This window comes from Miscanthus floridulus, chromosome 9 (assembly GCF_019320115.1).
Source record: "Miscanthus floridulus cultivar M001 chromosome 9, ASM1932011v1, whole genome shotgun sequence".
Lineage (NCBI taxonomy): Eukaryota > Viridiplantae > Streptophyta > Magnoliopsida > Poales > Poaceae > Miscanthus > Miscanthus floridulus.
In genome coordinates this window covers 116686959-116759047 of record NC_089588.1, presented here as the reverse complement: position 1 = coordinate 116759047, position 72089 = coordinate 116686959, and the positions used below count along the sequence as shown (strand labels likewise).

Here is a 72089-nt window from a genome sequence, read left to right as displayed (position 1 = left end):
TTTCATAAACTACAAGAGAGATATGTTAGATTTGTGAACAAATTTACTTTCACTTTGTCATATGAAGAAAAGACCAAAACAAACATTGTACATCTTGATGAGTTGTACAACTTTGTAGTTGAAAACTTTTTCATTTGAATTAATTTACTGCTTCAAAATATGCTTTGAAATTTTCTTTGCCGAGTGTCAAAAAAACACTCGGCAAAGAGCTTCTTTGCCGAGTGTCAAAAAAAACACTCGGCAAAAGCGTCTTTACCGAGTACCCGAAAAACAACACTCGGTAAACCACTTGGCACTCGGCAAAGAGCCGGTCTCCGGTAGTGATAGTTTATATATTATGAAAATATTTGTCATTGTGAATTTAAAAGAATAAATCTTATGTCATGAAACTATATAAACTTTTTAAAATTGATGGTCAAAGATAATAATGTTTAACTTTGGACAAAGCTAATTTGACATGTAAAAAAGAACAAAAGGTTTTTATTAGTGTCTAGGCATGTCTTTAATTATTATTCTCGGTGCCAAATGACTTACTGCTTCATGAGAATGAGATAACTTTAGTTTCTAATTGCCCTTGCACCTTTTTTTTTTACAGACAAGCAGTGGAGGTCGACCGGATTGATGTAGTCGTACTTGCTGAAGAACTCGCCGAGATCTACTCTACTCCTACTCCTAAGGGGTGGCCGGAGTAGAAAAAAGTAATTGACTTTGTATTTGATTGGTTGATCATTTTACAATAGCTGGGGTTTTGTATTTATACCCAGGACCTACACACGACTCCTATCTAAGCACGACTCATCACAAATTTTGACTCTAAAGAAAACATTCCCAATTTAAGATAACTTGGACTCTAATCTCTCCCTTTTTGTAGAGTCCAGCATGTCTTGTCCCAGCGCCTATCATAGCCTCTGTCGTTATCTGCTGGCGCTATTTGAAGAAAACCGATTCTAGTGCTGCATCTGAATCAGCTGGTTCTGATCCACATGTAATCAATTCCTTGCTGACATGATTTTGGGAGTTTTCGAGCTCTTGAGATCCTCCTTCCAAGTTTTGGTGTAAACACATGCCCCCCAATTTTGGGATAAAAGTAATTTTATTCTAAAATTATCCTGTCTGCATCCTTGATTGGTCCACAGTCATGGGTAGAGAACCTTGATCTAGGGTCCACCGTTTGTCGCCGCTTACATCCATTCACGTGCCCATGCCTCAAAACCTTTGCAAGAGCACCACTGTTTCACGGCATTTGGATTCACCTTCCCGGACCGGCTATAAAACGCTCGTCTGACCCAGGCGAGAGCAACCCGACACTTCAGCCATGTTTTTCTTCCGTCTGTCTTTTCAAGTGCTCCCAACCCTGCTAGACCCTCCATGACCTATCTCTTTGCGATAAAGATCTTGAGCGGTTAGAAGAATTCTTGTGCATAGGGTGATTGTGTCGCCTATTCTAGCACCTTGCCGAGCAAGAGGATCAGCTGCAGAGTTGTTATAGTGTTTGCAAGGGCTAGAATATGTGGACACTTTTCCCTTGTTCATTCCATCAAATGCCGATCGGGAGAACCGCAAGCTTCTTTCCAGCGGTTTCCCCAGTCACCCAGATACCTATGGGTGTCTGCTAGTCAGGCGGCCTTTCCTTTTCTTTGGCATAATCTTATTAATGGGCCGATGTGACTTTGTTTATGATGATCCTCGGCCTTGTGGGGATCCGGACTTCCTTCAATCCAAAAGAAGCCTTGGTGGGTTGATCTTTGGTCCATGTAAATTATTTGTATCCATCCCACGATGCTTCGTAACTTGGGGAACTGATAAGTCCGAATCTATTACCTTTCCGTTATCTGTCCCTGAATTCCTGTTGTGTCGATCCGTTTCTGTCTCTGACTTCAATTTCATATCTCCGACGAAACTGATTTTGCCTTCTCAGGCTATATATATATGGGCCACAGCTGAAGGCCGAGCAACAATTCGCTTTGTCTCAATCCCTTCGCATCCTCAATATAGTCCCTGTTTCTTCTATAAGCCTGAGATTCATGAAAATCAGCAAGAAGTCTGTTGAGGGCGCTCTCGACAGATCTGTAACATCGCACCAGCGCCTTCATTGTTGAGAGGGTGCAGCCCGTGATGCACCCACCGCCTCAGGTCATAGGGCCGATTCCGTTCGGCCTATGGGGTCTTCCTTGCTAATAGCTTATCGCCAGCTTCCTTGCTACCCGGTGCGGCGGATTGGCAATGATGACCTGCTCGCCACCATTGACAACCACAGCCAGAGTCTTGCCGAATGTCTTTCTCTCGTAGAATCAACCCTGACCATGGCTCGATGCCGATTGTCCCCCGTGGTTGATTCAGTGTATGATAAATTGGCCAAAGCCGAGGCCAGAATCATGGGTGAAATATCATAACCTTTGTTTCCTTTCAACTTCGCCTTCAGGATTCTAATCATCTCCCTTTTGAACTTTTCAGATTTGTTCGCTCAACTGGAGAGCCTTCAACGGGCTGCGGAGTACGCAATAGGATTTGTCAACGCCAGAGGTGCCATCCCAATAGTTCGCCTATGTGGCATCCCGAATCGCGTCAGGGAGGTCGCTCTTCATGGCGTCCGTCATGGTGCTGCCACGGCGTTGGCTACGACACAGGCCCGTTCTGGCCACAATCTTCGGCTTTTTCCACACGGTTTTCCAAACGCGGTACACCCTGGGGATCATGAGCATTTGACTAAGGATTTCCTTAGCGCCGCCGACTCTATGGCCTTCAACACCCTGGCCGATGATATAGTAGGCAAAGTGTCTTCCGGCCCATAACTTGTAATAGGTGATATTTAGCAAATAATTTCTTCGTCTTGAGTGATTTCTCCTTTGTTTTATACCACGCATCACTTTGTCGGCATAATCGATACGCATTGTACCGGCTTTCACCCCTTCGGGCGTACTTTTTAGCTAGCAACGATACCCCTCCGGTATCGGCTACTAAAACCGACGACCGAGCAAATTGGTTGTTTAGTATCAATCGAAATGCTAGAGTAATATTCGTTCAAATATTCCCCATTTGATTGCTCTGCCGAATTTTCTTTCTCTTCTCAGTATCTACAAGTATCGCCAGCGCATAACATTTGATCCGATAAGGTTCTTCCCAGTTGGCTAACCTTCCACCGAACCTACTGTTCCCTAACTTGAGTCTTCTTCAGAAAATTGCTTGATCTTGACCTTTTAATCATAATACCTTTGCAATCCTCAGTTTATTGGTTTCAATATTTTTTCAAGAGCATGCAGCCGAAGGCACCTCAAGTCTTTTAAAGTCATCCATCACAAAATTCTGGTAGACTTCAGCTTGATAAATCATTTTGCAATGTAGCACGCCTTGATCCAGTTTGAACTTCCCAAAGAAAGACTGCATTGTATTTATGCACAAGTCCATAAGGCGGTCACATTAGCTCCTCTGCTCTTGGCCATCAAGGACAACCTATTCTTAGCCTTCCCCAGAGTCTTGTCTCCCTTTTACATTTTTGAAGATCAGGTCCTGAAGGTGAAATAGGTCTTGAGGAGTTTGTTTGACCGAAAAACCCCTTTGGTCAAGGGGCATTCGAACAGGCGGGAGGTTTAAAGAATCACTACAGTCGACTGATTATCTCCGCTTCGGCAAAAGAGCCGATTCCAAACTCCCGACCTCAATCCCACTTAGGTCTGAAAACATGGCTTTTGTCCAGAGAGCCCTTCGATCTCCTATCCTCAGTTATATAGTGTTGTATTTCAATATTTGTGGAGTGGCGCTTCGCCTTCTATTAATTGCAGTTGCCTTTTGCGCGTCTCGAGGCGTCCACCTATTCGCTTCATGTCTTCAAATACCAACTGAGGGCTTTGGCTTCAAACGCCTCTTTACCTGCAACTGTTCCTTCGCCTTTTGTTTTTGCCCTATAGGTGATACATATCGTATCAGCTTTTACTATCTTTGAAGATTTTTACTTTTTGAACTAGAGGTGACACCCTTCTAGTACTGGCTTTTGGAGCCGAGAACGAATCGGCTATCAGGTCCAGATGTTAGGATAACATTTCTCCATGCATTTTTCATTCCAAAAGATCAAACGATCGATCAATCCAAGTCAAGCATCTTATTAAGCGAAACAGAACTTCTCTTAAGAAATCCATTAACTCTGAATCGCACTTACACTTTAACTCAGCATTCACGTGCGTCGGCCTAAACCCATCTCCAAGACTCAATGCTTATTTTCCCTTAACTCAATGACCGACGCAACACCACGACTATTGATCAAAACAAACTCTCAGAGCCGATTGCTTGAACCGGCTGTTGGCCTTCATTATTAATCCTGACGAAGCCTCCTTCCCATGTTTTGCCAGAAAGGCATTCGAAGTCTCCTAGCTCCCAAAACACTAGATCGGCTATTGCGATATTCACTGACTCATCAGCGCGAACCACCTCGACATCATCTCCATGCCATTTAATCACACACTGATGCATGGTCGATGGCACACAACAATTTGCGTGAATCCAGTCACGACTGAGGAGCAAACTATACGAGCCTTTCCCATCGATGACAAATAACGTGGTGAGCAGAGTTTTATTCCCGATTGTCAACTCGACGTTTATTGCCCCCTGGGTCTTGGATGTATTTCCTCCGAAGTCTCTAAGCATCTTGTCGGTCTCAAGCAGATCTCCTGGTCCCTTACCAAGTTTACGAAAAGTAGTGTAAGGCATAAGATTGACAGGAGCACCTTCGTCCACCAACATCTTGTTCATCGGCTTCCCATCAACAAAACCTTTCATATATAAAGCCTTTAAGTGCCGATGCTTGACTGGCTTATCAAATATTGCTTGCTGCACAACCGTTAACTTGGCAACTGTCTCTTCATACTCTAATTCATCGAAGTCTGAATAAACTTCTTGATCTGTCGGAGCTCTGAATTCTGATGGCAACAAAAAAGCCATTTGGACATTAGCCGATGGTTGCTTTCTATCGGCTGTTTGCTTGGTACGCCACACTTGAGTTTTACCGGATGGCTGAGCCTGTTCTGTCTCTTTATTCCTTAGGCGCTGCACCCTTCTTTTCTAGCTTCTTGTCAATCCTCTGGGGCACCATTGGCCCTCCTGCCAGACATGTTCCCTCTGATTGCTTACTTCTTTATGATCAGCCCAGTCTTGGTCAACAACTTTTTCCCAGCCGATCATGAATACTTTTATTTTTTAAGCGCCGGTCCATGTTATTGTGTTGATATGTATCTTGGGCATGGATAGACCGGTGGTTGATTTGAGATTGCCTAAATTCCCAATATTGATTGCTGCATTCTCGACAGTTATGTCTGGTAGGCAATTTTAAACCTTCGTTCCAGCAGTATCTGAAGAAAGGACAACTCTAGTGTGATTTGGCTTGCTTCCTTTCATACCTTTCTTCTTCCAATTGACGCTGGTGTTCTTGATCCTCTAGCCACCGCTGATAATCTTTTTCCTTCTGCCGCTTCCACTTATTCAACTAGATTCGAGATGTAACTCGCGGCTTTGTCGCTCCATCCTTTGATGTTTCCCCCTGCTCATATCGGCTTCTCTGTTGATCACAATGTTTTCTAATCTCTCTGTATTCATCAGCCGATACTTGCATCTTGGGATCAACTGCTCTAGTTTCTCTAGATCTGGCCGATATTAGGACCTTAGTCTTTCCTTTGAATATCCCAACATCAACCATATTTTCATCTCCTGGGAAAGGATTATCATCAACTTTCATCTTTCGAGGCGTATCAAACTTGAGCCTCCCTTCTTGAATAGCCCTCTGTATGTGCTGCCGAAAAATTCTGCACTCATTAGTGGAATGAGAAGTAGCATTACGGAACTTGCAGAACTTCTTATTCTTCAACAGTTCAGGGGGTAACATAACATGATTGTCCGGCGATTTGATCTGTCCCTTCTCAAGTAAGAAGTCAAAGAGCTTATCCGATTTTGTGACATCAAAGTCATAGCTCTCCTCAACTCCTCTTCCCCAAGGATTTGGCACCATTACTGTCTTCTTGCCCTAATTCCATTCAGCTACAGCAACCTCCTCTTCTTCATCTTCATAGCCGTCTTCAATTGAGTATGGATCATAAGCTTCGGCTACTATGGTGCTCTTCTAGAATCAGGTATCTCTACGCATACTCTGGAATTGGCTATTGAGCGCTGCCACTCGTTGAGCCAATTGTCCCAAGTTGTCAAACTATTGTCCTAGCAGCTTTTCTTTCCACATTGGCAGCATTCCTTGGACGGCTAGCGCAGCTAGCTGATCATCGGCCAAGCTCAATGAGAAACATAGATTCTTAGTCTCTCAGAATCTCTGAAGAAACTCAGTGCCCGATTCATTAGTCTTCTGTCTTATGATTGTCAAATCAGTTATTTTCTTCTCTCTAGGTCAGCCCAATTGGCAATGGAGTTGACTGGTAGTGACGAGAACCAAGTGAAGGCCGGCCCTGATAGGGACAAGGAGAAGAAATGAACGCAATGGGCATCCTCAACTGATGCTTCGCTCAATTGTGTAAGATACTGACTGACATGTTCTATTGTGCTTGTACCATCTTGACTAGTGAACTTGGTGAATTCTGGGAGCCGTTAATTTATAGGAAGAGCGACCAAATCATACCATTCTGGATATGGGCGTTTGTACGAAAAAGTCATCCCTTTTGGCTTTAGACCGAACTGATTCTTCATCATCTCGGTCACCTTGAGCAGCAACTCGTTAGCTTGTGGATTTGGATTTCTCGGTACTTGCTGACCCATCTGTGGATTGAAATCCCGCGTGCCTTGATATCCTGGATTTGGTATCATGTGGAGGGTGTTATAATCCATGCCATAGTGATAGCCTTGTGGAATCTTAATCTGTTTGGTCCTTTGCTGGCTTGCTGCTTGAAGTCTCTGATTATAGACATAAGGATCTATATCTCTACGGATCCTTTGAACTGATGGTGCTATCTTCTGAGCCGACGACGGTATGTGGCCTGATGTGCCAAAATTGATCATCTGGTTTTGACTTTCTCCCGCTGGCTGTTGCACATGCTGTATTGATGGTCTAGGATTGTACTATATCTGATTTGTAGTAGTACCTGAAGTTTGTTCAGATGAACCTTGAAGTGTCCGGACGTCACCATTACCAGCTGGTGCTGCTTCTTGATGGCTGGTACCGACTTGATTAGTCCCTTGGGTCGACGGATCTGGAATATTATAACAAGTCGATCCAACCTGACCAACTGGAATTCCATGAATCGCCTCTTTCATGGCGTTGTGAAATGGGTCAACGAAAGCTTCATTACGGCTTGATATGGCATCATGAACAGACTTCTCTATGGCTTCTGTAAAGAAACGCCTGTCTTCAGCTTTGACTGTATCTGTCTGCCCGTGTAGTAGAACTCTTGGTAGTGGAAATTTCTGAATAATTGTGCTGTCATGCGTTTTGGTGTAGGACAGCAAACACTTCTTCTAAAATTCTTCTGTAGCTTTGTTGATGGTATCCTTATCTTCGTCAGGTAGGTCTTCATAATGTACCATGAGGATGCTGTCATTGTTGTGAACCACCATGATGATTGTGGGGTCCCACCGCGTGCTAGAAACGTGTGTCGACACAAAATTTTCGTCTCTTTGCCGAGGACACATGCAGCAAGCCAGAAGGGTCCGCTCGATGGAGCAGATCCGCCTAGCTTCAGCGCAAGGGTGGTCGATCCTGCACAATCCTCCTGAGACGTGCTAGTCAATTTGACCCTGCAATTGACAAGGAGAGAAAGCTTATCAGTAATTAAGGGCGGAACATGCCAGTGTTGCCAGACAGTTTTGAATTTGCGGCTCTGAGAACCGATATGAGAGGAGATCGACTAAATAGTTGATCCCAGCATATTTACAAGAATGAATCGGTTAAAGCTCATGGGGTTGTATAAGAAGAATCGGTTATCATTCAAGATAAATGTTATTTAAGCAAATATTAATCAATGGCAATAAGGTATCAGCGGTGATCGGTTTATACTGAGCCAATGATTATAAGTAACCGAACTCATTTTTATATAAAGAAACAATTCAATATCACTTAACCTTTTAATAAAGGTAAATCTAATGAACATGTTAGATCTCATCTATCATCGTGACCAGTGGGGCATGAGGCAGAATCATGCAGGCCGTAGAAACAACAATAGACTCAACGACCCTAACTCATTATTAATATCAGTGGGGCATGAAGCAGAATCATGCAGGCCGTAATAAAATAACAAGATCATGGGGCTAACATATCTTTCAACTTATCTCAACTTCAATGATCTCGTAATGCGAACTGATCATGAAAGCATTCGATATCGGCAAAACAACCGATTCAGGCATAGCGCACAGTCAAGGTCATGCCTTCTCATGAATAGGTCTACCAACTAACGATCCCCGCTCCACGGTGCCAACAATGGGGTGAGAGGAAGAATCCCACAGGCCATGATGACGGGCCATGGAACAATTTTCATTAGCTAATAGATCTACTCAAGATCGGACATGCCTTAACCGCACGCTACGCACGATTAATATTGACGCAAAATAGCCAATAAAACATAACTCATTGCTTAAGATGTAGATTAGATCAGCTTTAAATTAGCAAACGATGAGTTAAACAAGATGTAAGGCCGATCTAGATCAATCTCAATCGGGCAGAATGATATTGCTGTAATTAGATAAACAATGAAAGCAATAAGCAATATCGGTAACTTAATGAATCTACCAAAGACTGCCATGCTAAGGTAGAGCCAATAACTTGACCTTGATCTAATTCAAGCAGTGGGGTGTGAGGCAGAATCACACAGGCCATACTTGAATTAGACAAGAGTCGATAACTAGCCTATACCAGAGTCGCAGTGGGGGTCGACCGGATCGATGCAGCCATATGAACAGAGGTATAAACCATGATGGTACTTACAGACAAGCAGTGGAGGTCGACCGGATCGATGCAGCCGTACTTGCTGAAGAACTCACCGAGATCTACTCTACTCCTACTCCTAAGGGGTGGCCGGAGCCGAAAAAAGTAATTGACTTTGTATTTGATTGGTTGATCATTTTACATTAGCCAGGGTTTGGTATTTATACTCGGGACCTGCGCACGACTCCTATCTAAGCACGACTCATCACAAATTTTGACTTTAAAGAAAACATTCCTAATTTAAGATAACTTGGTCTCTAATCTTGTATGGCGGCTTGCTTCTCAGGTGTATAGCGTCTTTGCTTTTGTTTGACTGGTCAGGCGCCAACTGGTAGACCCAATTTGTGCTCAATTACCTTCCTGGGGATCCTAGGCATGTCGGATGGTTCTTAAGCGAACACATATTTATTTGCCTAGAGAAAAGCAATGAACTCGAGTAATGTTTGAATCTGCTCCAATGTCGCGGTTTCGCTGGGCTATTGGAGGCCGAATCGAGTTGTCTAGTCATCGGGTGCTCTGTTGTGACTTTCCCTTAAATTAGGGGGTGTCATCGGGACTGCCCTGATGTCCCTGTTTTTGCCTCCCTTGATCATGGAGTGGTTATAGGGGTACTTGCTAGAGTTGTGTCCTAAACGGCAACCAACTTGGGCAGACGAAGAGATCAGTAGCGTTCTTCTGGCCGCGAGGGCTTTGAAGCCCTCGGAGCCTAAGTAGCACCATAGCCCTTGCGGGAATTCCACTGTCATGATGTCACACCCAATTTTAAGGATAAAATTGAATGCACAAAACTCGTGTGTGCCCAGACATCATTCACACACACAAGCTGACAAATTACATAAAGTATCATCACGGTGTCTCTTACATCAGGTCCATAATATAACTTAGTCTTACATCACACAGCGGAATATAAAAAGATAACTCTCTCATGGGGCTTCATCATAGGGAAGGTCAACTAGTTGACCACAAGCCTAAAAATCCTCAGGGAATTCCTCGTACCCGTTGTCATATGTTACCCATCCGGGATTTTTATCCAAATAAAGAAATTAAACAAGCGTAAGTACATCTCGTACTTAACAAGTTAACATGGGGTTATGAAGCTCAAAAAGGTTGACACTGGTTTACTGCAGTTAGCATTTTTAGTAAGTCAAGCTTTTATTCTCAGATATTATCAAATTATGCTTAAACTCCCATTTAAACCCATATGAACAGATATCAGGGTCAAGTGTATCATATATCATCATGGAACAACTTAAATGATCATCAACAAGTAACCAGTTATTCTGTGAGTTTTCCGGGCCGCTCGTGACTGTGAGCATGGCTGTTATAACAGTTTGTTACCCTATGCAGAGGTGGTGCACATTCATCATGAGTCATGATTCCCATATGCCCGGGTTAATTACTCCCATGTCACTGCCAAGGTGAGCGGGCAGGGTACACTATGAAGCCATTTCATAGGTTTCTCTAACAAGTTAGGGCCGCTAGGTTTCCTTGGCAGGCAGATGTAGGAACCCCCTTTCCTATGGCACATATCCATCGCGGCTATACACATAGGAACAGAGGCAGCCCTATACCCAATGTGGCAAGCCCCTTTTGCGCCATAAAGGTAACCTCTAACTAGCTAGAAAAGGTCCTATTACTGAGCTAAAGTCAGAGCCATATGACTCTCCCGGTTGCACTGTCAGTCCCAGCTTTTGCCGACAGATAAGTCCTTATGGAGGGCCGGGAGCAACATGATCAAAAGTCATTTGCACCTTCGCCCTATGGAACAGTTGTTATAAATCATGTTATACTTTTAGTTCCATATAGCTCCATTCACTTTCATATAGATCATGTTCAGTTAGAGCACTAGCAATCTACCCATATGCAATTAACCCATAGGAGTCAAGGGAATAAGTCATCAATGACTAGAATGTCCTTATGGTTATCAAATTTAGACACATGCGCATGAGTAAATGATTAAAGTGAATAGGACATCAAGGTAGGCCCATGCTATACTTGCCCTGGTTCACAAACTCTTGCTGGTCCTGCTGGTCGTCGAAGAATTCTTGGTCTCCAACGTTCTCCTCACCGTCTGAACACGACCAACACGGCAACATACAACATTCCAAGGCATTTCATGCAAAGCAAACATTCCTATAATTAGAACAGTACACCAACAGTATAGAAAACAAGATAAAATATTTATGAAAATAATCTATGTCTCGCTACGATCACGTCAACGCGAAGTTCACGAAAAACGGAGCTAAAATGAGAAAGTTATGATTTAAACGGGATTTCCTATAGCAATATATTTAATTAATTCTAACCATGAAATTTAAAAGTCCCAAACTTGACTAACATTGGTTCTAACATGTAGATTATGAAATTACGAAGCTAACGCAATTTGAACGGATCAATTCGGAGCTAAAACGACGATTTTATAAGCAAAAACAGTTCAAATGGCATTTCTGTAAATACTGAAAACGTACTTTGAGTTAACACAGTTAACTTTACGCTTTCAAAACGAGAAAGCGTACATGGGGAAATACGCTAAGGACGGCGGGTTTTATTACATGAAAACAGAGGGGCTCTTTAGCATATTCACCCGCGAAGGGGTATCGTCCATCTAGGGCCTTTGATCACGCGATGGACGGCTAGGATTAAATCAGGGGAGAGAGAACAAGGGGGAGCTGGCCAGAATAGTGTTCCCGGCGGCCAGGCACCATGGCTGACGGCGAGGATTCACCGGCGAGCTCGGTTAGGGGGCCACGGTCCACGGAATGCGTATCCGAAGGCACCGGGAAGATGCGGAGGAGCAGGGGATCTCGGCTAGGCCAAGAAGGTGGCCAGAGGGGAAGGCTGAAGCAGCGGGCGCCATGGCCGGTGCTCGGGCGTGGGTTCCGTTTTGTAGAGGCCAAGACGCGGGGAGGTGCTCCCACGACGCGCGAGGAGCGGGCGTGGTTGCGCTGCGGCGGTTCCGTGTGACTCGGGCACGGGATGGTGGTGGGGGAACGCGCTGACGGGAGGGGCCGGGTGTCAGCGGCTGGGCGCGGCGGTTGCTGAGGTGAGCAGCGCGGCTACGGTTGGCTGGCGCGGAGCTAGGCCGGCGCGGTTGCTGGGCCGGGGCGGGGTGCCAGGGGAAGGCTGAGCCGGGCTGGCACGGCTGCTCAGGCTGGGCCTCGGCTAGAAATGAGGAGAAGGGGGAGGGGAGAGGGAGCTGGGCTGGCGGGAGGAGCGGGCCGAGAATCAAGGAAGGGAGGGAGAGGAAAAATAATTCTTTTCCTTTTTCCAACAATTTTCCAAATTCATTTTTAATCAGATTTTGAATTCATTTGGACTTTGAATCAAAACCATTCATCACAAAAATAAATATGCAGCAGCATGTATGCATCACTTGTAGCTAATCTTATATTTGATTTTAGTTTTATAAAAAATATTACTTTTCTATGTTTGAATGCTCACATAAATGCTTTAGATAAATCAATTTAGCTATTCTTGGAATAATGCAAATTTTAGGGTGCTACAATTCTACCCCCCTTAAGATGAATCTCGTCCCCGAGATTCGGGCGATTGCTTACTCAAACAGTTGGGGATAAGTCTTTCTCAGATCCTCTTCTCTTTCCCAAGTAGCTTCATCCTCTGTATATCGATTCCACTGCACCTTGCACATCTTTATAGTTCGGCTTCTTGTAACTCTTTCGGCAGTTTCCAAGATCTTTATCGGATACTCTTCATAAGTAAGATCTTCCTTGACAGCAAGTTCTTCTAAAGGAATTTGCTCATCTGGTACCCTCAAACACTTTTTCAATTGGGAAACATGGAACACGTCGTGCACACCTGACAAACTCTCAGGCAGTTCCAACTAATAAGCTACTTCTCCATGTCTCTCTAGGATCTTAAAAGGTCCGATATACCTTGGTGCTAACTTTCCCTTCATATTGAATCTTTTCACACTTCTCATTGGTGACACCTTCAAGTACACATAATCACCGACTTCAAAAGTCAGCTCTCTTCTACGAGTATCAACGTAACTCTTCTGTCGGGACTGAGCCACTCTCAAATTGTCTCTAATCATTCTCACTTTTTCTTCCACGTCTCTAAGGACATCGGGTCCAAACACTTGAGTTTCATTAGTCTGATTCCAGAACAAAGGCGTTCTACATTTACGTCCATACAACGCCTCGAAAGGTGCCATCTTGAGACTCTTCTGATAACTGTTGTTGTACGAGAACTCTGCGTATGGCAGACTCTTATCCCAACTATCACCATACTGTAGTGCACAAGCTCTCAACATATCTTCCAATATCTGGTTGATCCTTTCAGTCTGTCCATCAGTTTGCGGGTGGTAAGCAGAACTAAAATTCAACTTTGTCCCCAAAGGCCTATGTACTTTATGCTAGAATTGCGATGTAAACTGAGTGCCTCTATCCGACACAATTTTCTTGGGAACACCATGTAAGCACACTATTCTTTCCATGTACAACTCTGCTAGTCTTGCACCCGTATAGGTAGTCTTGACTGGTAAAAAGTGAGCAACCTTGGTGAGTCGATCCACTATTACCCATATTGAATCATAACCTCTTTGAGTGCGGGGCAAACCTACGATAAAATCCATACCAACTTCTTCCCATTTCCATTCAGGAATCTTCATTGGTTGTAGTAACCCTGCAGGTCTTTGATGCTCAGCTTTCACTCTTTGACAAGTGTCACACAAAGCCACATACTCTACCACATCTCTCTTCAATCCATATCACCAATACTTCTCCTTGAGATCCAAATACATCTTGGTACTTCCGAGATGTATAGAATAGGCAGACTCATGGGCCTCTTGCAGAATTGCATCACGGATAGCCTTCACTTCAGGTACACATATCCTTTTTCCAAACCAAAGAGTGCCATTCTCATCCATTCTGAATCCGGGTGCCTTTCTAAGCACTACATTCTCTGCTATCTCCTTAAGTTTTTCATCCTCCAATTGACCTTTGCGTATCTCTTGTTCCAATGTAGGCTCTATCACCAATTCCATTGCATTAGTGACAAGGCTCAAGTTGAGATGCTCCATTTCAGCACACAACTCTGCTGACATAGATGTCATCTGAAGTCCATTGGCATAGCTCTTTCTGCTAAGTGCATCAGCTACAACGTTTGCTTTTCCCGGGTGATAATGCACTTCCAAATCATAGTCTTTGATCAATTTCAACCAACGACGTTGTCTCAGATTCAGATCTGATTGGGTAAAGATATACTTTAAACTCTTATGATCGGTATAGATATCACTCTTATGTCCAATTAGATAATGTCTCTAGATCTTCAAAGCATGAACCACAGCTACCAATTCCAAGTCATGAGTAGGGTAATTCAACTCATGCTTCCTCAGTTGTCTAGATGCATATGCCACCACTCTTCCTTCTTGCATAAGCACACATCCAAGGCCTAAACAGGATGCATCACAATATATAGAGAAGTTCTTGCTTAAATCGGGCAGAATTAATACTGGAGTTGTAGTCAATCTCTTCTTTAGCTCATCAAAGTTTGCATGGCATTTATCCAACCATACATACTTAGCATTCTTTTCCAATAGAGCTGTCATAGGCTTGGCTAGCTTGGAAAAACCTTCAACGAACCTTCTGTAGTATCCAGCCAATCCCAAAAATCTACGAATCTCACTTACAGTGGTTGGTGGTTTCCAATTCATTACTTCTTGCACTTTGCCTGGATCCACTGCTATTCCACCATTGGAGACAACATGACCCAGAAAAGAGACTTCCTTCAACCAAAACTCACACTTGCTCCGCTTAGCAAACAACTTATGTTCTCTAAGCTTTTGCAAGACTAACCTTATATGTTCAGCATGTTCTTCTTCAGTCTTAGAGAATATCAGTATGTCATCTATGAATACCACCACAAATTTATCCAGAAACTCCATGAACACCTTATTCATCAGATACATGAAGTATGCAGGTGCATTGGTCAAACCAAAAGACATAACGGTATACTCATACAATCCATACTGTGTAGTGAATGTTGTCTTAGGTATGTCCGAGTTTCAAATCTTTAGCTGATGGTACCCTGAGCGGAGATCAATCTTGGAGAACACATGGGCTTCTCTCAACTGATCAAACAAATCATCAATCCTAGGCAAAGGGTATTTATTCTTGATTGTAACCTCATTAAGTGAACGGTAATCCACACACATCCGTTGACTACCATCCTTCTTATCCACAAAGATCACAGGTGCACCCCATGGGGAAGAACTAGGGCGTATGAAACCTTTTTCTTCCAACTCTTTTAGTTGTTTCTTAAGTGCTTCTAATTCATTAACCCCCATTCTATATGGACGTTTAGCTATTGGTGCAGTTCTAGGTAATAATTCAATGTCTCGATCAGGTGGCATACCTGGCAAGTCATCAGGGAAGACATCCAGGAACTCCTCCATGACACGATCTTGTTCATTGGCTTCACCATCTAGCTGGTTCACTGTGGCTGTAGGCTGAGCTTGCACTACCACTTCTACATAGATTCTGTCTCCATTGAGTGATGTTACAACCACAGATTTCTCCTGACACTAAATCACTGCCCGATATTGTTTTATCCAATCCATTCTCAGAATAAGATCAATTCCCGCTGTTCTCAACACAATTGGTTTCACTTTGAAGTCTACCCCCCTTAAGGAAATGCTAGTTGAGGGGCTCCAATATGAAGCGGGCATACTACCTCCCGGTGAATTTACTAGTATGGGGTTTTTCATGGCACACAAAGGTATGCTATGCATTCTAACAAAAGCTTGGGAAATAAAAGAATGCGAAGCACCAGAATCAAAAAGTACTGTAGCAGAGATAGAGTTGACATTGAACGTACCCAACATGAACTCAGGCGTCTCTTGAGCTGCATCAGATGACACATAGTTCACCTTAGCAGTGTGAGGTGGTCGGGCGTTGAACTTCTGATTACCAGTCTGGTTCTGAGGTGCTTGTTGGTTCTGCTTCTTAGGACACTGATGAGCATAGTGACCTACTTCTCCACAGCGGTAGCAGGCATTGGGGTTATTGGGTGCACCACTCTTCACAGGAGCATTGTTGGATGGTCCTTGGCATGTTGTCGGATTGCCAGTCTGTTGCGAGGGACGCTGATTACCATACTGTTGCTGGTACTGAGGGCGTTGCTGGAACTGGTTCCATTGAGGATACTGACCACGGTTTCCCTGGTTAGATGGTCCTGCATTCCTTTGCGGAAAACCCTGCTGGGGATAGGCACGCGGGCGGGTGTTACTTCCAGAAGCTTGCCCTTGAAGCCTCCTATTCTTGGCTTCCATCTCTTTGCGCTTATCGTCAATCACAATAGCGCGGTTCACTAATGACTGAAAGTTGGGGTAGGTGTTGGACATCAGTTGAAGCTGCAGTCCATCATAGAGTCCCTTGAGGAAACGGCGTTGCTTATCCTTGTCCTCAGCCACATCATTTGGAGCATAGCGTGACAGTTGCGCAAACTTGTCACGATACTCCGCCACAGTCATAGATCCTTGCTTGAGGGACCTGAATTCCTCCTGCTTCAATTCCACGAGTCCACCAGGGATATGATAAGACCGGAAGTTATCCTTGAATTCCTGCCAGGTGATAGCAGGAGCATTGTTGGGACGTCCATACTGAAAAGAATCTCACCAATCCTGAGCTGCTCCCTGGAGTTGACCAGAAGCGTACAACACCCTCTCAAGATCGTTGCATTGTGCTATGTTAAGTTGCTTCTCTACTGCACGCAACCAATCATCTGCCTCCATAGGGTCTGAAGCATGAGTGAACACCGGTGGACGATCCTTCATGAATTCTCCACGCTTGTCTCTAACTTGAACAGGTAGTGTTACTCTTGTAGTTTCATTATCTAAGCGTTGCATCATTGCTTGCATCAGCTGCGCTTGCATTCCCATCAACTGTTCCACAGTCACTGGTGGCGGTGGTGGTGGATTTATGAGAGCATCACGTCCACGACCACGGCCTCTGCCTCTTCCTCCTCTTGCGGCCATCTGTTTTCCAACAAATGCGCAAAATTTAGAGATTTTCCAAATTATAGAGAGCTTACAAAAGATAAGAAACAATGCTGAGAATTTTCTGGACAAGATTCAAATTCAGCAGTTTAGTAAAACTGTTATAACTCGAGTTTCAAAGATCCAACAGAGGTATACCAAGTACGGTTGGAAATCTTAGGAGATCAGCTACAACTTTTATTTAGATCACTTTTACAGATTCTGACACACACATGGTCAAAAGTAGAGCTAAACCGAAACTGTTCTGGGTTCCAGACTGTGCAGGAACATCAACTTGTGATAGCTAGATCTCACAAACCTGAACAGCTATTGATGTGATTCCAGAGACATTTGAAAGGTACGGAAGTCTAGTTGTCTCCACAAAAATTTCAGAATTTTTGACAGCCCAGATTTCGAGATACAAGATAAAGATCACAGGCTGCTCTAGAAAACAGCACAGCAGAGATAAGATAAAGCAAACCATCTGCATTAAGATTTCCTCTAACTTAAGGTTCCAATCTAAGGAAGTTGTGGACATGCCCACAAACTTCCAGCAATCAAACAAATACCAAATCAACCAAGTTCATAAATTAAAACATCTAATCATCCAAGTTCACAAGACCAAACAAGACTAAATATGAAACACGAACTAACGATGTGGTAATCTAAATCAAGGCACCTAACGCCTATGGAGCGGTGTCAATCATGGTGAAGGACCAGCGCTTCTTCTTGTAGATCAATGGCTGCCCAAGTTGAGCTTGAAGTTCATCCACTTGCTTCTGGAGGTGTCTCTCAGCCCCCTGGGATGCACGCAGTTCTCCTTTGACTTCCTCATCCACCCCCTGCATAGCATGGACATGCTGCACCGTTGCTTCCAGAGTTGGGTCACTCTCTGGTGGAGCCAAGACCTGCCAAACACCCTCATGATCATTGCAAGAAAGGAACCTGAAATGATCCTCCCTCATGGCCTCAAAGCGACGACCATGGTAGTGGATGTAGGCGTCCTGTGCTGCATCTTCCATGCCATCCAAGGCATGGGCCCTCCTGGCAGTGGCACGGTGGACAGTCTCCACCTCATGTCCATTCTTGATGTCGTTCCAAGCAGTGACCACCAGCTCTACCTTCCAGAAGGTGGCCTCCAATGGATGCTGGTACTCTGCACAGTGGTAGCTGATGGAGGCGTGCAGGTCGGGGTAGTAGTCGTCCAGCACGTGAGTGAGGAGGGTGTGGTAGTAGGCTGTCTCTGGGGCTGGCTTGAAGTAGTACTTGCACTTCCAGCCTATCTCCTCATCCACCACGGGGACAGCTGAGGATGGTGCAGGTGTAGGGGAAGTAGCCGATGACTCCTCAGGTGTAGCTACGACAGGATAGACCGGTGCGACAGCTGGAGTAGGAGCAGGTGCAGGTGTCGGGGTAGCCATCTCCTCATCATCGGAGATGATCACAATCTCCTTCTCCGCCTGTGGAGCACGTGGGGTGAACAGGGCACGATAGCCAGCCGTGCTGAGGCGGGCAGTCTTCGGGTTATGAGACATCTATAAATTTAAAGTGAGATAGAATTAGAATCAACAATTTTATATAATAGATTAAGGTATGAAAAGCATAAATGTTTTAATAAAATAACAAGAATAAGACAGTAAGCAAGAAACCAGAGGAGCAAAGATGCTAAAACGACCGTTTTCTAACTAGGCTTGCGTCCTACAGTCAACACGGCTCTGATACCAATTTGTCAAACCCAATTTTAAGGATAAAATTGAATGCACAAAACTCGTGTGTGCTCAGGGATCATTCACACACACAAGCTGACAAATTACATAAAGTATCATCACGGTGTCTCTTACATCAGGTCCATAATATAACTTAGTCTTACATCACACAGCGGAATATAAAAAGATAACTCTCTCGTGGGGCTTCATCACAGGGAAGGTCAACTGGTTGACCACAAGCCTAAAAATCCTCAGGGAATTCCTCATACCCGTTGTCATCTGTTACCCATCCGGGATTTTTATCCAAATAAAGAAATTAAACAAGCGTAAGTACATCCCATACTTAACAAGTTAACATGGGGTTATGAAGCTCAAAAAGGTTGACACTGGTTTACTGCAGTTAGCATTTTTAGTAAGTCAAGCTTTTATTCTCAGATATTATCAAATTATGCTTAAGCTCCCATTTAAACCCATATGAACAGATATCAGGGTCAAGTGTATCATATATCATCATAGAACAACTTAAATGATCATCAACAAGTAACCAGTTATTCTGTGAGTTTTTTGGGCCGCTCGTGACCGTGAGCACGGCTGTTATAATAGTTTGTTACCCTCTGCAGAGGTGGTACACATTCACCGCGAGTCGTGATTCCCATATACCCGGGTTAATTACTCCCATGTCACTGCCAAGGTGAGTGGGCAGGGTATACTATGAAGCCATTTCATAGGTTTCTCTAACAAGTTAGGGCCGCTAGGTTTCCTTGGCAGGCAGATGTAGGAACCCCCCTTTCCTATGGCACATATCCATCGCGGCTATACACATAGGAATAGAGGCAGCCCTATACCCAACGTGGCAAGCCCCTTTTGCGCCATAAAGGTAACCTCTAACTAGCCAGAAAAGGTCCTATTACTGAGCTAAAGTCAGAGCCATATGACTCTCCCGGTTGCACTATCAGTCCCAGCTTTTGCCGACAGATAAGTCCTTATGGAGGGCCGGGAGCAACATGATCAAAAGTCATTTGCACCTTCGCCCTATGGAACAGTTGTTATAAATCATGTTATACTTTTAGTTCCATAGCTCCATTCACTTTCGTATAGATCATGTTCAGTTAGAGCACTAGCAATCTACCCATATGCAATTAACCCATAGGAGTCAAGGGAATAAGTCATCAATGACTAGAATGTCCTTATGGTTATCAAATTTAGACACATGCACATGAGTAAATGATTAAAGTGAATAGGACATCAAGGTAGGCCCATGCTATACTTGCCTTGGTTCACAAACTCTTGCTGGTCCTGCTGGTCGTCGAAGAAGTCTTGGTCTCCAACGTTCTCCTCACCATCTGAACGCGACCAACACGGCAACATACAACATTCCAAGGCATTTCATGCAAAGCAAACATTCCTATAATTAGAACAGTACACCAACAGTATAGAAAATATGATAAAATATTTATGAAAATAATCTACATCTCGCTACGATCACGTCAACGCGAAGTTCACGAAAAACGGAGCTAAAATGCGAAAGTTATGATTTAAACGGGATTTCCTATAGCAATATATTTAATTAATTCTAACCATGAAATTTAAAAGTCCCAAACTTGACTAACAGTGGTTCTAACATGTAGATTATGAAATTACGAAGCTAACACATTGAACGGATCAATCCGGAGCTAAAATGACGATTTTATAAGCAAAACAGTTCAAATGGCATTTCTGTAAATACTGAAAACGTACTTTGAGTTAACACAGTTAACTTTACGCTTTCAAAACGAGAAAGCGTACACGGGGAAATACGCTAAGGACGGCGGGTTTTATTACATGAAAACAGAGGGGCTCTTTAGCATATTCACCCGCGAAGGGGTATCGTCCATCCAGGGCCTTTGATCACGCGATGGACGGCTAGGATTAAATCAGGGGAGAGAGAACAAGGGGGGGGGGGGGGGGCTGGCCGGAACAGTGTTCCCGGCGGCCAGGCGCCATGGCCGACGGCGAGGACTCGCCGGCGAGCTCGGTTAGGGGGCCACGGTCCACGGAATGCGTATCCGAAGGCACCGGGAAGATGCGGAGGAGCAGGGGATCTCGGCTAGGCCAAGAAGGTGGCCGGAGGGGAAGGCTGAAGCGGCGGGCGCCATGGCCGGCGGCCAAGAGCTATCGGCGCTCGTGGCTACGGTGCTAGAAGCCACCAAACTCAATTCAAACGGCATGGAGAGGTAGAGGAGAGCATGGGGAGTCTCACAGCGGGGAAAATCGGGGTCGGAGTCGGCTCGGGGAAGACGGGCGACGCGGACGGTGGACGGCGGTCCTCGGAGCTTCTCCGTGCGGCGGTTGCGGCCTCCGAAGCGTGAGCGAGGGTGAAAACTGGAGCGGGGAGAGGCAGCAGGGGGGCGGCTTGGGCGTGGGTTCCGTTTTGTAGAGGCCGGGACGCGGGGAGGCGCTCCCACGACGCGCGAGGAGCGGGCGCGGTTGCGCTGCGGCGGTTCCGTGTGACTCGGGCACGGGACGGAGGTGGGGGAACACGCTGACGGGCGGGGCTGGGTGTCAGCGGCTGGGCGTGGCGGTTGCTGAGGCGAGCAGCGCGGCTGCGGTTGGCTGGCGCGGAGCTAGGCCGGCGCGGTTGCTGGGCCAGCGCGGGGCTGGGCCGGCGCGGGGCGCTAGGGGAAGGCTGAGCCGGGCTGGCGCGGCTGCTCAGGCTGGGCCTCGGCCAGAAATGAGGAGAAGGGGGAGGGGAGAGGGAGCTGGGCTGGCCGGAGGAGCGGGCCGAGAATCAAGGAAGGGAGGGAGAGGGAAAAAATAATTCTTTTCCTTTTTCCAACAATTTTCCAAATTCATTTTCAATCAGATTTTGAATTCATTTGGACTTTGAATCAAAACCATTCATCACAAAAATAAATATGCAGCAGCATGTATGCATCACTTGTAGCTAATCTTATATTTGATTTTAGTTTTATAAAAAATATTACTTTTCTATGTTTGAATGCTCACATAAATGCTTTAGATAAATCAATTTAGCTATTCTTGGAATAATACAAATTTTAGGGTGCTACACATGACATGGTTAAAGGCCTGTGAGTTTTGAAGGAAAACTCCTCGATCTTTCCTGCAATGTCAAAACAGATGTTAGATGTCCTAGCATATACGGCAGCTCTGGCCGTGCGCAAGAACGGTCGACCCAAAATAATGGGTGTCGTTTCGTCACGCTCTGTGTTTAATATCGCAAAATTAGATGCCACACGAGAGTCCCCGACTAGGACTTCGACATCGTCGGCGATTCCCTCAACGCGGCGAGTCGGTCAGTCTGCAAATCAGATGCGCATATTTGTCTTCAGCAATGTCGCGAGTCATAACACATTTTCGCAGACAGACATGGGGATAATGTTGACCGCTGCACCGAGATCACAAACAGCTTCCAGCATGTGACAACCGATTGAAACTATGATAATGGGACGGCTGGGATCCCCTTTCTTGACTGGCTAGGAGATGTCTTGCCACCCCTTGATCATCGGCTCCCGGTGGAATTTTGTTTCCAATATCTCAATGGAATCTATGTCATCGAGACTGGCCCGGTTAACTTGAGCTGAGTGTCTTCGCGGGTATGGAGGGTTGAAAGAGAATCTTCTCTTTTTCCCATTGATATCGAAACGCATGTTGGCAGATGCTACATAGATTGAAGCCTTTACGGTATGTAGGAAAGGTCGACCCAAGATAACGGGCGCAATTGGATCACGATCGGTATTCAGGATCACAAAATCTGCTGTTATGTAGCTGCCACCAACTGTCAGGCAGATGTCATGTAGAATCCCCTCGATTCGTCGAGTTGTCTGATCTGGCAGTACCACACGTATATCTGGATCGGTTAGGGCCCCGAGCTGTAATAGGTCATCATAGACTGACAAAGGTATGATGTTCGTGCCCGCGCCCATATCATAGATTGCCTTCAGCTTGTGAGGGTCGATGGTGACCGGATCATTGGCCGGCCAGGGTCTCCCTTCTTGATGGGCCAGGAATTGTCCCACCACCAGCCGATGGGACGCTCTACTGTCCTCTCATGGCGACGTCGAGGCATGTGGTTTGCCAGCTATGTAGATCCACTATCACCCCATTTAATAAAGACTAGAGGGCTCTCGACAACCTCTTGGTTAGGTTCCTCGTAATCGGGAGCCATAAGCTGAACCTCGAGATTGATCTGGAGAGATTGCCTAGATGGAGTTGTGACTTCTCTGACGGTCCTGAGGGATTCAAGACTCTTGACCCCGATCAGCTGGAAGTTTAGATCTCCGGTGTGCTCGAAAACCAATCTACCAAAGCAGATGGCCGGTGGCACATCGCGGAGAAAAGCTTTGATCTGGGAGTCCTTGGTGAGATCACCCATGACAACAGGTGGTGCCGGAGCGACGTCGGAGCATGTCGGTTTTGCGTTCCAAACGTCGTTGATGATTGTCACGATCGGTCTTCACGCAAGATCCCCCTACCTGGCACACCTCTGTCGGTGTTTTTTACCGGCAGATACTTGGTTGTTGGGGAACTCCGCATGGTGCAAAGAACAATCACAGATGGAGACGATATTTATACTGGTTCAGGCCCCTGGGAAGCGAGTAAAAGCCATACGTCCAGTTGCTACTCTTGTATTGCTTGTATTCGGTGAGATTGCAATTACAATGTAGCTATGCCTATAAGAGAGTCAATGATTACAACAGGGGATATTGCTAGCTGTTTATATCCGGGATCAACTTTCCCTACAAGCTAAGAGGTCGTGCCCTAGTCGGAGTCTTAACGCAATCCAGAGATATCCTTCTTTGAATAGGGTCGTCGCAGGCCTTTGGGTCGTCTCTGATCTAGAGTATGTAGTCGGTAATATGAAAGTCGGGGTGCCCGGGGGTATGGCATCTGACACATAATAACTAATAAAAAGCCTGAAATGTGTCCATCTAATAAAGTACACCAGAAACGATGACGACTACCTAGTGAAGCGAACCCAAAGCACGTTGGTCGTGGCTGCCGACAAAGGTCCACACACTTAACTCTAAATTAAGCTATATGCGCGCACATGAACATACATCAGATCCTTGCAGTGCTAGTCAGTTAGGAGGTACAAGCAAGCCCTTGTCATTTTTACCACACAGAAGAGCTTTAATGCACAACAACAGACCTGCAGAGCAAAGGAAGCAGAGCCCTGTAAGAAGAAAGGTTCGAACCGCACTTGTATTAGCTCGGGTTTCAGATACATATACATGTGTACAAGCTGTGCATGAACAAACTAGTAAGCTACAAGCAAGGGGAGCCGCTGAGCTGGATCACCACTCAGTCAACTACAAACGAGGTGAACCGCTGGGCTAGATCAGCACAGAGTCATTGCATGAACGCATGCTAAAAAGCCCAACAGTGATTGAACTTGTGAGCTCGCCATCGTGGCCGTGGTCTTGGGGGTGATGGGCAGCCTCGCCCCCAAGAGGCCAAGATGCTCCAGCTGCTCCATTCTGAATACAAGCTGCAGAAGAACGTGAGGAGTAAGACTCGATAACGAGCCAGCTCGGCTCGTTCTGGCTCGACTTGTTCTGGCTCGTTAAGATAACGAGCTAGCTCGGCTCGGCTCGTTATCCTAACGAGCCAGAAAGCCAGCTCGGCTCGGCTCGTTAAAAGCTTGAGCTGGCTCGTTAAGCTCGCGAGCCAGGTATAAAAAATACACAAAATATAATATTTGCATTTATCTAAAGTTTGAGAATAATAATAATACAAAAGAAATGCATCTAGACCAGTTACCAATCAATTTATATGGTCTAGACCAGTTACCAGTCAATTGTAAAGTGCAAGACATGAAGTAATACAAAAACTAATATAGGTTTTGATACTTTTTTCTGAAAGCTTGGCTCGTTTAGCTTGCGAGCGGCTCGCGAGCTGGCTCGAGTTGGCTCGTTATAGCTAACGAGCTAAAAGCTTGGCTCGGCTCGGCTCATTATCATAACGAGCCGAGCCGAGCCGAGCCGAGCCAGCCATGAGCCGAGCGAGCTAACGAGCTTCGAGTTTTTCGTCTAGCCTTAGTGAGGAGTATAGTGGAGTTCATCTCTCGGGAGCTGGAGAGCGTCCAGGCAGCTCTCCACATGGTGGCGGCAGTGCCGTGGGATCATGTCAGCACCGCTGGTCCACCTGCAAGTGAAGGTGACCCTACTTCAGACCAAGTGTTATTGACGCTCTACAAGACTCTGGGGACGATGGGCCTCGGCACAGGAAGCCGACAGGGGCCGTGGTCCACAATCCACTCATCTTTGGGCCAGAGTGGAAGACTACCTGAAGAAGCCTATTCCAGTAGCCAGCTGCTTTCATATATATAGTAGCCTATGCTTGTAAGAGGGGTATGAAATATTGTGTCAAACAACTCTCTGAACTCAATTAATATTCCTCTGTTCCCAGCGCCTGCTGTTCTTCCGTTCGCCAACTTCGATCCTTCCGTCCCCTTCCTTGTGCTGCTAACAGATCAGCTTGACGGTCAAGCTATGGTCTCGCCAAGTTAATAAGAATGCATCTTATGACATGCCGGATGTCCTCAACACCTTGCTGCTGCGTTTCAAGGGTGGCGATCCTGTAAACCGCAGCAGGCTCAAGCGTGCAATGAAGAAGATGGGTGGCCTGTTTGGCGAGCTCAAAGTCGTCGTGACATCGCTGGGGCCATTCTTGACATAGAGAAGCAGCTTCAGGAAATCCGTCGATAGTGCACGCAAGTACCAATCATAATCATGGAACATCCTCATTCTGTGTGGACACGACTGAAGGGCCCCATTGTGTAGGAAATGCTTGCCTCTTTTATATTGTTTCGGGCATTCGCCGTAAATTTGGTGGCCCCCATGTTGCGATACTTCCTGCTCAATGGTGGTTGTCGTTTGCTTGTGACTGTTCTCTCGTCTTGTGGGGCTTTTCCCTTCGACTTTTTCCTTTCATAAGCCAACTGCTTAGCCACTCCTGGGGGCTTTCTATGTGCTTAGAAGGCCTTAGAGCAGTCACTTTTTTCTGCTTCACTTTACTTGTTAGCCTGTTCTGGAGCAGAAATTCTACGTGCGCGCTCCTCTGCTTCTGCTCCTACTCTTGCTGTGCTGTTTCGTCATTTGGTTCAAGTTCAAGAGATTGAGGCACTTAAGACGGTTGCGCATGAGGCACCTCATGGTTGGGCACTTCGTCAGGTTCCGGAGTGTCGGGCACTATATCAGGCACTGGATAGTCAGGCACTATATAAGCCACTGATTTGTCGGGATCTAGATTGCCCTCTACTGCTATGTCTTACAGAGCGTGCGTCTGCCAAGCCGACGCTGTAGATGCAGTCAATACGATGTCCCTCTTGTGCCAAAGGATGAACTCCTTCTCACATTCTCCGAGCAATTGTAGACCCTCTGGAGTTGAAATGTCTATCTTGTACTACCTATACTTGAGCTTCGTATAGTGCACACCCTGACTTTGGTGTAGTCTGCAGGGATCTCTTGACAATGAAACATGCCGCCCAGAGGATGTGACTCGCCCGTGGCCACCTCGATTAATAGTCCCCCCTGCCCATCCCACAAAGTGCAAGCAGTTGGTTCCTATATAGCATATACTGGAGTGTGCACTGCCTAGGAGGTACGTAGGAGGTGAAATATATATATTTATTTATTTTTAGTATTTTAAAATAGGATAAATAAGAAAAATTTTGGATATAAATTTTTTATAGACCTAATTGATGCATCCATGATCTATCGGATATGAAAAATATTTTTATTTTACAACTTTGGGCTTGACATAAGTTGATTAACAAGTAACATAACGTGACATGTAATATGATTAGCATAATATTAACATGACATGGCATAACATAATTTGATTAACAAAATTTGGATTGTCGATGATAGCTAACGCACCTGACAAACATTAGCATGTGACAGCTAATGTGTAATACAAGATTCTTTCAATTATGTAACATAGTTTTAATGGTGTTAACATAGCATACACACTCTACCATGTAATGTGTTATTGTGTGACATATTTCAGATAGCATGTTAGGTACTGATGTTTTTCTTGCATATAACGTGTGTTATTAATTGAATATGAAACGCAACTGGAGTACAGCTGAAACATGACAGATTGACAGGGTATGATAAAAAAAAACTTTTTTTGATCACTTTCAAGACAAAAATATGTATGCACGTAAGCATGTTGTACATATGAACGCGCTAATGCCATAAGTCGCCACCTCGCCAAAGATTCCACCTGCCGCAGCGCGGCCACTGATTGTTCACACGCAAGGGCCATGCACCCACTTTTGTGTCTGCCGTGAATTAGGGATTTCATATTTTTTTCTAATGTTAATTGATTAATTATTTAATATAAAAAATCAATGGTCTAGAAAATGTTGGGTGGAGCACCGGGTGGCTGCTTTTCGGCAGGAGATGAAGTCTGCTTTCGGCTGGTTCACACGCTTTGGCGAATCTGACACAGCATTTTATTTGTTTGTGACTCTACAAGTGCTTTCATGTTGGGTCAAGTCGTCAGGTTTAAATAAATAAGACAAAGTATGTACTGTAAGTCTATTATAAGCAAGGCAAATCACCAGAAGACGTGTTGATGTGGCCATGTGCATACAGCAAACACCATGCGATCGCGATCATTATATTTCATGTGCGAACCACCATGCGAGCTTGGGTTGGCTAAACCTAGAGCCCCAAAATGCGTGTTGACGGTGGCTGCCAGCGAATCCTGTTGGTCGCACTTGCGAGGAAGGAGGCGTGCGCCTCTATAGACCCGCCTGCTTTATAAGCGAGCATAAAAAGAAGTAGTTTCAACATAAGCAAAAAGAATAAATAAATAAGATATGTACTATATAGATATAACAAGTGTGTCCACTTCCTAAGGGGTTAGTCATTAGTCAGAAGTAGAATAGATCCTAATCGCTATTCAAAAGTAGAATAGTATCTAACAAACGAGCATAACCAAGGAAGATTTGTTCGGATATGCTAAGATACCGCAATCCCTATAACGCTTATCATGTAAACCGATCAGGGTTAGATTCAACCGACCTGTAACCCTACCCCAATGCTATATAAGGCGGGTAGGGACCCTGAACCTGCCTAAATCGCTATGTCTGCACCTGTGTCACCATCCAGTTCATATCTCACGCACCTCCACCGATTCATCTACTACCGTAGGTATACCACTCGGTAGACTGCTGACCATATTTCGTCGACAGCAACCGAGACTAACGGTCCACTTTCAGTCCCGGTTTCCCAGAACCGGGAGTAAAGGGGGCCTTTAGTCCCGGATTCGCAACCGGGACAGATGCTCATTCTTGCACTAGTGTCGATTTGTTGGTCTTATTCTTCAATTGCGTGCCTCCAAGAGGACTTCACTCCGCCTCTCCGGGTGAGCTCCTGGCGGTGCAGCCAACACCACTGATTGGGCATGCCAAGTAGCAAGATGGGCCAAAGAAGAGAAAGAAATGTTATTTTATTTATTATGGATGCACCTTAAGCTTAAGGTTAACTTTTGATGTTAGTTTCTTATGGTGAAGCTGCCCAATGTTTATAGTCTATTTTTGTAGCAGCAATAAATGCCTAGTTTCACCTTTTAGCACATTGTTTGTTCCCTAAGGGCCTTAGTCCTCTTTTAGTCTCTAAAGATCCAAACAAGGTGACTAAAGGGGTGACTAAACTAATTAGTCCATTAGTCCCTTGGTGGTGACCAAAGAGGTCGACTCAACCACCCAAAAGACACCCCTACCCCTCATTAATGCACTCCTCTCCCCTCTCGAATGAAGATTGTGTGCATTATTTAGGGGCTTTTTGGTCTTTGTACAGTAGCTTTAATTGTCATTAGTCCCTCTATCGAATCAGGGTAGGGATCCGGAGACTAAACTTTAGTTTAGGGACTAAAAGATCCAAACGGGCCCTAATATATTTCCTATCACTACTAGAGCAGCCGCAGCAGGTCATCGTTTCTTTTTCATTTTAGGGGGGTGTTTGGTTCCTCCTCCTAAATTTTAGTAGCTGTCCCATCGGATGTTTGGACACATGTATGGAGTATTAAATATAGACTAATTACGAAACTAATTGCATAGTTTGCGATTAATTTGTGTGACGGATCTTTTAAGCCTAATTAGTCCATGATTTGACAATGTGGTGCTACAATAAACATGTGCTAATGACGGATTAATTAGGCTTAATAAATTCGTTTCGTTCTATAATTTATTTTTTTTATTAGTATGCGAACACCCCATGTAACATCCTCACGTGACACCTCCTAAATTTTAGTATATGGATCCAAACACCCTCTTATTATACTCCGTGCCTCAAACCCTGAAATATGCCTATCTATTAAAGCATTGTACACTGGAAACGATGACGACTACCCAGTGAAGCACGTTAACGTTGGTTGTATTGTATGCCTGCCGTTGCGTGCCTGACAAAGATCCACACTTAAAGGCAAAGCCACATGCGCCGATCGATGCGCGCACATGATCATATCCATCACATCAGAAACGTTGCAGTGCCAGCTGCAAGTGAATGCGTTATTATCAGCGAGAGACAAGCAAGCCCAGCCCTGGTGATTTCTAAGGCTCTACGAAAAACTTTGCAAGATAGTAATACGTACATTTAATTCTTTCAAAAAAATACGTACATTTAAAACGAAGATGCTTTACAATTTAATAGTGCCAAATTGAAGTTGAGTATTATTACACATATGCCTAGTTCATTAAAGATGCCAATTAGCAGACACAAAGATCCTCTCAACAGTGACTATTATAGACACAAAGACGCCAATTAGAAGACACAAAGATACTCCTCTCGCTAACGCTGGCCCCTCCGCTCGCTTGAGAGGCACTGGCGCCGCCGCTGGGCTTCTCCTCCCGGGCGCGCCGCCACCGAGATCGTCCACTGTTGCCGGGCTCCTCTTCCCGCGCGTTGCTGCGTCCGAGATCCGTCACCGCCGCGGAGCTCCTTCCCCGCGCGCGGGGGCTGGAGGCTGGACTCCTCCCCACGCGTCGCCGACTCCGCGCTTCGTGCTCCGCTGCCGGGCTCCTCCTCCCCACTGCCGGGCTGCTCCTCACGCGAGCTCCGATATCCTCCACTGCCGAGTTCCGAAATCCGCCGCCGCCACCGAGCTTCTTCCCCTAGCTTCCGCATGTGCGGAATCTATCTTGGTCTTCGACGTTACCAATCTTCAATCCTGCCGTCGACATGGATCTTGGGGCCGGGGCAGTGGGCATCATCGTCACCAAGCACGGCGAGCTCCTGCACGGGGAGTACAAGCTGCAGAAGGGCCTGCAGGAGCAAATCGAGTATCTGAAAAATGAGCTCGAGAGTGCGCACAAGGCTCTCTGCAAGGTGGGCGCGACGCCGCCGGAGCAGCAGGATCCACAAGTCCTGCTCTGGGCTCGCGAGGTCAGAGAGGCGTCCTACGACATGGAGGACATCCTCGATGCCTTCCTCGTCAATGTCGTGGAGGGGGCCGCCCCTTCTGAGACTAAAAGCAAGAAAGGCTTGCTTAAACGTCTCAAGAAGAAGATGGTGCCTTCGCCGGCCACCAAACTGGATCCTCGTCTTGTGGACATCCACAACGAGGCAGCACAGATTATCGGCATCGAGAGGACGTGGGCGGAGCTCATAGCCATGCTTCAGTCATCGACCCACGGCCATGGAGATGCTGGCGCCTCCAGCAGCAGCAACCGGACCAAGATAGTTTCTGTGGTCGGAGCTGGTGGTCTGGGCAAGACCACTCTTGCCAAGGCGGTTTACGACGAGCTGAGTACGGGATATGACTGTCGAGCCTGTGTTTCGGTTGGCCGCAATCCTGACCTGGTGCAACTCTTCACCAGCATCTTCTTTCGTCTCGACCAAAAAATGTACCAGGCCATTCGTGATGTAAAGGACCTACAACTGCTCATTGGCGAACTCCGAGAATTCCTTGAAAACAAGAGGTATGGATTAATCAGTTGTCACCAGATTATCTATAGTTTCTCTGTTTCAATTTATTATTTTATATATATATATATATATATATATATAGGGAGAGGTTATTCAGTAGCCGGCTACAGAATAAGTTATTCTGTAGCCACCTCCATTTACCATAATTTTATATACTAATTTACCGTAATGTTAATACATATTTACGATAGTTGGGTTACTATAACACACGGGGATATTTACCATAATGTTATATTAAACCACTTAGTAAGGAGTTACTATAATCTCGTAAATTAACATAGTAATTATCGTAACTCAAAGTGGCTACAGAATAAGTTATTCTGTAGCCAGCTACAGGATAGTAGTTCTATATATATATATATATATATATATATATATGCTACACCGCTTGTGCTGTGTACATACTATTGGGGAGCATTCATACCTTTACCATTTAATTTGAAGATGTTTCTTTCTCATTATGTATCGATGATGCAGTTGTGGTACAATTAATACTTCTTCTTGCTAGGGAATTTATATTTGATAAACAAATCTAAGATGTTTGTTTTTTTCATTATGAATCAAAGCTGCAGTTGTGGCACAATACTCCTTTTTTGCTAGGCAATTTATATTTGATAATACAAAGTTATAAAGTACCACTGTCAGATTCTACCTTGAGTAGAGGAATCCGGATTTTCATCATTTGTCTAAAAATCTATAAATTACCACTAGTATGTAATTTTCAAAGACTAACAGCCTGTTCGTTTCAGCTGGATTGACTTATAAGGTATGGCTGAAAGTACTGTTGGCTGGTTTGGTGTGAGAGAAAAATATTGTTCAAGTCATGGATTATAAGCCAAATACGAGAAATCCAGCCGAAACGAACAAGCTATGAATAAAAGTGAGACATCACCAATATTCAATACTCGTATAGTACAGATGTATCGCCGCTCTTCTTCTCCTTTGTACAGTATAGTATAGTATAGACGATAGATGCTCCAAGGTTTACTAACTCTGCATATTCATTTGTACTGTCTTTTTGGTAGGTACTTCATCGTTATTGACGACATATGGGATTTAGAATCTTGGAAAGCAATAGGATCAGCTTTGGATAAGAAGAGTAGCGGAAGCATAATAATCAAAACTACTCGTAATCGAGAAGTAGCCAATTAGAAGACACAAAGATACTCCTCTCGCTAACGCTCGCCCCTCCGCTCGCTTGAGAGGCACTGGCGCTGCCGCTGGGCTTCTCCTCCCGGGCGCCGCTGCCACCGAGATCGTCCACTGTCGCCGGGCTCCTCTTCCCGCGCGTCGCTGCGTCCGAGATCCGCCGCCGCCGCCGAGCTCCTTCCCCACGCGCGGCCGCTGGAGGCTGGACTCCTCCCCACGCGTCGCCGACTCCGTGCTTCGTGCTCCGCTGCCGGGCTCCTCCTCCCTGCGTGAGCTCAGAGATCCTCCACTGCCGGGCTGCTCCTCACGCGAGCTCCGATATCCTCCACTGCCGAGTTCCGAAATCCGCCGCCGCCACCGAGCTTCTTCCCCTAGCTTCCGCAAGTGCGGAATCCCTCTTGGTCTTCAACGTCACCAATCTTCCATCCTGCCATCGACATGGATCTTGTGGCCGGGGCAGTGGGCAGCATCGTCACCAAGCTCGGCGAGCTCCTGCACGGGGAGTACAAGCTGCAGAAGGGCCTGCCAGAGCAAATCGAGTATCTAAAAAATGAGCTCGAGTGTGCGCACACGGCTCTCTGCAAGGTGGGCGAGACGCCACCAGAGCATCTGGATCGACAGGTCTGGCTGTGGGCTGCCAACGTCAGAGAGGCGTCCTACGACATGGAGGACACCCTCGACGCCTTCCTCATCGATGTCGTGGAGAGGGCCGCCCCTGCTGAGACTAACTCAAAGAAGTAGCCTGTGGCGATGAAGTTTACCAGCTTGGCCCTCTTTCACATGATAACTCAAAGAAGCTCTTTTATATGAGGCTATATGGCGGTGAAGACAAATGTCCTGCTCATCATCCTGAAGAGGCATCCAAAAAAATTCTGGACAAATGTGGCGGTGTGCCATTAGCTATCATCACAATGGCTAGCTTGTTGGTGGGCAAATCAAGAGAGGATTGGTTTGAGGTCTGCAGCTCTCCTGGTTTCTATCGTGGCAGAGAGAACAAGCAAGTAGATGATACTGTGTGGATATTGTCCCTTAGCTACTATGTTCTGCCTTCTCATCTGAAGACCTGCTTACTATACCTAAGTGTGTATCCCGAAGACTATGAGATCGAGAAAGATTCTTTGATATGGAAATGGGTAGCAGAAGGCTTTATAGAGAAGAAAACAGGAACAAGCCAGTTTCAGCGGGGAGAGGAATACTTCCATCAGCTCATAAACAGAAACATGATCCAAGGGGTAGAGTCAGAAGAGGAAGGCATCATACATTGCTGCCGTGTTCATGACATGGTCCTTGATCTTATTCGTGGTCTGGCAGGTGAAGAAAACTTTATCACTATCTCAAATGAGGATGGAGGAACATCATCACGACACAAGGTGCGCCGGATAGCACACCAGAACAGGATATTGCTGGATCAATCTCATCCTGACAGTCATAAGGACATGACACAACTGAGGTCACTGGTTGCTCGTCAGTGTGATATCCGTGGTTTGGTATTGCATCCGAGCATTAAACTCTTACGTGTGCTATCATTAGAGAGGTGCACATCACCTAAGTATGGCAGGCGCTGGCTTGAGCATCTTGGGAAACTAGTTCATCTGAGGTACCTAGGGCTACGAGGTACAAATGTCGAAGAGCTCCCCGAGGCGATAGGAGCTCTAAAGCTTCTACAGACACTGGACTTAGAGGACACCGAACTACATCAGCTGCTATCGAGCGTTAGCCTGCTAACACGGTTGGTCTGCATAAGATGTGATGAATGCACGAAGGTGCCCGATGGGTTCCTCCAGAAGGTGACGTCACTAGAGGAGCTACAGATAAGTGTTCGCATGCTGTCTTTTGAGTCCAAGAGGCAATTTTTGAAGGAGCTGGGCAACCAGAGCCTACTGAGGGTGCTCCGTGGGTTTGGCATGGGCAGGCTGGATGAGAGAGTGCAGGCAGAACTTTTGAAGTCACTAGGCAATCTGCAGGAGCTCCAGCATCTGGATCTGCATGTTTTTCTATTCTCTGAAATTAGCCTTGCCTCAACGGAGTGGGACAAAGTCGTGCTTTCGGAACATCTCAGGCATCTCCATATACAAAGCATCTGGTTCCCTTGTGTGCCATCATTCATAGATCCCACGCTTCTCCCCAACCTTTGCTACTTGGAGTTGCGTGTGGATCATATGGACAAGGCCGGTCTGAGAGCCTTGGGTGGGCTGCCAGAACTCCATTTTCTCTGTATTCGACTGGCGGATTATGGTATGGCATCTGATAAGCAGGCTGCGGTAGTTAATATTGCTGCCCATCATGTCTTCTTCCACAAGTTGAGAATCCACAAGTTGTATGACTGGATGGTTCAGTTGGCGACCAATGATGACTCGACTAGTGCTTCATTTAGCATCTGGAAGGAAGAACAGGATGCTGCTATGGTATTTGATTCCAAAGCAGAGGACGCGGGCTACAGCAGCAAAGTAGCGCCGGCCCCTGTTGTGATGCCAAACCTCCACGACCTTTGGTTCACTGTCCCAGTCAGGGCTTTCTACAAGGATGGGCATGCTACCCGGAGTGACAATCTCGGCTTGGACTTGGAGTGCCTCCCTTCGCTACGCTATGTCGAGGCACGTCTCGACTGTGAGGATGGCTTCCCTGATGACTTGGACAAGGCAGAGGCTGAGCTAAGGCGCCAAGCAGAACTCCATCCCAATAGTTCCGCACTCACCCTCAACGTATATCATGTTTAGTGAAGTACTTATGGTGGCACGACCAGTACACAGCGACGATGAAGAGGTACGTACGAGCTGCCTAACTTGTTTAATAACCACATTCCATTCCCCATTCCACTAAGGCACTAACACGTACTACTTCTCCATTACTATATTATTATTGTAGTAACAATATGCCCAGAAAATCATAGCCCTTGATTTTTAGAATTAGTAGGACAATTAAATTTCGTCCAGGGCGTCCTAGTTTCCTTGTTTAATTTCATCTGCATGTGCTACTGTACATATGAAGTAATTATTATCACTTTTCTAAGAAATTAGATACAGTTAAGTATATACTTGTTACTGTTGTCACATACGGACTATATGTTTGAGTACGCAAGAACATTAATTTTTAACATGATGTTGGTTTTAAAAGTGTTGTGCTATGGCTAGTGACAAATAAATCACGTATACCATCAACATGATTTTGCTGTTAAAAATGGATCTACTCATGTTGAAAAGATCATCATGGATAACGTTAGTCGTTCCCCATTTAAAAAATTAATTTTACAGGTATATCACTCTTGATCTTTATTTGTCAAGTTACAAGAAAAGAACATGTTAGTAAAGCAAGATACTTTATATCTCATCCACATGTCACATTATTGCATCAAATACCAAAGTTAGATCTTGCGTGCATGTATATTAGATCTATCTAATAAGTAGACGTTTTCTCTATTTATTCTGTGTTTCTTCTATTCTATCACCTCTTATAAGAACAGGTAATATGTAATAATTTACAATTAGATCAACGGTTCACACACAGTTCGAAGTACCATAGTCTGTTTGATTGTTTTAGCCGACTTCATCCATCATTTCCATTGACCTTCATGAATCATCAATGCTAGACTGATAATGCTAATCAAAATTATTTTTCCTTACGATTTTTATTTCAGTCTTCGGAGACTCAGCCTTTTGCCTCTTGATCCTCCATGGGAGGAGTTTGCGGTTTAAGTTGGTGGATCTCAGGACGTTGGGAGCATTTTGGTACTCCTGTCTGCTGTCCCCTATATTGCCGCATGCATGGAGCTGGTGTCAGTCTACTACACGGTCTCACATATTTCTGTGTGCTCTTGATGGACCTTTGCGTGGTTTAAACCGGCCTCTAATAATGTTGATCGACGACGATCATGCCTGTTGTTTAGTATATTTCATTTCGCTCTAGCACTTATTGTTGGCGTACCTGCAAGTATATATGTTTGGAACATAAATGATATGTGTGTTTATGTTAAATGAGGCTTAAATTTGGTTTTCGTGTGTCTCCGCATGCATGCATGCCTGCCCATCTTCAAGAGCTCCATCGGGGGTCCAGTTTGCTTTGCGGAATTTCTCCAACCGGTGAAGCTAGCACTTTCATTCACTTCGTTGCTATGATCTTGGCTACTGTATTATTGATGTATTTAAATTGTAGTGACGAATGTTGTCACGGCTGTCGTGTCATGTAATTTATTTTCATTTGGGCAGTTACATGTGTTTTTTCACAATTGTATAGTCTAGAGTTTTGCAGGATGTTTTTTTTAAGAAAATCTAATAAACATGCCTTTAAAAGTTGTCATGTGTCCATTTGGTCAGTGGTTTCTACTTTCTAATACATATTTGTTACATTATTATTTGCATCCTTTTCAGCCCGCCGTTCTCCAGCGAAACCACATGGTGTCCTAAATATTGACAATCTCTTTTACAAACTTGTTCAAACATATGGAGTAAGTAAGATATTTTGATTTTTGACAAAAGCCAGAAGGTCACACTTTACGGGTTGTCACAGATGGTATGTGCTTAGAGCGTATCCACAAGATTGATTACCCCTTTTCCTAAAACTAGTAATATAGGGGATGGAAGCAAAAATAAACATACTCCAGCAGATCCCCTTTTCAATACGGTTTTTCTAAATTTCTTTTCAATCCCTCAAAATCTTGCCTCAATCCCTCAATTATAGGGGAGCAAACCACCGGTTAATCTCAATCTCCGTTTTCCTCTTCTTCCCATCACTGACATCCGGGCCGCCGTCTAGATCCGGGCGGGAGCGCGCCGCAGCTGAGGTGCTATACCGGGATGGCGTCACCGTGCCGTTGTCGGTGCGTCACGCGGGAAAGGGCATGAGCGGGAGCGTGACGTCGTGCCGTCGCCGGGTAACGCACGAGCGGGCAACTGAAGGGTGAGTGTGGTTCTGCGTCACGGGCGTGCGGGCCAGCCGCAGGTCCGCTATGTCGAGAAGCCTCGAGAGCAAATGTATCTTGCCGAGTCCGGCAAAAGTGTGGACCCGAGTACAGGCGGAAGCATCCGGAAGCTAGGTAGGAGCCGCCAAAAAAAAAAAAAAAAAAAAAAAAACAGCACCTTATCTCTAGTTGTGAGGATGGAAACGAGGGGACTGAAATATTTTATTGCCTCTTGCCGGCTAGTAAGGCTACTACCGCTAATGTTGAATAGAAGGCTTTTTCTAGAAAATAAGTATTGATCTATCGAACAAGCGTTTGCTATTGGACCCTTTAAAGACAGGCTTGCTCGCCTAGCTCTGCTTTCCTCCTCTCCTAGCAAGCAAGGTGACATATCGCCACCGTCTCCACTGCACTGCACCAATAATTACTCACGTCTCTCTACTCTTCATCCCATAGCTTCAGCAAGTGCGGAATCTTCAACCTCACCAGTCTTCCATCCTGGCGTCGGCATGGATCTTGTGGCCGGGGCAGTGGGCAGCATCCTCACCAAGCTCGGCGAGCTCCTGCACGGGGAGTACAAGCTGCAGAAGGGCCTGCCGGAGCAAATCGAGTATCTGAAAAATGAGCTCGAGAGTGCGCACACGGCTCTCTGCAAGGTGGGCGAGACGCCACCAGAGCATCTGGATCGACAGGTCCGGCTGTGGGCTGGCGACGTCAGAGAGGCGTCCTACGACATGGAGGACATCCTCGACGCCTTCCTCGTCGATGTCGTGGAGGGGGCCGCCCCTGCTGAGACTAAAAGCAAGAAAGGCTTGCTTAAACGTCTCAAGAAGATGGCCAAGTTGTTGAAGGAGAGCAAGGCACGCCACGACATCGCCGGCGCGATCGAGGACATGAAGAAACGACTCCAGGAGGTGTGGGACCGCCGCGAGAGGTACTCCATACCCGTTGCAGTGCCTGCGCCGGCCACCAAACTGGATCCTCGCCTTGTGGACATGCACAAAGAGGCAGCACAGGTTATCGGCATCGAGAGGACGAGGGCGGAGCTCATAGCCATGCTTCAGTCATCGACCCACGGCCATGGAGATGCTGGCGCCTCCAGCAGCAGCAACCGGACCAAGATAGTTTCTGTGGTCGGAGCTGGTGGTCTGGGCAAGACCACTCTTGCCAAGGCGGTTTACGACGAGCTGAGTACGGGATATGACTGTCGAGCCTTTGTTTCGGTTGGCCGCAATCCTGACCTGGTGCAACTCTTCACCAGCATCTTCTTTCGTCTCGACCAAAAAATGTACCAGGCCATTCGTGGTGTAAAGGACCTACAACTCCTCATTGGCGAACTCCGAGAATTCCTTGAAAACAAGAGGTATGCATTAATCAGTTGTCACCAGATTATCTATAGTTTCTCTGTTTCAATTTATGATTATTTTTTTATTTTTGTGTGTGTGTGTATATATATATATATAGAACAACTACTCTATAGCTGGCTACAAAATAACTTATTCTGTAGCCACCTTGAGTTACTATAATTACTATGTTAATTTATGAGATTATAGTAACTCCTTACTAAGTGGTTTACTATAACGTTATGGTAAATATCCCTATGTGTTATAGTAACCCAACTATAGTAAATATATATTGACATTATCGTAAATTAGTATATAAAATTATGGTAAATGGAGGTGGCTACAGAATAACTTATTTTGTAGCTGGCTACTGAATAGCCTCTCCCTATATATATATATATATATATATATATATATATATATATATATATATATATATATATATATATATATGCTACACCGCTTGTGCTGTGTACATACTATTGGGGAGCATACATACGTTTACCATTTAATTTGAAGATGTTTCTTTCTCATCATGTATCGATGATGCAGCTGTGGTACAATTAATACTTCATCTTGCTAGGGAATTTATATTTGATAAACAAATCTAAGATGTTTTTTTTTTCATTATGAATCAAAGCTGCAGTTGTGGCACAATACTCCTTTTTTGCTAGGCAATTTATATTTGATAATACAAAGTTATAAAGTACCACTGTCAGATTCTACCTTGAGTAGAGGAATCCGGATTTTCAACCTTTGTCTAAAAATCTATAAAGTACCACTAGTATGTAATTTTCAAAGACAAAATAGTACAGATGTAGTGCCGCTCTTCTTCTCCTTTGTACAGTATAGTATAGTGTAGACGATAGATGCTCCAAGGTTTACTAACTCTGCCTATTCATTTGTACTGTCTTTTTGGTAGGTACTTCATCGTTATTGACGACGTATGGGACATAAATTCCCGACAGGCAATAGGATCAGCTTTGCATCGGAACAATAACGGAAGTAGAGTAGTCAAAACTACTCGAAATCTTGAAGTAGCCTGTGGCGATGAAGTATACAAGCTTGGCCCTCTTTCACATGATAACTCAAAGAAGCTCTTTTATATGAGGCTATATGGCGGTGAAGACAAATGTCCTGCTCATCATCCTGAAGAGGCATCCCAAAAAATTATGCACAAATGTGGTGGTGTGCCATTAGCTATCATCACAATGGCTAGCTTGTTGGTGGGCAAATCAAGAGAGGATTGGTTTGAGGTCTACAGCTCTCTTGGTTTCTATCGTGGCAGAGAGAACAAGCAAGTAGATGATACTGTGTGGATATTGTCCCTTAGCTACTATGATCTGCCTTCTCATCTGAAGACCTGCTTACTGTACCTAAGTGTGTATCCCGAAGACTATGAGATCGAGAAAGATTCTTTGATATGGAAATGGGTAGCAGAAGGCTTTATAGAGAAGAAAACAGGAACAAGCCTATTTCAGCGGGGAGAGGAATACTTCCATCAGCTCATAAACAGAAACATGATCCAAGGGGTAGAGTCAGAAGAGGAAGGCATCATACATTGCTGCCGTGTTCATGACATGGTTCTTGATCTTATTCGTGGTCTGGCAGGCGAAGAAAACTTCATCACTATCTCAAACGAGGATGGAGGAACATCATCACGACACAAGGTGCGCCGGTTAGCTCACCAGAACAGGATACTACCGTTGGATCAATCTCATCTTGACGGTCATAGGGACATGACACAACTGAGGTCATTGGTTGCCCATGGGTGTGACATCCGTGGTTGGGTCTTGCATCCGAGATTTAAACTCTTACGTGTGCTAGCTTTAGAGAGGTGCACATCATCTAATAATGATGAGTATGACAGGCGCTGGCTTGAGCATCTTGGAGAACTAGTCCATTTGAGGTACCTAGGGCTACGAGGTACAAAGGTCAGGGAGCTCCCGGAGGCGATAGGAGCTCTAAAGCTTCTACAGACTCTGGACTTGGAAGATATCAGAGGATATGGTATGCAAGTTCAACTGCCATCAAGCGTTAGCCTGCTAACACGGTTGGTCTGCATAAGATGTGATGTATACACGAAGGTGCCCGATGGCTTCCTCCAGAAGGTGACGTCACTGGAGGAGCTACAGATAAGTTTTCGCATGCAGTCTTTTGAGTCCAAGATGCAATTTTTGAAGGAGCTGGTCAACCAGAGCCTACTGAGGGTGCTCCGTGTGTTTGGCATAGCCGGGCTGGATGAGAGCGAGCAGGCAGAACTTTTGAAGTCACTAGGCAATCTGCAAGAGCTCGAGCATTTGCGTCTGCTTTCAGAAAGTAGCCCTGCCTCAACAGAGTGGGACAAAGCCATGCTTTCGGAACATCTCCGATATCTACGTATAGAAGGCATCAGGTTCCCTTGTGTGCCATCATTCATAGATCCCACGCTTCTCCCCAACCTTTCCTACTTGGACTTGTGTGTGGATCATATGGACGAGGCAGGTCTGAGAGCCTTGGGTGGGCTGCCAGAACTCCGTTTCTTCCTTATTGTAGCGGCATATTATGGGACGGCTTCTCATAAGCAGGCTACGGTAGTTAATATTGCTGCCCATGATGTCTTCTTCCCCAAGTTGAGAATCCTCAAGTTGTATGGCTGGATGGTCCAGTTGGCAACCAACGATGACTCGACTAGTGCTTCATTTAGCATCTGGAGGGGAGGACAGGATGCTGCTATGGTATTTGATTCCAAAGTAGAGGACGCGGACCGCAGTAGTAGAGTAGCGCCGCCCCCTGTTGCTGTGATGCCAAACCTCGACGACCTTCGGTTCACTGTCCCAGTCAAGGCTTTCTACAAGGATGGGCACGCTAAGCGGAGTGACAATCTCGGCTTGGACTTGGAATGCCTCCCTTCGCTACGCTATGTCAGGGCATATCTTGACTGTAAGGATGCCTTCCCTGATGACGAGGACAAGGCAAAGGCTGAGCTCAGGCGCATAGTACAACTCCATCCCAATAGTTCCACACTCAGATTCTACGTATTCAAAGTTTTTGAAGATATGATGGCACAACCAATACACAACGACCATGAAGAGGTACGTACCAGCTGCCTAACTTGTTTAATAACCACATTCCATTCCCCATTCCACTAAGGCACTAACACGTACTACTTCTCCATTACTATATTATTATTATAGTAACAATATGCCCAGAAAATCATAGCCCTTGATTTTTACAATTAGTAGGACAATTAAATTTCGTCCAGGGCGTCCTATCTTCCTGGTTTAATTTCATCTGCCTGTGCTACTGTACATATAAAGTAATTATTATCACTTTTCTATGAAAAATAGATACAGTTAAGTATATACTTGTTACTGTTGTCACGTACGGACTATATGTTTGAGTACGCAAGAACATTAACTTTTAACATGATGTTGGTTGTAAAAGTGACTGACGCCCTTTCTTTTCGAGAACCATATATAAATACTACAAATTCATTCCAGGCAGAGGACAAGGATGAGGCGACTGACGAGGATGTCTCAGAAGCCTCATTGTACGATACAGCAGAGGAGGATGAGATGACAGAGGATGTCTCAGAAGCCTCATTGTACGATACAGCAGAGGAGGATGAGATGACATAGGAGGAGGTCTCAGCAGCTTCACTATCTGGAAGGAAGAGGAAAATGAGGTAACCGACGAGGAGGTTGAGGTCTCAGAAGCCTCGGTGTCTGAAACAGAAGTGGAGGAGCCAAAACACTAGTCGTATCAATAATCCATCAGTTTATATAATCAGTGCCAGTGAAGTGACCATCCTAATATAATCTTTGTTCATGGAGAAATTCGCAAAGGCTTGTGAGTCCAGTGTTTCAGTTTAGTTGACTCAGGTGTGTTATGTCTTGGTGTAGGGCTACAACATATTTATAATTCGTAACAACTCTGTTTTGAGTCGAGTAATAATGTACGTAGACATATGCATCTGCGTGCCTTCAAAAACCCTGTAATAATAATGGAAAGATTTGTCTTCAAGTCGTTGCGGTGTGTACTCTCAAAACCTTAAGATGCAGAACATTGTATTAATAATTATCCACTTTCGACACTTGTGAGATATTTGCCACCACGCGATAGGGTTTCTTTTTTTTTCTTTTCTGTTTCGAGGATGTGCATAGTTTTGCTGCTGGAGTTCTCTCCTGCAGATTGTGTTGCACGTACGAGAAGCACGGGTTCGATGATTTCATTCCGCTGGTTTGCATCTTTTACTGATTGTATGTATGCGCCAAGCTGCCTAATTGTCTTATCTATTACTCCGAATGCCCCTCCCGCGAAAGCCCCCACCCGTCATCGCTGAACCCTGCCCTCTGAATCTGATTCTGAGCCCAACCGTTTCACATGATTTTGTATATACGCAAGAACATTAATTTTTAACATGATGTTGGTTTCAAAAGTGTTGTGCTATGGCTAGTGACAAATAAATCACGTATACCATCAACATGATTTTGCTGTTAAAAATGGATCTACTCATGTTGAAAAGATTATTACAGATAACGTTAGTCGTTCCACATTTAAAAAATTAATTTTACAGGTATATCACTCTTGGTCTTTATTTGTCAGGTTACAAGAAAAGAACATGTTAGTAAAGCAAGATACTTTATATCTCATCCACATGTCACATTATTGCATCAAATACCAAAGTTAGATCATGCGTGCATGTATATTAGATCTATCTAATAAGTAGACGGTTTCTATATTTATTCTGTGTTTCTTCTGTTACCTCTTATAAGAACAGGTAATATGTAATAATTTACAATTAGATCAACGGTTCACACACATTTCGAAGTACCGTAGTCTGTTGTTGATTGTTTTAGCCGACTTCATCCATCATTTCCATTGACCTTCATGAATCATCAATGCTAGACTGATAATGCTAATCAAAATTATTTTTCCTTACGATTTTCATTTCAGTCTTCGGAGACTCAGCCTTTTGCCTCTTGATCCTCCATGGGAGGAGTTTGCGGCTTAAGTTGGTGGACCTCAGGATGTTGGCAGCATTTTGGTACTCCTGTCTGCTGTCCCCTATATTGCCGCATGCATGGAGCTGGTGTCAGTCTACTACACGGTCACATATCTCTGTGTGCTTTTGATGGACCTTTGCATGCTTTAAACCGGCCTCTAATAATGTTGATCGACAATGATCATGCCAGTTGCTTAGTATATTTAATTTCTCTCTAGCACTTATTGTTGGCGTACCTGCAAGTATGTTTGGAACATAAATGATATGTGTGTTTATGTTAAATGAGGCTTAAATTTGGTTTTCGTGTGCCTCCGCATGCATGCATGCCTGCCCATCTTCAAGAGCTCCATCGGGGGTCCAGTTTGCTTTGTGGAATTTCTCCAACTGGTGAAGCTAGCACTTTCATTCACTTCCTTGCTATGATCTTGGCTACTGTATTATTGATGTATTTAAATTGTAGTGATGAACGTTGTCACGGCTGTCGTGTCATGGAATTTATTTTAATTTGGGCAGTTACATGTGTTTTTTTCACAATTATTCTATTTCTGTGCCATATATGCACAAGTGTAGTTTCCCTCGCGCGTTACTCCCTCACCACTTTACCCCAAAGTCACTTCTGAGGAAAAGGAAGAAATAACTCCCTTGTATTCACTCTACCAAAGTTTGAATGTAGTTTTGAGGTCCTAGAGAAGGACCGCGATAAAGCGCCACTGGTCACGCGCTCCGGGAGCACGTGCGACCGTTGTCTTCCTCGTCACGCTTGCGCTTGTCCTCACCCCGCCCCCACCCCCCAACCCTGGCCTCCCCTAACCTCCAGCGCTATGGCTCCGCCAGTATCGTCCTCGCCTTGGCCCCCGCCCCGGCCCCCCACTCCCGCCGCCTCACCTCGCCGCGCCACCCACCTAGCCCGCCCCCTGAACCCACTGTATGATGGAATTTTGGCATGTTGTAATATTATTACATAGCCTATTTAGCATGAGTCGAATGAGGCCTATAAAATAATTTGACAATTACGTGATGCCTACCAAATATGGGCTATATAAACATTTGGGCCTTAAAGATGAACGAGTTGCCTAATAACAATCAATTAGCACAATGGCTAATTAACAATATTGGGCTCATGCATGGCCCATCCAAGTGTTCTCTCTCACGTGTGGCTTGCTGAGACATCTGAGTAGGGATGAAAACGGTACTGAAATATCCCGTAACGAACCGCATCATTTTCAATATTTTATCCGATCGAATTCGTATTTTTGGATAAATTCGAATTCGGTTAGAAATTCAAAACATCAAATTCGAAATCGGAACAAAAATAGTTTAGCCGTTTTCTGACTTATTTCTACTTTTCTACTTGTAATTCGGAATATCCCGAATTCGAAATTCGATTTAAACCGAATTTGGCCCCCTAAATGTCCGACCTTAGAAAAATTGTATCTTTTTCATACGTTCTCGGATGAAGATGATTTTTATATGAAAATTGTAGCTCTCGACGAGATCTACAACTTTCTGGTTTTTAGTTTCTTCATTTGAGGTCTTTAAGATGTTAAAAAAATTAAACAAAGCTTCGACAGTATATTAATCGCGTACACGTGCTTGTTGCCTTAGAAAAATCATATCTTTCTTATATAGTGTCAAATGGTGAAATGGAGATACTTTTTATGGAAGTTCTAGGACATGTTAAATGTTATTCACTTGGTTATGCACTTATTAATTGTTATGCACTTGATTCTATGAGTTAATATTCCGTATTGATTTTTCGTATACAGACCGTGTTCGACATAATTCTACTCGAATTAGCTCGTTTTCGAAATTCTAGATATTCCATAAGTTCGTGTCCGGCTTTCACTACACCACAACATGAAGATTAGCGATGGACGCTCTGACGCTAAAGGCGGCTACAGCGACAGACAATCTGACGCTAAAAAGTTATAGTGACAGACTTCTGCAGATGCTGTAAGTCCTGTCGCTAAAAATCTTTAGCGTCAGATAGTACTTTTAGCGACAGATTGTCCGTTGCCCTGAATTTTTTTAGTGACAGATAGTCTGTTGCTACTCTTTAGCGACAGATAGCGTGCCATTACTCTATAGCGACGGACAATTTGAAGTTACAAATATTTTTAGCCACTGATGGTTTGACGAGATCATTTAAATGCATTTAAAAAAAATAAAAGGGCATTTGGTTGCAAATTAATACAAAAGTAACATCATTGTGCACGTTTCTCATATAAATAGATTCATTCATGACCAAGTCCAAACACTCACTAAGACATACATATATGGTCAGGCATTACAAACATGAATCAATGATTCATCAATGATAAGAGATCTCAAGGACTGATGAGTCTCTTGGATTTTTGAATCACAGCAGATAAAGAGCTCTAACTATGCAACTATGGGCAAGAAATAAGCCTGTTTGTTTGGTTCCTTACATCAATTTTCCTACTTCAGTGCCAGATACATTTTGAGGCGGCCACATACAAACCCAAAAGAAACGTGCTCATCAGTATATGGGATAGAGGCAAGAACTAATGCCAAACCAGCCTTTTGTCAAATTCTAGCCAATAAAAGTCAAAATATGTTTGGCAGGATGGATGGAGGAAGGGCCGCCTTACACCAGCACACAAGCGGTCAGTAAACACCCAGATCAAAAACATTACCTTTTTCTTGTCTTCGATTGACAACCTAGCATTAACAGCTACCTAGGAGCTTTCCTAAGCAAGAAGATAAACATGTACAATCTAACTAGGAATTGTCATGCTGAATACAATTCTTGAGTTAGTCAACTTGACGAACTTCAGAACCTGCAAAACCAGCATAAAGTATTTGTGGTTACAGTTGGAATCAACTCATGAAAATAACACAAACAGTTCAATAGAGCAAGCAGGACTAGATTATCACAGTCCTGGAACACAAATAACTCCGAGAAAATTTTACATGAACAATGGAATACTAGCAAAAAGATGTGACAATACAAACAGGAAATAGTAGTGTATTTGCCACTGCTTGAACCTAATGCAGGCTTCTACTCCCTTTGTTCAGAATTAGATGGTGTATTTTCCCTGGGCAAAAAAAAAATCAACAAGGTAGCTAAATTGACTAAAGTGCCCTTAGTTATTCCTAATTACCATCAGCCAATGCACTAGTTGCAAGCACACATGCATGCGTACTGCCCGGTATCAACAAATTGCTTTCTAGTAGTATTAAATCAATGTTGTGAGCAGGAAGTAAATAGGGGTGTTTTGGTAGAAAGCATTTAAAACTACGCACTATATTTGCGCAACCAAGGAAGAAGCACACCCAGTAAAATCAAACAGATGGAGTATTATACTCCTAGATAGGCCTGAGCAAAAAAATCAAAGATCGAAGACCGAACCCAAACAGACAGAAAATTCAGTCCTCGGTTCCTTTGGTTGCCCTGTGCTGAAAACCGGGCATTTTTTTTCCTCGAACAAAAACCGGACATTATATCACGTACTCAGTCTCTTTCTTCAGGTAACCGATATGACCGAATAGGCAATGGCCCACTAGAATCGGCCCAATGCCCCAGACGGCTAGACCACCAGCCCTGCCTCATATATAAGCGCACGCTCCTTTACTGGAACTCTGGAAAACTCCGACTCCAAGTCCGCCTAACCCTAGCCGCCGCCACACCGACTAACTGAGCAGCAGGCACCAGCAGAGCAAAGCGCAGGCGCACTTGCCGCCCACCAGTCACTGCCACAGATCCACGGGTGCCAGGCCCTCAACACTCCGTCTAGGTGTTGCACATTTGCGCTCCACATGCAGGCATCGACCGCGAGCGGCAAGTCCGGGTGCTGTGCTGCCAGATTCTGAAGGAAGGAGTGAGGGAGGAAAACTGGAAGAAGACTGGAAGAAGAAAAGAAGGTATGTGGAAGCTCCATGTAAACTATTTGTGCAATAGAATATTTTGCAGGGAAGTCTAAGTAACACTATTGAGTCTAAGAAAAAACAGATCCTGAAAATGCGATGATATGCCACAAATCCATGCTCAATCGATTGAAATTCCAAAACGGGAACCTTCACATAACAATAGCATTTGAAGATTTGTGTAAAACAAAGCAGAGCTACTAGCTCAAGATCCCTGTGCAGATAGGCTCCATGAATCATTTTAATGCACAGATACTCAATGAATGAAGCATGGGTCATGGGGCATGGAGATTATCATATAAAACAAGCAATGCCAAAGAATCTGACAAACTACATGGATAACCTTTTGTGCATGGATAAATTGTGGTGAGTAATCAGCATTTTTTAGATGTACTTGGAGCATGAGATGTGACAATTAACTTCTATTTGGTATAGACCCACTTCTTTCCTAACTAAAAATTCGACTAACCTAAAATGGACAACACGAGTGGTCCACAGGCCACAAGGGGATAAACCCCTCAATAAATAAATTGTCCGTAGAGAAAGAAAGGGGCTATTCAATATGACAAAATTAATTATTCATTCTCAGGAAAATTGCACAAAGTATTATAGCAAGTGCCAAGATATAATTGAAGATGAAACCTAATAAGCTTATATGACAGTTCGGGTACCAGATTGAATAGTTGATTTTTATATAAAATATCAAATACGTTGTTTCTTCCTTTCGAAAGAACAGGTGGTGCAAAAAAAAGAGAAGCAACTTTGCAGACACTGATCACCTAAACAGTTCCTCTACAACACTTATACTTGTTGAGTTATATAACACTAACAACTAGCAATAAGATACTACTCTCACAGAAATAGGAAGGACCTCTCTAACTCACTAACAGAAAGGACAAAAGGATCAAATCCCATATTAAGGGCACACAACAAAATCAGTATGTAATGACGCTAATTATGCCTTGTTAACGGGGGCATCTGGTTAAAACAAATAAACCAAGTGTCTTGATTCAAAGCAAAATTGGATTTTTTTTTGTCACAAACAAAAGTAATGGCTTGATAATGAAAACACATAAATATCCACTAAATGTCTCTTTAGATTGAAGAAATAATAAACAGTGACACTCCTGTTCCTTTACCATAATAGACCATGACATTTCTTATCGTCTTCCTTTACCATAAGATGACACTCATGTTCCTTTCCAAAAACATATCTGCCAATTTCTAATAGATATGACATATCCTCACCTATTAGATAGTAGGAACACTACGTAGATGCAGTTGATGGTTACGTTACTCGTTGATATCTATTTTAGAGGATGGATGACCGTGAGTGGATGTACACGGGATATAGAAGTCAGAGTGATTTCAGCACTGAATGGGGCAGAAGACCGAGGCTTTCTTGGACCGTGCATTCGGCAGGGGTGCGAATAGAGCGCATCTAATGAAGTGTCCCTGCAGCATGTGTGCAAACAGAAAATGGCAAAAGAAGGACAACATGGGTATACATCTTTAGAAGCATGGCTTTATGCCGGACTATACCCGGTGGATCCACCACGGTGAAGCCCATCGGATGAGAGAGGAAGGGGTGAGACCACGCCTCGAGCATGTTGATGATGATGGCTGGGTTGCACACATGTTAGATGACTATCAACAAGCACAGATCCCTGATGGACGTGTGGAGGAGATGGAGGCATCCGCAAAGGCGTTCTATGACATGATGTCTTTGGCACAGAAACCCCTTCATGATCGGACAACGGTTTGTCAACTCGATGCCATTGGATGCATGATGGGGTTCAAGGCTGAGATCAACATGGGTCGACAACACTTCGATGGTATGTTGGCCTTGATTGCTAGCATGCTTCCGGAGGGCCACGTTCTGCCAAAGAGCCTGTACGAGTGCCAGAAACTCCTTGATGGACTCAAGATGCCTTACGAGCAGATACATGCTTGTCCGAATGGGTGTGTCCTCTTTAGGAAAGAACATGAGCATGAAAAGTACTATCTGAAGTGCAAATCCTCCAGGTACCTGGAGGTAGACTCTGGGGATGGCCACAAGAAGAAGCTTACCGTCCCGATGAAAATCTTACGGTACCTCCCGTTCGTGCCGAGGATCCAATGGCTATACATGAGCGAGGAATCTGCTAAGCAGATGACGTGGCACAAACAGGGCACACGATACAATCCTGACAAGATGGTACATCCGTCCGATGGTGAAGCATGGAACCACTTTGATGGCATTCATCATGAGAAAGCATCAGAGCCTCGTAACGTACGTGTTGCGCTAGCAACAGATGGGTTCAATCCTTATGGTTTGATGGCTGCCCCCTACACATGTTGGCCCATGTTCGTCATCCCCCTCAATCTCCCCCCCCCCCGGCGTCGCCTTTGAACGTTAGAACGTATTCTTGTCATTGATAATTCCTAGACACCCGGGGAAGAAGATGGGTGTCTTCATGGAGCCTCTGATTGATGAATTGGTGAGTGCTTGGGAGGATGGGGTATGGACATACGACAGAGCTACAAAGACACCCTTCAAAATGCACGTTTGGTACCAGTACTCCATGCATGACTTCCTAGCGTATGGGATATTCTCCGGTTGGTGTGTCCACAGGAAGTTCCCATGTCCATTATGCAAGGATCGTCTAAGGTTCATCTGGCACAAGAAGGGTGGCAAGTATTCGTCGTTCGACAAACATCGTCAATTCCTCCCTCCCGAGCATCCATTCAGGCAAGACACCAAGAACTTTACAAAAGGTGTCGTAGTGATAGAACCTGCACCACAGATGATGACTGGTGCCGAGGTTCATGCTCAGATAGATGCTCTCATGGAGAATCAAGAAGGTGATGGCTTCGTGGGATACAGCGAGGAACACATGTGGACTCATATGTTGGGCTTGACGAGGCTCCCCTATTTTGATGACCTTCTTATGCCACATTACATTGATGTCATGCACACAGAAAAGAATGTCGCCGAGGCACTCTAGGGAACAATCATGGAAACTAAAAAGTCAGAGGACAACCCTAAGGCAAGAGTGGACCTGGCAGAGTTGTGTGATAGCCCACATCAAGAGATGCGTGCTCCTGGAGGTGGCAAGACATGGAAATGGCCTAAGGCAGATTTCGTCTTGACCCCCAGACAAAGGAGGGAAGTACTCCAATGGATCCAGACGTTAATGTTCTCTGATGGGTATGCAGCGAATCTGAGGAGGGGAGTGAACTTAACTACTCTCCGAGTGAACGGGATGAAGAGTCACGACTACCACATATGGATTGAGCGGCTTCTTCCGATGATGGTTCAAGGCTTTGTCCCTGAGCACATATGGACAGTGCTGGCAGAGTTGAGCTACTTCTTCCGCCAGCTCTGTGCCAAGGAGTTATCTCAGACCGTGATTGCTGACTTGGAAAAAGTGGCACATGTCTTGCTTTGCAAGTTGGAGAAGATCTTTCCACCCGGCTTCTTCAATCCGATGCAGCATCTGGTATTGCACCTCCCGTATGAGGCACGAATGGGGGGCCCGTGCAGGCCCGTTGGTGCTATCCAATCGAGAGATGCCTAAAGACACTTCGGAAAAAGTGTAAAAACAAAGGCAAAATTGAGGCTTCCATTGCAAGTGCATTCACTATGGAGGAGGTGTCAAACTTCACAACATTGTATTATTCTGACAACCTTCCAAGTGTGCATAATCCACCTCCTCGTTACAATGCTGACGAAAATGCCTCGAGCCTCAGCCTTTTCCGAGGGCAACTTGGAAGAGCAGGTGCATCGACCAATAAGCCCCTGACAAATGTGGAGTGGCACAAAATCATGTTATATGTGCTGACCAACCTTGAAGAGGTGGACCCATATATTGCGTAAGTTCTCAATGGACTTGTTTCAATAATCCCACACTATTCTACATCCAACCCCCTTGTTTGTCATTACAGGGAATTCATTCATAAATATTGGCCCCATTCAAGGGAACCAACCCCGCCGAGATGTGATACCCTTCTTTCTAAGGGTGCGGGACAAGGGAGCCCCGATTTTATTTCCTGGTTCAAAACCAAGGTACCGTCCAATTTAGCCCCGATTTGTTGTTTCTCATACGTCCGATTAATATAACGATGTATCCTGCTTGAGCTTGCAGGCCCGAACTGATGCGTCTATCAGTGCCGAGTTGAGACAGGTTGCCAACAGCTGTGACCAAAGGGTCAAGTCATCGGACGCCTACGAGCGGAGGTGGCCCAATCTAAGATCCACAAATAGCGGGGTTTTTACGCCCGGCACTGATGGCGTAGACTATTATGGAAGAATTGAAGAAATATACGAACTTTCATTCTGTGGTAGCACAAATCTTTATCCTATCATATTCAGATGCCATTGGCTTGATCCGGGAGTAACGAGGAAGACCCCTCATCTTGGTCTAGTCGAAATTCGACAGGATTCCGTCTATCCAAGAGACGATGTGTACATTGTGGCACAACAGGCCACACAGGTTTATTATACGTCATATGCTTGCAAGACTAGACCAGATCTTAGTGGTTGGTTTGTTGTGCACAAGGTCTCGCCACACAGCCGACTACCTGTCCCAAACGATGAAGATTACAACTTCAACCCAAACACGTATGACGGAGAGTTCTATCAAGAAGATGGGCTACAAGGGAGGTTTGAGATAGACTTAACCGGCGAGATAGGAATGGATGTAGACAATGTAATGGTTGATGATGATGAAGATGGAGATGAAGTGCGAAATGCAAAGGACTTACAAATGCTTCAGCGATTACGTGTAGGCAATGACAATGAAGACAACATTCCTCCATCGGATAGTGTTGATTATTTCGACATGGTTGATAGTGATGATGAGACTTACGATCCAGCTAATCCTGATCATGAAGATTATTTGTAACATACATGTAATACTTTGTAATTTTGTAATTTTGTTTTGTTTTGTTTATTTTGCATCTATTTCTAATTACTTCTTTCTTCTTTTTAATTGCAGGTGACTGAACAAAAATGCCGGGCGGCCGGCAGAGGAACCTGAGCTCGTTCTACCATGGAGCCTCTGGTGTAGGAGCCTCCAGCGGAGGGGGCGAGGAGGAGCAGGGGACGTCTTCGACGAGGCGGAGGAGCACGAGGACCACGACCAGGAGGAACAGGAGGACCACGCCCGCGGTCCAGTAGCAGCAGCAGCAGGAGGAGGAGGACGAGGAGGAGGAGGAGCAGGTGCAGTAGGAGGCGGGCGAGGAGGAGGAGACGCCGGTCCAGGAGGAGGCAGACGAGGATGAGGACGAGGACGGGGGCAGGAGGTGTCTACTTGCGAGGACCCTCCACCCTCCCTGACCAACTGCATACTCGTCTACGCCCAGTGATTCGCCCAGAGGGGCAAAGGTAAGTGCATTTGCATGTTATCGCTTTTACTTCATATCCTATGTTCGATATCGAAATAGAGACTAATATGTTTTCTTAATCACTTCTGCAGGGGGTGGGAGATTGTGTCGGGGAACACTGCCTCCCGCCATGTCAATGGCATCCTAGGTCTCCTGTGCAGGAGACACTTCCCTGGCATGGTCATGCATGTCGGGAACCTCGAGCCTGCCTTCACGTTTACCCACTACGAGTCCGCCCCCCACGTGGAAGCAGGCACCATGGCTGCGCTCGTCATTCGGGAGTTCTGGGTAAGTCTTCCTCGCACTACATGGCTCAATACAACGCACTCATTGGACTCTACTTGAAATAACTAATGCATACATCGTGTCTGTATATGCAGGAGTACTTCAAACTTGACGACGGATTCGAGGGCACGGCGGAGGCAGTGGCTAAGCGAGCTTGCAGGAAACACGTCGTCGATGTCCATCATGAGGCGCGACTCTAGGCCATCATAGATTACTATGGGACGAAGCTCGGACAGAAGGTCACCAAGAAGGACATCCAAGAACAAGACTTGACGCTGACCAAACCCCAGTTCCTTGAGGTAGCTAAAGAACATTAAAATTGGTTCCTTTTGAGATTAAGTACGAATCACTTGTTTTTATAATATGTCAACTACTTCATGACGTGTAGGTGATTCCTTGGTGGTGCAACGGGTGCCCCGTGGCTTGGGCGAAGATGGTGGACAGGTGGTTAAGCGCAGACTGGGCCGCTCAGCACGTGGCTGCCCGGCAGCGATGTTTGTTCATGCCAGGTGTATCACACAATCAAGGCAACCGCAATCTCTCCGGATACGCCTGAGCATGGGTACGTGGTCATGTTTCTATTCTTCTTGCTTTCGTTGAACTCGGCAAAGAATTCTAATCATCTTGTTTTCGTTCTTGCAGTCGGCGGCACATCAAGGCCAAGAGTGCTCCAACTTCGCCGCATTTGCCATGGCACACAAGGGCAAGGCGTCGTCCGACGTGTCCTTCAACCCGAACGACCCGGCCGAGGCGTACACAAACTCGAGCGCCTACGAGAAAATCATGGAGTACACGGCGGCGGCAAGGTCGATCCATGGGCCAGAGTACGATCCACGGACTGACAACATTGATGCAAACACCGTCATGAGGATTGGACAAGGCAAGAAGCATGGCCGCTACTGGATTGGCGATAGCGTGATCGACACGGCCTCTACTCCCACTCTCTCCTAGATCCGAGCACAGAGCACGACCGCCTCCTCACTCCCGGCGATACGCTCACGGCCGAGCATTTCACAGCACCGGGTCGACACACTCCAGGTTATTCATGTTTTACTCATCGTACATTGATCTTTACACAACTCTATTTCCTTTGCATTATTGTAACATTAGCTTTGCAACAATTTGTAGGCCCAGGTGGAAGAAGCAAACAGGAGGGCCCAGGAGCTGGAGCTGGGGTTGGCGGCCGAGCGGGCCGCATGGGAGGCCGACAAACTTGCCCAGGAGAAATGGTTGGCGGATATTATTGCCTGGATGCAAACTACGACGGGTGCTGCTATGCCTCCTAGGTTAATGGGTCCACCTCAGCCTCCTCACTCCGCTACTCCAGTGAGTAATGTCACACATGCAAGGAATTGCTACAATCGCTATTCAACTAATCTTGTCTCATGCAATCTCTTCTCCTGTGTGCAGCCTCAGTCGGCGGGTTCGAACAACCCAGCTCAGGGCACTCCGAACCAGCAGATGTTTCCGTCCCCGTTGTCAGTAGGATGGCCACATCAAGGGCCGCTTCAGTGAGTAGCGCTTGTAGTTTCATGTCTTGTTCTCTTCGCAATGGATTTCTGTCTGAGACAATGTTGTTGTCATGCATGTGTTATTGTGACATGTGGTGATGGATTTGAACTACTTGTTGAATGATGTGGAATCCTGTCGAATAATGGATGGAATTAATGTGACATGTGGTGAACGGATGTGATTCATGTGGTATGTGTGATGGATTGTGACATATAAGGTGCTGGATGTGGTATATATGTGATGGATGTGATATATAAGCCATATGTTGTGTTTGCAGTGATCGAAAGCAAAAAAAACAAAAAAAAAAATTTTGTCACTTTGCCGAGTGTAACACTCGGCAAAGAGCCTTTGCCGAGCGCCTTTTGCCCTGGCACTCGGCAAAGTTGCCAAAAAATGCGCTACCAGGTCTCTTTGCCGAGTGCCAGTACCCTGGCACTCGGCAAAGCTGTGTACACTATCATGTGTTTCCCAGCTTTGCCGAGTGCCAGGACTCTGGCACTCGGCAAAGAATTTTCCAAAAAAAATATTTTTCTTTGCCGAGTGCCGTCTCAGCTAGGCACTCGGCAAAGGATTTTTCAAAAAAAAATATTTTTTTTCTTTGCCGAGTGCTGGGTCAGGAAGGCACTCGGCAAAGGATTTTTCAAAAAAATAATTTCTTTGCCGAGTGCCGGGTCAGGAAGGCACTCGGCAAAGGATTTTTCAAAAAAAAGGGAAAAGCTTCGCCGAGTGCCTTCCTGACCCGGCACTCGGCAAAGACGCTGTCAATGGCTGACGGCCAATTTTCTTTGCCGAGTGCCCGACAAACGGCACTCGGCAAAGAACCCTTCGCCGGATGCGGCTTTGCCGTTTGCTCTTTGCCGAGTGTGGCACTCGGCAAAGCCTTTGCCGAGTGCAATAGGGCCTTTGCCGAATGCCCCAGGCACTCGGCAAAGAGCGCGTCTCCAGTAGTGAGAACCTTGACGGCACTACCATACCGTCGGATGAGGAGGCTGTACTAACGTCACAACGGACCTCGTGTGTGTCCCAGGACGACACCACGGAAGATGCGCCACGCCGGATCTCCACCGTCGGGCTCGGCTCCGGCCTCACAGGAAGGGGCGGCGGTGCCCGGGGCCGGCGTCTGCCCATGGTCGGACGCGTGCCGCGCCAGTCATGGGGAGACTGCTCCGGGTCTTGAGAAGAGAGGTGGTGAGAGGAAGAGGGGTGGACGTGTGCTGCCAGTTCTGTGGAAGAAGAGAGTTGGGGGCGGCGGCTGTGGTGGAGCTGAGGCGGGTGCGGGTGTGAGAGCGAAGAGGAGTTAGGGTTGTGGATGGCATGCTACACACGAGCTATGTGAACCGTCGACGGTTGGATCCGTGGTGAAGGAAACGTTCGGTGCTAGACGGGCCTGCGAAAATTACGTGGGCCGGCTAAAATATGTGCGCGAGGTCAATGTAAGCTAGGCACGGGAGCTCAATGTAAGTGGCGCGCTCGAGCTAGGTGGGGCCCACTTATTTTTTAGCGACAGACAGAGGGACGGTATACATATGTTTAGCGACAGACGGTTCAACGCTAAATATGAATACCTATAGCAACAGACACTAAATCGCTAAATGAGGATTTAGCGTCAGATGGTCTCTGAGTTAGATCATCCATCCAAATATAATTTTTAGCGTCACATGTCTGACGGTGAAGCGGTGTTGTGGTGTAGTGTTTATCGCTTTCGCTTTCGTTTTCGTATTCGAATGTAAAAGTAGAAAACGGTTGAGAGGTTTTCCGACTGTTTTCATATCTACTTCAAGGCCTAGATCGTTTGGATAAATTAATTAGCGTGTTGCTAATTAAGCCTATTGTCCGGCGTATACGTGTACAATGATGTGTACAGATGCACAGTCATTGTGGCATAAGAATTGTATATTATTTTGCCCGGTTTGCGCTAGCATGCAGGGCCGGGTTCGTGAAGATTATTTGGGCTGATTAGCACCGGCCATTAGCGGTCACTAATCTTAATTACGGGTCTCCAGGAAATGATTTGTGCATGGCCCATGCAAGTTGTACGTGTACACAAGAATGTACGCCAGACAACACTGCGGCAGCACGTCAGCACATTCTAGAAACTCCTCGAGAGCACGTGCTATATATATATATATATATATATATAGGGAGAGGCTATTCAGTAGCCAGCTACAGAATAAGTTATTCTGTAGCCACCTCCATTTACCATAATTTTATATACTAATTTACGATAATGTCAATATATATTTACTATAGTTGGGTTACTATAACACATAGGGATATTTATCATAACGTTATAGTAAACCACTTAGTAAGGAGTTACTATAATCTCATAAATTAACATAGTAATTATAGTAACTCAAGGTGGCTACAGAATAGGTTATTTTGTAGCCAGCTATAGAGTAGTTGTTCTATATATATATATATATATATATATATATATATATATATATATATATATATATATATATATATATATATGCTTTTAGCTAGTGTTTGTGCGTATGTGCTGTGGGGATCTTCAAGTTGCTGGGCCCATCAACTTCCGTTTGAAATTTGAAATCGAACTCGCCGCAAGCTTCTCCCTCTCTCAACACACTGGCAACCACCAACACGCCGCCACCCTGCTGTGCACACACGCGTTCCTCTCCACACCATCGCCGCCGCGCCGGAACGGCAAGCATCGCCACCGCGGCGGCGGAGCGGCGCGGCCCGGCAACACCTCTTCGTCTTAGCAAGCCGGGCCTTGATGGCCCAGGAACACCAGAAGCTAGCTAAGTGCGAACAAGCGTATACATGTACAGTATATACGGCAAAAAGCCAATAAAAGGCTACAGTACCATGCAAGCTTGTACGTGCAAAGTGCACATCTGCACAAGTCACAAGCTAGTTCGATAATGTTGCTCGGCTAATTGTTGTCCCAATATTGACTTCTCGGCCCATCCGAGATATAGGTTCGGCCAGGAAACTCATTTGGGTTCCGTACCAGCAAATGATTCTAAGTAGTCATGACAAAGCGCTCGAGTTCACGCGCATATATATAATTGGCAAGCTGACCAAGTTTCACGCCAATGATCTCGGAAATTCAATCAAGGAGAAATCTCCTAAGTACTACATGAGCACAAGTCTCACAACTATCACACCGTCCCCTGACCGACGAGCCTAGGACGTTTCTTTTCCGTGACCGACGAGGCCGGAATTACTTTGTTCGTGACCGACGAGGTCGAACACTTGACCTCATTATGGGATACGCACGACGAGGCCGGATGCCTTTGCTAGAGGCTATATGGAGACAACTCTGATTTATTTGGAGACGACAATGATGACTATCAGCATAGCTTAATCGGAGGTGTTCTGCAGCCCAATGCTGCAGATGTAATTAACTGGAGGCCTCTAGAGGCCCCAGGAACCAGAAGCCATTGTCAGATGGAGCTCAGCGCAAATTTATATTAAAGTGGGAAATTGTACTGGGTAATTATCCAATGAATAAATAAATTCCCTGAACTTTTGTCCCTTGTGTTTTATTGCACATTTACTTTATTTTGTATACAGATGTATACTCTATACTGGCACACCTGCCTGCCTTCCTTCGGCGCGGTCGCGGCCGTCGCTTTGCTCCTCAAGCGGCCGGGCGTCCTTGTGTTCAGCGCCTGCTTGGGACCGGCCGTCGTAGCTGACGAACGCGCGTCGACGGAACGAAAGATGCTGCCGGCGCTTCTCCTGGCCAGTGTGTCGTCCTGGCCGGCGGCACGTAGTAGATGAACAGGTGCAGCGTCGCTCCTCGGCGCACCGCGTACGTGTAGAGGTGATCAGCGGTGGTGACTGCCTTCCAAATACAACGCCGTGCACCGGAAGCGTACGTATGTATCCCGGCCGCACCTGCGGGCCGCATATCATGTATCTGGGCCGAGCTTCCAGAAGGTTCTGGACGGTTCAAGTCGTATACAGGTGCAGTGTATATGGCTGCGCCTGTTAGCTTCTTCCATTTGCACGTCACGAACAATTGAACATACCTACGTGCATGCATGGAACGTACAAGCCCATGCAATTGTTGCTTCCAATGCATATACATGAACAAGCACGTACATTTTTCATAGATTTCATTTACACAACTGGCACCAACAAATGCTTTTGTCGATAGCTGTTACCACATCCAAAGCAGTAGAAACAACATTCTTTCTTGATTACTACTGCATTCCATCCAAAGCTTTCGTCGCTGGCCAGTTACCATACACGGAGAGTCAGAGTAAGTGACACACTGAAATGCAAAATGCTTAAAAGCCCAGTTTTGATGAGTAGGCTCTGATTCTGTGTTACACAGTTGCCCAGTATTTTCTGCTTTTTATCGTGTATTTCTGGTGGAATAGTACGCAATGTATTTGTGCGTTACCTAGCTCTCTTCTACGTTGGGTGAGTCAGAATGAGCAAGATTCATACGTTGGGTGAACACTGTTTCTAGGTACAAACTTTAGCTCTCTTTCTGTTCTCTGGGTACCTCCATAGTTGTTGTATTCGACTCGTATACCTCGTCGTTTGCTATAACACCGCACCTATATATGCATATATACTGCGTTTCAGTTTGATCTGTGTTTGAATAAATGACCGCAAGCATAGTTTACCATGCAGGATGCAGCACAGTTTGTCGGTTTCAGAAACTGAATGCCTCAGATCAGAAAGTTGCAAGACTCCCATAGTTTACTCGTCCTTTAATGGCTGGATATATGCACGGGAGAAGAGAAGAAATAAATTAATCCCTAGCGAGCAGGCATGCTTCTAGGCTGACTCTGCTTTTGTTTAAATAAATCAATTAAACTGGCCTCGGTAGTCTCCTCAATCGACGTGCTTGACCACAAGTTTGTTTTCGTTGGGCAGCCTAGCATCTTTCTCGGGCAGGAAAAGAGTTTGTTGGGCCCAGCAATAAAGATTAAACTATCCGAGAAAAGCCCAGTAGAGGCCTTGTGAGATTGTTGGGCCAACCAAAAAGCAGAACAACTTAACGCTGTCACGGTCTGATTGTGAAAAAAAACTGAATGTCCCATAATAACAATGGCTATGTTCGTGCTCTGTAAAAATCAATGGCTAATGGTCGTGTGCTCTGTCAGTTTGTTGGTCCATACTCTGTCATGTGTGCAGTATAACAGGAAGTTAAATCATATATGCGGCTATACGCGCACTCCCTGCAAATCCCTTGAGGCAATGACATAAAATCCCTGCATGGACACGTACTAACCACTGCCTCTCACTAGCTAGTGGTATCCTAATCACCAATGTAATTCTAATCCCTCATCCTGAGGGCTCCCTCCAACTTCGGTTGCCCGCTCCGAGAGGCTTTGGCGATGGCTTATCTGACCTTTGGCCTCTGGCGAAAAGGCAGAAATAACTCCCTTGTATTCACTCTACCAAAGTTTGAATGTAGTTTTGATGTCCTAGAGAAGGACCGTGATAAAGCGCCACTGGTCACGCGCTAGGGGAGCAAGTGCGACCCGACTCCACCCTGCGACCGTTGTCTTCCTCCTCATGCTTGCGCTTGCCCCCGCCCCGGCCCCCACTCCCGCCGCCTCGCCGCGCCACCTACCTAGCCCGCCCCTTGAACCCACTGTATGATGGAATTTTGGCATGCTGTTATATTATTACATAGCCTATTTAGCATGAGTCGAATGAGGCCTATAAAATAATTTGACAATTACGCGATGCCTACGAAATATGGGCTATATAAACATTTGGGCCTTAAAGATGAACGAGTTGCCTAATAACCATCAATTAGCACAATGGTTAATTAACAATATTGGGCTCATGCATGGCCTATCCAAGTGTTCTCTCTCACGTGTGGATTGCTGAGACATCTACGTAGGGATGAAAATGGTACAGAAATATCCTGTACCGAACCGCATCATTTTCTATATTTGATCCGATCGAATTCGTATTTTGGACAAATTCGAATTGGGTTCGAAATTCAGAACATCAAATTCGAAATCGGAACAAAAGCGGTTTAGCCGTTTTCTACTTTTCTACTTGTAATTCGGAATATCCTAAATTGGAAATTCGATTTAAACCGAATTTGCCATCCTAAATGTCCTGCCTTAGAAAAATTGTATCTTTTTCATACGTTCTCGGATGAAGATAATTTTTATATGAAAATTGTAGCTCTCGACGAGATCAACAGCTTTCTAGTTTTTAGTTTCTTCATTTGAGGTCTTTAAAATGTTCAAAAAAAATTAAACAAAGCTTCGATAGTATATTAATCGCATACACGTGCTTGTTGCCTTAGAAAAATCATATGTTTCTTATATAGTGTCAAACGGTGAAATGGAGATACTTTTTATAGAAGTTCTAGGACTTATTAATTGTTATTTACTTGGTTATGCACTTGTTAATTGTTATGCACTTGATCTTACGGGTCAATATTCCATATTGATTTTTCGTATACCGACCGTGTTCGACATAATTCTGCTCGAATTAGCTTGTTTTCAAAATTCTTGATATTCCATAAGTTCGTGTCCGGCTTTACCGCTTTCGCTTTCGTTTTCGTATTCAAATGTAGAAGTAGAAAACGGTTGAGAGGTTTTCCGACCGTTTTCATCTCTACTTCTAGGCCTAGATCTTTTGGATAAAATAATTAGCGTGTTGCTAATTAAGCCTATTGCCCGGCGTATACGTGTACAAAGACGTGTACAAATGCACAGTCATTGTGGCATAAGAATTGTATATTATTTTGCCCGGTTTGCGCTAGCATGCAGGCCGGGTTCGTGAAGATTATTTGGGCTGATTAGCACCGGCCATTAGAGGTCACTAATCTTAATTACGGGCCTCCAGGAAATGATTTGTGCATGGCCCATGCAAGTTGTACGTCTACACAAGAATGTACGCCAGACGCCACTGCGGCAGCACGTCAGCACATTCTAGAAACTCCTCGAGAGCACGTGCCGAAACGTTAAGCGGTGATGACGATTTCAAATACATACATACATATATATATATATATATATATATATATATATATATAAATTCATGTTATCATAAATTGGTAAAAATATTAGCGTAAATCAAGGTGGCTATAGAATAAGTTATTCTATGACCAGCTGCAGAATATCCTTACCCTCTATATATATATATATATATATATATATATATATATATGCTTTTAGTTAGTGTTTGTGCGTATGTGCTGTGGGGATCTTCAAGTTGCTGGGCCCATCAACTTCCGTTTGAAATTTGAAATCGAACTCGCCGCGCGCGCCGACCAACCTTCTCCCTCTCTCAACCTTCGCCCTGCTGTGCACACAGCGCCTGCTTGGGACCGGCCGTCGTAGCTGACGAACGCGCGTCGACGGAACGAAAGATGCTGCCGGCGCTTCTCCTGGCCAGTGTGTCGTCCTGGCCGGCGGCACGTAGTAGATGAACAGGTGCAGCGTAGCTCCTCGGCGCACCGCGTACGTGTAGAGGTGACCAGCGGTGGTGACTGCCTTCGTGATCATCTTGGCACGTAGCCTCCTTCCTGGCTCCTCTTTGCCGACTGCTTGCCCCGGTCGGCAAAGGCATAAACCCAGTCGGCAAAGGCTTTGCCGACCGCAAAGCCACGTGGCAGTCGGCAAAGAGCAGTCGTCCAAGCCTGGGTCGGCAAAGGCGGATTTGCCGACTGCCACGTGGCACACAGTCGGCAAATCCTTTGCCAACTGCCACGCCAGCAGTCGGCATAGCCACGTGGCGCCGTCAGCCCTGACGGCAGGCTTTGCCGACTGCTGGTTCCTCGGCAGTCGGCAAAGAATTTTTTTTCAAAAATTGTTTGCCGACTGGCCGCCAGCTCGGCAGTCGGCAAAGAAAGAAATATATTTTTTTTGAAATGTTCTTTGCCGACTGCTTTCGGAGTTGCAGTCGGCAAGATTTGACCTCTTTGCCGACTGCCTCCCATTGCAGTCGGCAAAGACTCTGTCCTGGGTTTTTTTGCCCAGCGTCGGCAAAGCTGGAATTTTTTTTTGCTTTTGTTTTCTGTTTTCTCGCATCAAAACCCTGCAAAATCACAAATTATAATCCAATTTCACCAGAAGCACCGGTAGCACCATTTATATCACAATTTCATCACATTTGTCGCCAACATCACCACATATATCACAATAACGCACAACATCACATATATCTCACATATATGTCACAATAACAACCACACAAGTGCATTACAACCATCACATGAAGTCCAACACGTCGAACACCACAAGTCGACGTCCATCACACGAAGTTCACATAACAAGTCTAGGTCCATAACGAAGAAAAGAAATACATGACAACAACTTCGACGATACGGTGGATACATGATAACAGAATCGACAAATACCTAGCTCGTCGCGCCGTCCCCGGTCTCGTCGTCCGCTCCGCCCCCAGAGCCCCCAGGGTTTGCCCACGGAAACCCCCTTGGACCAAACTGAGGCGCCTGCGCGTACTGCCATCCTCCGCGCACCGGCGGCCACGAGTACGTCGGAGGAGGGCCACGCGGAGGTGGATACGGTGGATAGGGTGCAGGTGGTGGATACGACCTCATCTGATGGCCGGGACCTCTAGGAGACGGGTTCGAACCCGCCGACTGTACCTGCACAAGTTAAACGCCAAGTGATGTCATTAGTATCTGCAGCATGGACGCACAAGTTAAAGCAAGAGTCAATATACTCACCGGGGTCCCTCCAGGAGCGACAGGAGCAGGCATAGGAAAAAACTCTGGAGGAGGAGGCGGTGGAGCGAACATTGGAAGAGGAGGCGGTGTAGACGCCCTGGGCGTCTGCATGGACTGGAAGAAGCTGGCCATGTTCTGCATCTGAGTGTTGTAGTGCTGCTGCAGGCTTTGCTGGTAAGCCATCTGTTGCGCCATCATCTGCACGTGCAACGTGGCGATCCTCTCCTCCATCTTGGCCTCCATCTGGGCCTGCAATATTACATCCGCAGTGTTGATTGTATGTACAGGTGCGAAACGAGTGAACGACGAACGAAACGGCACTTACCTGTGACGCTGACTGCCGCCGGGGCGCTACGGGGATGTCGCTGGAGCTCGTGGGCGTGGATCGAACCTGGGTCAGCGTAGGAACCTGGGACGGGTCGAGGGCGCTGTGGGCCATGTAGTAGCGGCCGTGCTGCTTCCCTGGTCCCAACCTCTGCAGGAGGTCTGTGTCCAGGGGCTCGGCGGTGGGGTCGAACGTCTCCCCGTAGCGCTGGCGAGCCACGACGGTGTACTCGGTGGCCTTCTCGTAGGTGGTGGGGTTGGTGTATGCATCGGGCCCGTCCTCCGGGTTGTAGACGTTGTTCGGATCCGTCGCCTTGCCCTTGTGAGAGAGGAGGTACGCGGTGTACTCGTTGATTTCCTGCCCACCGTGCGTCTGCGTCCGCATTGAAAACACAAACATGGTTACAAGTATTGACAATTGAGCGCAAGGATTAAGACATGAATGGACGCATACCCATCTTGTCGCGAACTGGGGGAGGGGCTGATTCCCTTGGTGGTGTGACACCCCTCGCATCTGCGCGCGGTGGCCCTGACGGTCGGCGCGCCTCGCGTACGCCTCATCCGTGCGCCACATGCGCACAATCTCCGTCCAGCATTCCCTGTGGTTGTCGCACCACGACGGACACACCTGCATGACATCAAGTATTTGACATGCGAGAAGATTAGTGTAATGTTTCACTGAAGGAATCTGAACGAATGTTGTCATACTTAATTACCTGCTCGTATTGCGCTTGGGTGAGGTCGGCCTCCCTCGAGTTCATTCTCTAGCGGATTTGGGGCTTCTTGATGTTCTCTCCAAGCACGTTGGCGTGGAAGTCGCGGATGGCCTGTATGCGCGCCTCATGGTACAGGTCCTTGAGACGATCTTTGCAGACCGCCTCCTGCACTCACGCCGCCTGGGCCACTTTACCCTCCTCGCACGTGAAGAAGTCCTGCACACAGACACATCATGTAGCATTTCCTTTTTGCAAGAAGTCCGACGAATGCGTACTATTAGCAATGCGGTGCGATGAAAGACTCACCCAAAACTCCCTCTTTATCTTTGCCGCGATGGTCTCGCCACCCTCCTCGACGAGGTAGAAGTGGGACCACTTGGTGGGCACCTTCATCTCGCCGTTGACGTTGACAAGGCCAGGGTAGTACTCCTTAATCAGGAGGCCCTGGATGCCATTGATATGGCGTGCTTGACCTGCTCCACTCACAATCTTCCAGGAACTGCACGAGTCATTAAGAACAATTGTTAGTCTTCAGTTCGATTTTTGGCACGCCTCAATCTTGGCACAAGGCTCCACCCCGCAAGCTTCTCGTCTTTTTGGCACGCCCATGGGAGGTAATAAACTTGCGTGGCATCTCGGTTGGCCACAATGTAGACATCGTCTCCTTTATAGCTGGAGTCCTGTCGAATCTCGACTTGACCTATCATAAGGTCTTTCCTCGTGATATCAGGATCGAACCAATGGCATTTGAATACCACCGGCGCTAAAGTCCCGGCACCCTTAAAGTTGAGCTCGTATATCTCTTCGACTATGCCGTAGTAGTCCTTCCCATTCGTGCTGGGCGTACAAACTCCGTAGCACATGGTTTTTAGGTTGGGTCGACTCTCCTCGTAGCTTCTCGTGCGAAAGCGATAGCCATTCACATCATAAACGGTGAATGACTTCACCCTACGGGAGAAGCCACGGCCCACCTGTTTCAATTCATCGCTCATTTCTGCATCCGTTCGGGCCTGCAAGGGTAGGAGATCGTTACATAACTCGCTCCGGGGAGCAAAGTGGAATCACAAAGTCGGAAAGAGGTTAGTTGGTTGGTACCTTTGTACAGAACCAGGAGATGAAATCAGGCACACCGTGTCTAAGAAGATTGTCTTCTTCTTGCTCGGTAGGAGCCCTATTGCCTCTCCAGTATTGACTAATAAATTCCCTGAAAGAAGGAAGAAACTAGAGGGTCAGACCATGATAGATGGAGGATAGTGACGGCGTAGGTAACAAGCTCATTGAGAACTTACTTCTGATAAGGAATCACTTCATCAAGGTTGATCAACAATGTGAACATGATAGTCTGCCACTCCTGATGGTTCAACTGCTTGTTGGTACCTGCGCTTCCACTCCCGAGATCCCCTTGGAAAAGGCTGAGTATCGATGAGTTCTCGTTAGCGTTGTAACGAGGGGTTGGATTGTGCATGCTGGGAAGCTTCTCAGTATAGTACGCCTGTGTGAAGGTCGACACCTCCTCTAGAACGGAGGCCTCTCCCACGGAAGCCTCAATCTTGGCTTTATTTCTACAATTTTTCCGAAGAAGCTTTAGACACCTCCCGATTGGATAGCACCAACGGGCCTGCACGGGACCCCCCAACCATGCCTCGCGCGGTAGGTGCAAGATCAGATGCTGCATGGACAGAAAGAAGCCGGGTGGAAATATCATCTCCAACTTGTAGAGCAACAGAGGTGCAGCCTTCTCCAGTTCAACACAAACATCCCGAGACAACTCCTTGGCACAAAGCTGGTGGAAGAAGAAGCTCAACTCTGCCAGGACGCGCCACACATGCTCTGGGAGGTATCCCCGTGTCATCGCAGGAAGGATCCGCTCAATCCATATGTGGAAGTCATGGCTCTTCATCCCTAAGACTTTCATAGTCTGCAAGTTCACACCCCTGCTCAGATTCGCCACATACCCATCGGGGAACTTTAACGTCTTGATCCACTGCAGAACTTCCTTCCTATCTGCCCTTTTCAGGATGTAATCGGCCGGCCCCCTTTTCCATTTCGGCAGCACCTCCCCTGTACGGGAAGGTTACCAAACCTGCAAGAAAAGACGGCACGATGGCCGACAAACACATATACATGTCAGGCACGATGGCCGACAACCACAAATGTATTTCCAATCCATGCAGAAGAATATAAGCAGGTATTAACAAAGTAAACTACTACTACTAGTAGTACTACTACCTCGTCGTCACGGACGGCGTCACCGGCGCGTGGAGCAGAGGCGCGCGCGAGGACAGCGAGGTGAGGCGAGGACGGCGCGGCGAGGCAGAGACGGCGAGGCGAGGACGCGCGGCGAGGACGGCGACGCAGGGCCAGCCGGACGGCGAACGGCGCGCGGGACGGCGGACCGGCGCGCGGAACGGCGGACGGAGCGGGGCACCCGGATCGGGGCGGGGCAGCGACGGCGCCGGGGCGGGTCGGGGCGAGGCTCGACGGCGTCCGCTGCGTGGGGCCCGACGCCGGAGCTTGCACGCGGCGTGCAGCGCCTGGCCTGGGGGCCGGATCGGGGCGGGGCAGTGCCGGTGAGGGCCTGGTCGTGGCGGCCGGCCCGGGAGGGGTCCATCGCGGGGGGGCCAGCGCGGGGGGGGTGGGGGGACGCGCCGCGGGGGGTGGCCCAGCGCGGGGGGGGGAGCGCGGGGGGAGGGGGGGGCGCCGCCGGGGATGGCCGCACCGCCGGGGAGGGACCAGCGCGGGGGGGGGGGGGGCGCCGCCTGGGAGGGCCGCGCCACGCGGGGGAGGGCGCCGCGCCGCCTGGGAGGGGGCGCGCGGCCGCCGGGGAGATGTCCAGGTTTTAGCCACCCGACGTCGCCACTTGCTCGAAACTTTCTCAAATTTTTACCACAGCCTCCGCATGCGATGACAAGACACGTCGTCAAGTTTCGTCATTTTCGGACTCCGTTTCGATTTTATAAAATTTAAAAACACTTTTCACGCGCATGGCTCGGCGTGTTCCGACACCAACACGATCGAAATTTCACGCGAGGCCCCGCACACGGCCTCAACATGCTCCAAACATCATGAATATCATTTTCTGAATCGCCGGATTCCATTATTTCATGTACCTGCAGTTCAAATCTGGAGCTGCCGGAAAAAATCAAAGAAACAGAAAAAAATCTACGGAATATAGCAAAATAAATCAAAATGATCCCAAACTTGGAATATATCATGTACTTACTGTATCAAGGCAACACAAAAAAACTGGGATCGAAAATCAAAAAAAATAAAAATTCTTTGCCGACTGCCAGGGAGGATGGCAGTTGGCAAAGCCTGCGCCTTTGCCGACTGCTGACGGAGTGGCAGTCGGCAAAGGTGACGGTGTGGATGGCGTCAACCATGGCCTGCCTTTGCCGACTGCAATTCTTTGCCAACTGCTTGGCAGTCGGCAAAGCCAGGCAGTCGGCAAATCCTGCTTTGCCGACTGCAGGAAATTCCAGTTGGCAAAGGGACCTCTTTGCCGAGTGTCGAAAAAAAACAGTTGGCAAAGAAAATTGCAGTCGGCAAAGAGCCAGTTTCCTGTAGTGTCGTGGGGCAAATACAACGCCGTGCACCGGAAGCGTACGTATGTATCCCGGCCGCACCTGCGGGCCGCATGTATCTGGGCCGAGCTTCCAGAAGGTTCTGGACGGTTCAAGTCGTATACAGGTGCAGTGTATATGGCTGCGCCTGTTAGCTTCTTCCATTTGCACGTCACGAACAATTGAACATACCTACGTGCATGCATGGAACGTACAAGCCCATGCAATTGTTGCTTCCAATGCATATACATGAACAAGCACGTACATTTTTCATAGATTTCATTTACACAACTGGCACCAACAAATGCTTTTGTCCATAGCTGTTACCACATCCAAAGCAGTAGAAACAACATTCTTTCTTGATTACTACTGCATTCCATCCAAAGCTTTCGTCGCTGGCCAATTACCATACACGCAGAGTCAGAGTAAGTGACACACTGAAATGCAAATGCTTAAAAGCCCAGTTTTGATGAGTAGGCTCTGATTCTGTGTTACACAGTTGCCCAGTATTTTCTGCTTTTTATCGTGTATTTCTGGTGGAATAGTACGCAATGTATTTGTGCGTTACCTAGCTCTCTTCTACGTTGGGTGAACACTGTTTCTAGGTACAAACTTTAGCTCTCTTTCTGTTCTCTGGGTACCTCCATAGTTTGTTGTATTCGACTCGTATACCTCGTCGTTTGCTATAACACCGCACCTATATATGCATATATACTGCGTTTCAGTTTGATCTGTGTTTGAATAAATGACCGCAAGCATAGTTTACCATGCAGGATGCAGCACAGTTTGTCGGGTTCAGAAACTGAATGCCTCAGATCAGAAAGTTGCAAGACTCCCATAGTTTACTCGTCCTTTAATGGCTGGATATATGCACGGGAGAAGAGAGGAAATAAATTAATCCCTAGCGAGCAGGCATGCTTCTAGGCTGACTCTGCATTTGTTTAAATAAATCAATTAAACTGGCCTCGGTAGTCTCCTCAATCGACGTGCTTGACCACAAGTTTGTTTTCGTTGGGCAGCCTAGCATCTTTCTCGGGCAGGAAAAGAGTTTGTTGGGCCCAGCAATAAAGATTAAACTATCCGAGAAAAGCCCAGTAGAGGCCTTGTGAGATTGTTGGGCCAACCAAAAAGCAGAACAACTTAACGCTGTCACGGTCTGATTGTGAAAAAAAACTGAATGTCCCATAATAACAATGGCTATGTTCGTGCTCTGTAAAAATCAATGGCTAATGGTCGTGTGCTCTGTCAGTTTGTTGGTCCATACTCTGTCATGTGTGCAGTATAACAGGAAGTTAAATCATATATGCGGCTATACGCGCACTCCCTGCAAATCCCTTGAGGCAATGACATAAAATCCCTGCATGGACACGTACTAACCACTGCCTCTCACTAGCTAGTGGTATCCTAATCACCAATGTAATTCTAATCCCTCATCCTGAGGGCTCCCTCCAACTTCGGTTGCCCGCTCCGAGAGGCTTTGGCGATGGCTTATCTGACCTTTGGCCTCTAGCTCCATTCCTTGGCCTACCTGAAATAAATGCAACACCAACGTGGAAAAGGGTTAGCTTCATGGGACCCTCGGGGTCTAGAATATCGACCTCTTCCGCATTGCCCTTGCAGCTAGGTTAGGCACACAATGCTGACGTGACTCATTTGAAGAGGGCCGTGATGCCTTATTTTTTTAAGCTAATGGATTCATTAATTTGGCCTCTATATCCATGAAGGATATACACTACCAAAAGATATAGAATCACACCTCAACAAAGAGGAGAACCCACGATAAAAAAGGAAAAAACTGTGAATGGGCCTGTGATCCAGCGGTAGGGCTGCCCAGTGGGACGCTACCCACCAGGGTTCAAATCCCTAGTGTCACCAAAACATGCACACATGCATGCGCGTTCAGTGGTACTGTGCGTTTCCCGTGCACTAGAGGCTAGAGAGCCTCCCAATCTCTTCTTTACGTGTGTACGGATGCGCATACGTGTGTGCATGTGGAGTATGTGGGTTGTGTGCGTCCAAGTTGTACCCGTTAAAAAATGGAAGAAAACTACAACCTTGGCACATCCTCTCCTCAAGCATCCAGATTCGGCGAGTGAAAGTCGTTAAGTCACCACCGCCTCTAGCGCGCCATTGTTGCAAACCTTCACTGGTTCCATCTTCATCCGCTTTAAGTGAGGTCACGCCACTTGTCGTCGGGTACCCCACCATCATGCGCCCGTCGCCCAGTCAGAACTAGCCGATTTGATGCTAGAGTCGTCGCCTCTGCTAGAGTCCTCTATTGCTGCCGCCGAGGATATCCTATTTGTCCCGGACCCTGCCCCTAGGGCTACTGCTGCCGACGGAATCCGCCTCCTCCTCGTCGAGATCTTCACCGTCGCTCAGGCCGGTCTCACCAGATCTGACCTGAGGGCTGCAAGATCCGGTGAAGGGCGCACCAGATAGAATGTGGGGCGCCGTAAGACGTTGTGTCACCGTCGTACGGCCTAGGGAATGTGAATCCGGCCACAGCAAGGCAGATCCGGCCATGGGATCGCCGGATCGGGATCCCAAAGGTGTCGTTGAAATGTCCTCGCTATGTATCCACCGGCATGGGCGGCGCGAACGCAGGGGTTGCCTAAGCGTGACGCCCACGCCGCGCACGTTGGCATCGATCACGGGGACAGCCCATGTGGGGGCAGAGAGCTCAACTTCGAGGGCGGCCGAGCGGTAGAACGTGGCGGTCTAAAACGGGGTCCCTGGGCCTGGCGGCGTTGAGCGCGGCGACTTCGAACTAGAGCCCGTGCACGAACGGTGTGGGCACGGGCGAAGATGCCCAGTTCCACCCGCAGCCCCACGGGTCCGCCGCTAGCCACGGTCATAGGGCGGCCAGCAGCCGCGCTCGCAGTGCCTTTGTGAGAACCAACGAGATGTGGGGTACGCGCCGCCAGCCACAAGGTCCGATGGAGACGTGGGGCACGCAATGCGTTATGGATGCTTTATGTTTTGAGCAGACTCCAAAGAGGGGCATGATAGTGTGGCCCACAGATGTCACATCCATCGCAAGCGGACGATCGACTCCTCCATGAAGCTGCGACTCATCACCCGTCTCGCCGAGAAGGAGCAGCAAATGTATGAGCTGCCCTAAGTATAAACTTCGTGACCTGATCGCTGTCCTCCTAAGCACTAGCTAGTTAAAATTAGCCTAAATTAGCTCTAATGTATCAAATAGGAGTGCTAAAAGGTGGGCTAATTTTTTAGACTAGCCTTTAACTAGTTGTTAATCAACTAGATAGCAAACTATAGGTAATTTGAACTAATTTTTAGCCCAACTAATATCTAGTTATGTGTATGCAAACAATGTCTGACATAAGAGCATCTCTAGTAATGCTACCCAAATCAGACTACCTAAATGTCTATTTGGGTAGCTACCAATATATTTTAATACTACTCATATTTTGTCTTCAACCTCAGCAATACTACCTAAAAGTGTCTACCTAAATGCAATCTAGCTGTGAATGACATGTGGGGCCATGTTATCATCCTCTCTCTGTTTTTCTCTATGGCGCAAGGAGGAGATAAATTCCTGGCAAGCAATAGGATCAGCTTTGCATCAGAACAATAACAAAAGTAGAGTAGCCAAAACTACTCGAAATCTTGAAGTAGCTTGGGGCGATGAAGTTTACCAGCTTGGCCCTCTTTCACATGATAACTCAAAGAAGCTCTTTTATATGAGGCTATATGGTGGTGAAGGCAAATGTCCTGCTCATTATCCTCAAGAGGCATCCCAAAAAATTCTGGACAAATGTGGCGGTGTGCCATTAGCTATCATCACAATGGCTAGCTTGTTGGTGGGCAAATCAAGAGAGGATTGGTTTCAGGTGTGCAGCTCTCCTGGTTTCTATCGTGGCAGAGATAACAAGCAAGTAGATGATACTATGTGGATATTGTCCATTAGCTACTATGATCTGCCTTCTCATCTAAAGACCTGCTTACTATACCTAAGTGTGTATCCCGAAGACTATCAGATTAAGAAAAATTCTTTGATATGGAAGTGGATAGCAGAAGGTTTTATAGAGAAGAAAATAGGAACAAGCCTGTTTCAGCGGGGAGAGGAATACTTCCATCATCTCATAAACAGAAACATGATCCAAGGGGTAGAGTCAAAGAGGAAGGCATCACACATTGCTGCCGTGTTCATGACATGGTCCTTCATCTTATTCGTTGTCTGGCAGGCGAAGAAAACTTTATCACTATCTCAAATGAGGATGGAGGAACATCATCACGACACAAGGTGCGCCAGATAGCACACCAGAAAAGGATATTGCTAGATCAATCTCATCCTGACGGTCATAGGGACATGACACAATTAAGGTCAATGGTTGCCCATGGGTGTGATATCCGTGGTCTTGTCTTCCATCCGACCTTTAAACTCTTACGTGTGCTAGCTTTAGAGAGGTGCACATCATCTGATAATGATGAGTACGACAGGCGCCGGCTCGAGCGTCTTGGGAAACTAGTTCATCTGAGGTACCTTGGACTACAAGGTACAAAGGTCAGGGAGCTCCCGGAGGCGATAGGAGCTCTAAAGCTTCTACAAGACACTAGACATGGAAGGTATCGGACTATGTGGTATGCTAGGTCAACAGCCATCGAGCGTTATCCAGCTAACACGGTTGGTTTGCCTATGGTGAGACAGTGAGACGAGGGTGCCGGATGGGTTCCTCCAAAAGGTGACGTCACTGGAGGAGCTACAGATACGTGTTGACATGCTATCTTTTGAGTCCAAGTGGCAATTTTTGAAGGAGCTGGGCAACCAGAGCCTACTGAGGGTGCTCCGTGGGTTTGGCATGGGCAGGCTGGATGAGAGCATGCAGGCAGAACTT

General features: G+C 46.2%; 3 protein-coding genes and 1 pseudogene across 6 annotated transcripts; 3 read left to right on the top strand and 1 right to left on the bottom strand.

The window, feature by feature from the left end:
- Positions 1-29312: 29312 nt before the first annotated feature.
- LOC136484168 (disease resistance protein RGA5-like) lies at positions 29313-35803 on the top strand. Of its 3 annotated transcripts, XM_066481372.1 has the most exons (3): positions 31317-31423; positions 31569-34455; positions 35327-35803. In XM_066481372.1, the coding sequence occupies exon 2, from the start codon at positions 32499-32501 to the stop codon at positions 34407-34409; it is 1911 nt and encodes a 636-aa protein (XP_066337469.1). In that variant the 5' UTR covers positions 31317-31423; positions 31569-32498; the 3' UTR covers positions 34410-34455; positions 35327-35803. The 3 variants fall into 3 exon arrangements, with proteins under 3 accessions (XP_066337472.1, XP_066337471.1, XP_066337469.1); XM_066481375.1 differs by lacking the exons at positions 31317-31423; positions 31569-34455 and adding an exon at positions 29313-30536; XM_066481374.1 differs by lacking the exons at positions 31317-31423; positions 35327-35803 and adding an exon at positions 29313-30536 and having other exon boundaries at positions 31569-32738.
- Positions 35804-36971: 1168 nt separating this feature from the next.
- Positions 36972-41996, top strand: LOC136484167 (putative disease resistance RPP13-like protein 3). Of its 2 annotated transcripts, XM_066481371.1 has the most exons (4): positions 36972-37949; positions 38852-41003; positions 41412-41482; positions 41555-41995. In XM_066481371.1, exons 1-4 carry the CDS (start codon positions 37096-37098, stop codon positions 41598-41600), a joined length of 3123 nt encoding a protein of 1040 aa, XP_066337468.1. In that variant the 5' UTR covers positions 36972-37095; the 3' UTR covers positions 41601-41995. The 2 variants fall into 2 exon arrangements, with proteins under 2 accessions (XP_066337468.1, XP_066337467.1); XM_066481370.1 differs by having other exon boundaries at positions 41412-41996.
- Positions 41997-52958: 10962 nt separating this feature from the next.
- Positions 52959-57724, top strand: LOC136480674 (uncharacterized; annotated as a pseudogene).
- Positions 57725-62552: 4828 nt separating this feature from the next.
- On the bottom strand, positions 62553-63348 carry LOC136480673 (uncharacterized). Its single transcript, XM_066478150.1, has 3 exons — positions 62950-63348; positions 62625-62873; positions 62553-62579 (listed from the first exon to the last, which is right to left on the bottom strand). Exons 1-3 carry the CDS (start codon positions 63346-63348, stop codon positions 62553-62555), a joined length of 675 nt encoding a protein of 224 aa, XP_066334247.1.
- Positions 63349-72089: the final 8741 nt, after the last annotated feature.

Coding starts and splice junctions, on each gene's coding strand:
- LOC136484168 (XM_066481372.1), top strand. CDS start 32,499: ATGAGGCTATATGGCGGTGAAGACAAATGTCCTGCTCATCATCCTGAA.
- LOC136484167 (XM_066481370.1), top strand. CDS start 37,096: ATGGATCTTGTGGCCGGGGCAGTGGGCAGCATCCTCACCAAGCTCGGC. Junction 37,950..38,851: donor GAATTCCTTGAAAACAAGAG/GTATGCATTAAT, acceptor TCTTTTTGGTAG/GTACTTCATCGTTATTGACG. Junction 41,004..41,411: donor TACACAACGACCATGAAGAG/GTACGTACCAGC, acceptor AATTCATTCCAG/GCAGAGGACAAGGATGAGGC.
- LOC136480673 (XM_066478150.1), bottom strand. CDS start 63,348: ATGTTTGTGTTTTCAATGCGGACGCAGACGCACGGTGGGCAGGAAATC. Junction 62,874..62,949: donor GGCGGCAGTCAGCGTCACAG/GTAAGTGCCGTT, acceptor GTAATATTGCAG/GCCCAGATGGAGGCCAAGAT. Junction 62,580..62,624: donor TCGCTCCTGGAGGGACCCCG/GTGAGTATATTG, acceptor TCCATGCTGCAG/ATACTAATGACATCACTTGG.